Here is a 63,396-nt window from a genome sequence, read left to right as displayed (position 1 = left end):
GACATTTTGAGAACATTCACGCATAATATAAGACTTATATAAATGCTGTATAAGACTAGTTCTGACTGACAGTCAACCATTGCAACCGTTGCATCTCCCGACATGCCTTCTGAATGACAGTCAACCGTTGCAAAACTGTATTGTCAAAACTAATGATTGTTTTGATAAGGCTTGTCGCTGCGCGGATTAAAGCATGTCAGCATAATTATTGCGTGCCGGTAATTAGCCTTGTCAGCAGAAGGCACCTCGGGTAAAGTGTGAACAAACAACAATACGGTATTACCATTGCAATAGTTTGTTCTATTGATGTTTTTCTAATGACAGACAGCGGGTGTTTTTCACACCTTCGCACATTTGAAAAGATTTGATAGTGACAATAATGCTACTTTGCGTTATGCACATTCCTTTATTATTTTTTTAAAACAGTAACATACAACAAAATGTTTTGTAAAATATCCAAACATTAAAATCATGAACAACGATTAATTGATAAATACCTCCTTTCCCGATTTTCCGTTGCCGTTATAACTCAATCCAGTTAAAGTGCTGACTCACATAGAGTTTTTATGAGTAGCGTCCCTTTTGTAAAAAAGTAAACACTCTTGTTTTTTTTCAATTTATTTCTCAATAAATCATTTTAAAGTAAACATTCAATATATTTCTGCCTGTGTTAACTTGCGTGATTTTACCTATGTCAGTTGTTCACTTCGGTGACGCAGTACAGATACTTACTATTACCGCGTTCTTCCCCGGTCCGATATTTTCGACCTGAAATGGACTTGGAAAAAAACAGATGAAATTCTTATAGCATAGAAAGGACGCAGGCAATTTTTAAGACGATAATTGGGGGTAAAAAACTGCGTCCTATGCATGATATAATACGTTAGGTTGTCGTGTCCGGGCTGTAACTTTCCCTTGTATGGACAGATTTTAAAATAACTTGCCACTTGTATTCCACATACCAAAACGACGTGCTGCGTGCAAGACCCGTGCCCCTACCTCAAAGGTCAAGGACACACTTAGTGTTTATTCACAATGGATGCTGCATATAGGACATAGAGTATAGGTTGTCGTGTCCGGGCTGTATCTTTCCCATGTATGGACAGATTTTAAAATAACTTGCCACATGTGCTCCACATACCAAGACAACGTGTCGCGTGAACGACCGGTGTCCCTACCTCTAAGGTCAAGGTCACACTTAGTGTTTATTCACAATGGAGTGCTGCATATAAGGACATTGAGTATAGGTTATCGTGTCCAGGCTGTAACTTTCCCTTGTATGGACAGATTTTAAAATAACTTGCCACATGTGTTCCACATACCAAGATGACGTGTCGCGTGCAAGACCCGTGTCCCTACCTCTAAGGTCAAGGTCACACTTAAGTGTTTATTCACAACAGAGTGCTGCATATAAGGACATAGAGTATAAGTTGTCGTGTCCGGGATGTAACATTCCCTTGTATGGACAGATTTTAAAATAACTTGCCACATGTGTTCCACATACCAAGACGATGTGTCGCATGACAGACCTGTGTCCCTATCTCAAAGGTCAAGGTCACACTTGGGTGTTTATTCTCAATGGAATGCTGCATATATAAGGACATAACAGTGTTGGTTGTCAACTATGGGTGGTATTTTTCTTGTTCATTGGTCAATGTCACAATCGGGGGCATTCGTTACATACTGTGACAGCTCTTGTTTTTTTCAATTTTAAAGGGCCTGTCACAATGCAGAAGTGGTTCGGGAAGGCCAAAATGTTGCGGTAAAGTTTCGATAAAATAAATATATTTTTGTGTCAAAATGCTCCAGACTACCTAGTCTACAATGTCTTGCGGTTTCTTGGTGATTTTTTTTCAAATAAGTATGATATTAAAAAAAGAGTAAAATAGTGGACTAAATTCATTTCCTAGTTACAAAAAATAATATATGCAAATTTCATTCTTAAAATACCTGCAGTCACCACTGGCAAAGCCGCAAGACATTATTGATCGGGTAGCCTTGACTATTCTGACATAATACATACATTTTTGTATTAACTTTGTAAATGCTTTTTGATTAAGATCTAATAAAACATTTCGTAAAAGTTGCTCAATTACTACACATGTTACAATAGATGTATGTATTATGCTTGCTAAATATTGAAACCCAAAACTAAATAAAAACGATTATGTTTTATGGGCCTTTAAACTAACTTTTGCATTGGGAAGGCCCTTAACATGTTTCTGACATCATCACACTCTCTTGATTTCATATGTTTTACCAGGGTATATCATCTCATGCCACCCGGCTTATTTGCATAAAATATTATTACGTTTAAACTCATGTTTACCTTCATCATTATGATAAGAAATATATATATTCACACGAGAACCTATTGAACCGCGTCTTTGATGGCTTGCATTGAAATCTTGTTTTCTCGGTATATATCGCGTGTAGAAGTGAATGTTTTTCAAGGTCCACTGAATGGTTATTGACATCATTACTCGTGTTCCTAAAAGTAGACTAGCAGCAGGTTTTTTGGCTTGAATGATAGTGCAGATTTATAATTAAATAACGCTACCGATGTGCTTTAATATACTTTATTTAGACATCCATCAGTAAACACGTAATTATTTTGAGTAGGGTGAGTGTATTTAATAAATATACTATTTATACTAGCACTAAATGTCACACAGGACAACCATTTAACGTATTTCCGATTAGAATTTTTTAGTGGTGCGGCGGGGAATCGAGCCTGCGACCACTGGATGGACAGGAAATGTGTTTAATACTGCTAGACCACGGAATCGTATAGAAAGAATTAAATTCTGAGTTAAATATTTTCCAGGGCATGATCAATGACCAATAAACGTTCCATGTGCCATATCATACCATTTCCAATATGATTGTCGGAACAAAACACGCATTTGTATTTCATTTTTTATTCAGAACATGTCTGATTTCAATGTCATGCATAAAGAACAAATAAAATATAAATTTCTTTCTCTTAAACAACAATTAATCAACAATATAAAAAAGGCATTCACTGTTCCTTTCAACACAAGAAAGATTCAACGTTAAAGATCTAAGTTTTTCAACGTTAAAGATCTAAAATTTTTAAAAGAAGTAAAGTTTTGCATTTTCATTGACTAGAGCTATATCTTAATTCCCTAACAAAATAAATGAAAGAGTGCAATGCGTTATAGTATTATCATATTAAACTGATGTTGAACCCTTTCCATTTGTGTCCTAAAACAGTGTAAAATATGTTCAAATAATTTGTGGTTTAATTTATAATTAATTCTTTGTAAAATCTAGCAAATAACTATGTATGCTTACAATACATATACATATAAACGAATATTTTATCGCCTAACCTTTTTGAAAAATATCAATACATTACCTACTTCATGATATGTATGGCTAACAACTTAATACCGGCAATCGGCGGATTTCATCAAATAACACTAATATAATTCAGCAGTAGCACTTAAGGAGTAAGTCACTAAAAGTCAGCAACAACTCAATCACTAATTTCTGCATTCATTGCATAATTCGCCTGTTTATATATATTTATTTATATATGTAGCAAACATTATTACCCTGGTAACCCATTTTTAATCTGAGTATTGTGGCTACTTGCATAAATGGAGTATTACATGGCATTGAGATCTCCTGCATATAGGACATTCCTTCAATCCAACTTTCACCTACTTGTGGTTCATATCAATGTCCAACTGTGATGATTTATCACAAAAAGACATTTATAAGATACCAAAGGATGTTTGACCTCTAGGCAAATATCTGAACACTTCTGCACGGAAATGCAATATCGTTAATTAATACACAATTTCGTGAGTATTTAACAATCAGCACATTTTTTAAATAAGTTAAAGTGAGCACAATGATTGGCGGCGACCTCATACAGTGGGGGCAGCCTGATCATGACGCCATGGTTCCGTTTCAGAGACGTCATGCGTCATTCAATGTGGGAGAGGGCTGACGTCAATTTCCGATAGGATGAGCTCATAGTCAGCTCCTTCCTGCGTCAGGTCAATGATGAATGTCGCCTCGTGCGAGTAATGGCGGATGATGTTGTCGTCCATGCGGACAAGGATTCTGTTGGGAGACAGGTAAGTGCATTTTCGATACTAAATTTAAAAACGTGCTTATGAAACAGAATAGGAATGCATTTGTTGGTGGCCCACAATCCTTACTCGATGGGTATTCAAAACAGTGTTTTTTCAGGGCTTTGTTGGTATGATGATGTCAGTATATGTAGTTATATGTCCTATTTAATTTATTCTCTAAGATTTGAGATAACATTCTAAAGTATGTTCTTTATAACTATTCAACAAAACGATTTTATTGTTTTCTAAAGTATAACATTTTTGAAACCAAAATCACTTGGAACTCACCCCCTTTTAGATCGTTTGTAGGAGTTCTTTATTTTTGACATCGGTACATGGAACTTTTCTTCAACCTGGAACGAAAACCAATCACTATCACCATAGCACATTACAAGTATGTCGCCATCATGAACTAATATATATTTGGTAAACATGAGTTTTAGAATTCAAGATATATCTAGATACCAGTTTACTGAAACTATGGTTGCGGGGCGGGCATGTATAAGCCTCTATGGTTGCGGGCGGGTGTGTTTAGCCTCCATGGTAACGGGATGGGCATGTAGTGGTCATGGTTGCGGGTTATACAATCCCAAACTGGTAATTCAATGGCGAGGTTTAAATGCAACATATGCTGAATAGTGGCAATTATGTGGGGTAGCTCATTTACATAGGGACGGGAACTTACTGCGTGTAGGAGGCCAGCTAGGGTGGGTGGGGATATCATGATGGCCGTGAACACCGCGTCTTGTCGCTCTCGCACGTATATAAGGACTGCAAGCAACAAACGCAACTGTTAAATATAACGTAAAAACACATGGCCATCAAAATATGAAAATATATATCTTTCGTGATCAGTATACCGCAATTGTCAATAAAATAAATACGGTTGCTGATAGTTTGGCATATATGTTACGCTTTTTATAAATGTTAAAATCATTCTACGCAGAAAAAAAACCTTTTGAATCTAAGCCTATTAGTTGTTTTTATTAAAAAGCCACCCACCTTTCGGCTGGGGCATGAAGATTTGTGGACATGGTTCCAGTTGGTCTAAGCGCGGCCGCTTCGCCACGAAACTGGCGTCATCAGAACTGTCGTAGTGATCGCCGCTACTCGTGATACTGAACGTAGAAATAGGCGTCGAGTTATTGGCAGAGAGATACGAAAGAAGTAAAAGCTATTGTCTGTTTATCATGTTTTATGTTATTTATTAGAACAAGCTATTTAGTCCATTAGTTCATTTTAAACAAAACGTGAAATATTTAAAAAAAAAAAATGTACACTTTTAGACAATGATTTGTCTTATTTTATAAACCTTACCTTGAACTGCATTCCTCATCATTCATTGTGAGATTCATTGGACTTCCCTGCAAATACAAACACGTTTTGGATATTAAGTAAATGTTTTACAAATGAATGCTTTTGCTAAAAAAAGCTACTGTCAATACACCATTCTCAAAAAATGCCGGCGAGCTATACACATACCCGTCCGCTGTCATTGGCGTCAAATGACGGCGAGAAGAGGATGGGCGGCGTGAGGAGATCCGCCATAGGATAGAACTCGGAGCGCTCCGTCATCGGGTGATACTGATCTTCCTGCCGCCGACGACCTGCAACACAAAATCAGTAGTGACAGAGCGTGTTGAATAGGCATGAAAATATAGCCTTATTGGCGTGTTATTATGTATCATGGTTAGGTGTAAGGATGGAGTTGACTCAATATATAACTGTTTTAATTGTTTACGTACATGTATCTAAATCGTAACTACACCAACTTAAACAAGAGCTGTCGTAAGACAGCGCACTCGACTACGCCGCTTTGACATAGAAGTAAATACAATAACGATGTAATATGTGTCTGTCAGAAACAATAAAACAATCAAATTAAAAAGTGAACAAGAATTGTGATGTGACAAAACCGGAATTTTAATGATTGGCAGAAGAGATTCAGTTTCAACTGCTTTCTTCTATTTTTTGTAACAGTGACCTTGATCCTAAGGGCCTCAAACACAATCCCATGGAAGTTCCTCATTAACTCTTCTTACATATCAAGTTTGGTCACACTGACAGTATGTCAATCATAACTAAAACAGCAATCTATTTTAAGTAACACTGACCTTGACCCTATGGGGCCAAAAGGCAATCCAATGAAAGCTCTGCATAAACTTGTCCTATATACCAAGTTTGGTCACACTATGTCAACCCTAACTTGAGTTATTCAGTACTAACCATATTTCTATTTTTAGCAACAGTGACCTTGACCTAGACCATAACTCTTCGGGCCCAAAACACAATCTCAGGAAAGGTCTCTACAAACTCTTCTTTTATACCAAGTTTGGTCACAATATGTAGACCCTTACTAAGGTTATACAGTACCAACCTTTTTTTCTATTAATAGTAGCCTTGACCTTGATCCTAGGCACCTCAAACGCATTCCCAATAAAAGGTCTCCATAAACTCTTCGTATATATCAAGTTTGGTCTCTTTATATCAAACATAGCTAAAATTATTCGATACATAAGGTGACTTTGACGTTCCCCTCCCTACAGCCTGCCCGAACAATGACGCAAGTCATTCGAATAACTTGTTATCCCTTTATGAAAATGTGGTTGAGAATATAAAAATGTGCCTGTCAAATTTTAAAAAAAACAAACAAACAATCATTCAGGGGCCATAATTTGTATTTAGGGTTAAAATAGAGTTATGTGACCTTATTGTAAGACGGGTCGTCGTTAATTGTGGAAAGTATTAAGTGCATTGAATGAAGGGTATAGAAGTTTTTTTTATTAAAATCCCAACTTGCCCTAAAACTTGAACCTGCCCTAAAACTTAAACCTAAGTCAGTCAAGGGCCATAACTTGTATTAGGGATAATATGGAGTTATGTAAACTCATTGTGTGATGGCCCTGAACAACTGTGTAAAGTATTAAGTCAATTGAAAAATGGGTACTGAAGTTATAAATAAATATCCCAACCTGCCCTAAACTTTAACCTAAGTTCCATAGTCAATCAGGGGCCATAATTTGTATAAAGGATAATATGGAGTTATCTAACCTCATTATGTGATGGCCCTGAACAACTGTGTGAAGTATTAAGTCAATTGAATGAAGGGTATAGAAGTTATTAATAAATATCCCAACCTGCCCTTAAACTTTAACTTAAGTTCCATAGTCATTTAGGGGCCATCATTTGTATAAAGGATAATATGGAGTTATCTTACCTCATTATGTGATGGCCCTGAACAACTGTGTGAAGTATTAAGTCAATTGAATGAAGGGTATAGAAGTTATCAATAAATATCCCAACCTGCCCTAAAACTTTAACCTAAGTTCCATAGTCAATCAGGGGCCATTATTTGTATAAAAGATAATATGGAGTTATCCAACTTCATTATGTGATGGCCCTGAACGACTGTGTGAAGTATTTAGTCAATTGAATGAAGGGTATTGGACTTATAAGTGAAAAGCCCAACTTGCCCTAAAACTTTAACCGGACGCCGACGCTGGGGCGAGTAGTATAGCCCTCCTTATTCTTCGAATAGTCGAGCTTAAAAGGTAAAATAACTTTCAGGAAGAAAAATTCATATTGATTCACAATAAAAAGGCTGTGGGCTGGTTACCTTTGGTTACGGACTCCTCTTTAAGGCTGGTCTTGCAGTGCTTCCGGCGCTCCTCGTCGCGGATTTTCCGCTCAGCACCCTGAAGGACAGATACATATTTGACACTTGTACAGGAAACTAATACAAGAAAAGAGGGCAAACAAAACATGAGCAAAAATGCAAGAAAATGAATTATGAGCATCAGATGCTAGCCTGATTTTGACAGTTGACTACTATGCAAAGACAATAAGCAATGTTGCCGGTGAGCGGACAATAAGCTGTTTTGCACGTGCATGATCTGAAAATTAATTTCTTTCTACTGACCTTATCACAGAACACTTTGATCTGGCAGAAGCCCCGGCTGACGGGTCCTGCCTCCTTCCCGGAACTGGAAATGTCATAGGTGTCAATCTGCACGTGCAACGGCAGGCCCTGCAAAACCATTTAGATCTTTTCCACTTAAGATCGGAAATGTACATTTCATATCCTTATATTTGATGAGAAACTGACAGTTAAGTTAAAAAAACACTCGAGGGAAGCTACTTTCACGTGTTATACAAAATTACATTGCCGTAATATAAAAGTGGGAAAAAAAGGCAAATAGGGAAATACCTTGACCCCTTTTTGATTGCTAAAATCCGTGCTGAGGCAGTGAATTGCTACGGACACCTGGAAATCAAAAACATTTTATTCACAATAAAAGCATAAAGGATTGATAAAGGTAGAGAGGGGATTGTTATCATTGTTTCAAGCTTTACAATTTATGTTTTTATATGTTTACAAATAAAAAAGCCACAGGAATGTAATATTAAGCCACTGTGCAGCCCTGGTGGCCAGCACTGGTACAGCAAATGGAGTAGAGTGTGATTCCTATCAATTTATATAAATAGGTATCTTTACAATCTAGATAAGGTAATTAATAAGTAAGCTATTAATTCAAGGACTATCTTGAATCCCCGTTGCATGCGTACCTTGACCGGTGAATCCTTGGTGTTCCAGCGGACAACCACCGCGTTGAAAGCAATCTCCTCTGTAGCGTTAGGGTTCACACCGACACTGTTCTTCGTGTCTGAAAATAAGTTAAGATTAAATTGTAAAAAAATATTGTTTTGCACAACGAAGATGCTTTTTGTTAGAATGGTTATTGTAAAACATAGTTTAGTGTGAGTATTGTTCCTGGCATAAGCAGAAAAGGTGCATTGAAATATTCGAATGATTTTATATATACAATCAAGATGTAGAGGCAGTAATGCCGGTGTCTCACCTATGTCTATGACCCTCTGTTTGAAGCTGTTCTGGCGGCTATGCCAGAACTCCCACGCCTTCCGCTCGTCCCCCAGATGTCGGTCCTGTCGGAACACCACCATCACCACAGACTGCGCGTACACATACATTAAATAAACCCGGAGCATACAGAACATTATACGAGACCTAATGCAAAACATGCTTAAAACACGAAGATAGCTAGAATACAAAAAACGAGCTATTGTAAATTGTATGGAGGTACACTATATCAACGTAATATAAACCATTAGAATGACAATGCATTGAAACAAGAGAATGCCATTAATTGATGGCGAAAGCATTAACATATACGACATTCAAAATCCAAGATGTATTTTTATTGAAATGTATCATGATAAATGCCTTCTCTAGCTTTTTGAATAATCTAGGGTAAGAGGATACCTACCTTTACCATTTGGTTCTTGGGTCGGCCAGTATACTCGAGGGTGAGACCGTAGTACTGGCCTGAAACAGGTGAACGTTACAGCTATATGCACGACACCAGGAATCCAATACACCCACAACATTAACTAAATCATCAAACGCCTTAATTCCTTGGGAAAAAAATCCATTAAATGTTTTTACGTAACAGTACAGCAAAACTGCTTACCAGTTCTGATATACGTGAACACTAATTATAATGCATACTAACCTTTATTGAGGTAAGTCATGCGGTCCAAGTCGGCCTTCTGGGTAGTGGAGATGGGGCACTCGACAAAATACCGGTACCCGCTGGTGTCATGACTCCTGCGGCAGGAAAAAAACGCAGTTATAACAGTTTCAGACTACTTACTATTTTAGCGATGTATTGCTTGTGAAATTGATAGTGTTTTTAAATTGTGGACGTTATATTAAATGATAGGTACACATTTAATCTCTTAAAGTGACACTCTTATTCAAAATCAATACATACACATGTATAACAAACATAATTTTTGAGTGATAACCCTTGAACTACTTACTAAATAATGCATTTATGGTAAATATTATTTACTGATAACAAAACGGTAACCGTGTGTATATTAGCTGAAAACGCAAATATATTAAATGATTGGTGAATGCTAACAGATTTACTGTGATTTACTATCGTCTTATAAGGAAGAAATACCGTGTATTCTGCACCTTTCTTTCCAATTAAACTTGTCTTCCTTCATAAAAACCATTGTTTTCGACATTTATCCATCGTTCTTGGTATATTTTAACATTTGTATTTATTTTGGTAAATCTTATTTGGGAGTAAGAGTGCATCTTTAAATAAGCAGAATGTAAAATCATGTTACTCATTCATCTAAAGCTATCAACTCACAGTTTAAGGGTTGTTCCCCGGGGTCCCCGCTCAACAGGCAGCGGCGGCCAGCATTGCTTCACGTAAGCCATGGACGGCTCGGACTTCCGGCGCTTCGTGACGCGCCCCCGCTGCTCACAATCGCTGTCCTGCTTCTCCGGATATTGCTGCGACAGGGCAAACAACTCTTAGAAAATGTCATGAGTTAATATCTTCTTAGACACCATTCTTATGTATAACTAAACTGTATGATTACAAATCATTTGGAAAGGTTTAATTTGCTACTGTTTCATGTTAGCCTATTAAAGTTGAATACATCTAATTGAAATATCATGTAGCCTCCAAGCGCTAATGACATATACTTGCCAAAAGATATTACTGATACATAATAATGTATTGAAGAGTTGAATAACATTTTATACAAGAGTCATTATTTATAGGTATTGTAAACATTATTTATTGAACGGTTTCCAGCCCCTTGGTGAGTTTTAATTTACCCCGAAACATACTCCTTTGATATAAAAAATGTTGTTTAAATTATAAAATTTTGTGAATTCTGTAAAGGTGAAGTGACATCTTAACTAAATGCCCACATTTCTGAATGCCTGTATTTGCTGGTATGAACAATCGTTCCAAGAGGATACATACCACATTATTATGGTTTCTTGGTGGGGCATCACTATCATTTCCATCTGGAGATCTCACCGCAGACGGGTTCCTCTTCAGTGCACATGCAGGCCCCAGAACCGGCACCGGGGCCTCGGGCATATAGACGCCCTGAGACATGTACCGTTCCATCAGCGCATCCCTCTCGGCCGTCTGCAGGGAGGCACCAGGCGCCTGCAGCGGTGGGAACATATATGGCGGGTATACGGGGTGGACGCCGGGCAGGAAGTAGTTAGGTGGAGGGAGGAACGGCCGAGGAGGCACAGTAGGAATAGCACCTTTTTCAGGACTAAGAACACTTTGGAATGCATTTTGATTGTTTTTCTGGCTTGGTACGGACTGTGTTCTCATAAACTGCGGATGTTTGGCGATGATACTGTCCGCACTTACACAAGGTGTTAATACCGGAATTGCACTTGTTGTACATTGTAGGTCTACACTTGAGCACTGGTGTGTCGTGCTAGTCTGATCACAGGGTTGTGTCGTGGGGAGGGTCGATGATGGGAGAGTGCCGGGGTCAGCAGGAGGTGGCCTCTGTGCCACCGCGGCCTGGTATGTTGGCAATGAGGCTGCTACCACGGAACCTGTGGAGTCCACGGGCAACACTTTTGAATACAATGATGAGGTAGCTCCATGTCCATTTTCTGCATTTGGTGTCGTGCTTGACATAACAATCGGTGTAGATGTGACATGATTTGGAATGTCCGATTTAAATGATGGGATTGCCGACACGGCTGTTTCCAGTTCCGTCTTTTCAGACGGCTTCACAACAGCTTTTGCGTTCATCCTTTTCTTCAGTTTCTCCGTCAAAGCTTTGACAAGTGTCTTTGATATTTCTTGCGCTTTCTCAGTTCCGTGAAGTTTAAGTTCTCGTTTACGACTGTTTCCAGGAGCACTTTTCACATGACAAGTCAAAGGCGCTGCTGTCTGGGCTACATTTCCGGTGGCCGCGCACTCCTGTGAAGGCGGCTCATTTCTCACAGCGTCCAGGCTCGGCATAGCAAGCTCCTCATGCACTATGATTTCAGAGTCTGGTGACTCCACAAGTTCTTGAATTCCCTCCGGTACGCCGGTAAAAATGACGTCACCTTCCGCGTTCATGCATGACGTCTCCACGCAAACCTGTCAGTAGAAATCACAATGTACAATCCAAGTAAACTTAAGGTAAAGATTAGCTTCTTAAATAAAAGTCTTCATGTACTTCCGTCTACACTTCATGCAAAAACTGCAAGATTTGCCACATGTACTTTGACAAAAGAATTACGAATTTGAAAAGCTATAATGCGTTAAAGTTGAACCGTTTAGCAGAGCTTTGAAACTTCAATAAACCTATCAAATATCATCTAAGTGTCATCTTAAAGACCGGAAACAATTCAATCCATTCTCAAGACGGCAATTATAGTCAATTATAGTGTTAACAATCAATAGCATGATGACCACGTTCGCAATAGTCCATAATTAAGGTTTATGGTGCACAGTTGCCCTTACATTTCAGACATTCAAACTGGACGACTTATGTGTGCAGAATGAGAATTTCACATGAGAAACGATAATGACAACCAAATTTACAATTTGGCTTCTTTCTGTAATGGAAAAAAATGCATCGTTTGATGCAGTCTACCTTCAAATCAATATAGAAAAAAATGCTAAAAGTTCCTTAATGTTAGAAAGAGACATCAAATACCCCCACCCCATTGCAACCGACCAACCGTACAACCTAGCTCCTTCCAGGATTAATCTATGTAAAATCCGTGTAACATGAACACTACTTGTGTCTCAAAAAGTTTAAAAATCCTGACCTAAAGTAAGCAACTCCACATGCTTGTGAAATGGGGCGTGCGAGTGTCGCTACAATGAAACGTAACGTCCTAATGGCGAGCAGGCGAGTGTAATTTAACCGCTTTCACACAAAATGATGGCAACTGTTGGCAATATAAAGACCTTTAGTTTTTATCATCTCGAGGGTAAACAAATCGCAAATTTTACGATTACTATCATTTTAGCTCAAGCTAGAAGTGCAGTTAAACATTAAAAGCAACACACATCTTAGTCGATGAATGTAAATAGTGGTAGGATGTGTTCTTTCTTTCGCCAGCAAACTTCGTTTTACTAATGTCGTCTGCATTAGACGTGGTCATTTAACATTTTGAAGGGTTGCCTTTTAATTCTGACCTTGACCTTTGAGCAACTTAACATTGAATGCAATGACTATGTTGCCAATTCTTTTCGCAAACAAGCAAAAAAGGGTAAAGTTGTCAAAGCACAAACAATGTGCATGTATGCAATATTGTACCTATATTAGTTTTCAACTTCTGTCATTAAGTGATCTTTAACCATCCCAGGACAGTCAGAGATCGGGACGAGGCGTGTTGAGTGGTGTGTTTATGTGGTTCTTTTTTAATGTCTCTGAAGCATTGTATTTTTTCATTCAGGACAAACTATTGATAATGTTTCCGTACAGAGAACTACTATACGTGGTACAACCTCGCCTGACCTTGATGTTTAAGCTTTGAAAAAAATCTTCGTATACGTAGACACGGACATACACACTAAAGATGTCGGTATAGTGCAACCAGCTGTTTGTAAGACACCATGGGCGACAACTCCCTTCCCATCATGGTTAAAAGGCAAAACAATTAATCATTCTTAACGTGTTATTAGCTTTATGTTTATTAAGTACTGATAAATTCTATTTAACTTGAATTCACCGAAGTTATTGTTGATTAAGGGCCTTCATTTTCGCGGAAATAAACATGATTTAATTTATTTTCGCATGCATGACAAAAGTTTCACTACGAACATATTGTTAGAATCAGAATATAGTCGAGTTAGTTCAATTTGTATAAACACATACGTAACTCATTGGTTATATCGAAGGTAAATTGGTTCACACCGGACATGACAATGTCGGTCAATAATTTCACCTTTGTAAACATGCTACAAGTTAAACTCTTATTTTTAAAAACCTATGTCATTGAAACGTTGGCATTGTTATTTACTGCTCCAGATATAGTTACCCACCTCATGAATGACCTCCTCGTTGAGGGTGTTTATGCCCTGGGGGCCGCCATGTAGCGCCAGGCCTGAGGTGACTGCCTCCAGGAGCGACCCACCGGAAGTGACAGAGCTGGCATCCCCGCATTCACGGTTAAAGAACTTGTCCACGTCTGAGGCTAGGGTAGTCTGCAGTAGCTGGATGTACTCCCCTTCCGGTCCGTCAATCTTGGCAATCGCGCCGTCGTCCCTGGGATGTGATATCGTGTATATTGTACGTGTTTGCAAGAAAAATAACAAAGACTTTTAAATTGAACAAAAAGTTTAAACACAATCGATAAAAAAAACAAAATGGGAACAAACTCTACCTCATAATGTCATATATAGAGTTGATTGTCTCCCCTATTTTCATACCGCTCCTGTCGAGAGCGGGGAGATTTATGTACTCGTGCAACAGGGCCACCGCCGACGCTTGCGTGTCATCGTCCACCGCCGCCGTCGCCACTGTGAGCGGGTGACCATAGAACCCACGGATGTCGTCTGGAGGCCCGTCTGTCGTCGGCGAACCCCGGCCGCCGTCGGGGCTCTGCTGGCCGCCCTTGATGTCGTCATCGTCGTCGGTCTTGTCGCATCCGTCATTATTGTTGGTGTCAAAGTTGTGCACCTCCGAGTGAGAATCTGGCTTCAAGTCCTCACTGAAAATACCACATAGGAGAATAAGTAAAACTTCTGATCTACTAAAAACATAGTCGCTTGGAAGATCGTATGGTGCCATGCCAACGTCTTCTTTTTTAACTAACTGTTCTGGACACAGTTTCAAAGTAATTTTAATTTCTGTTCGTGCTTTATAACCAATTAAAATTTCAAATAGTTAAACATAACTTGACTGGTAGGGAAATGCGTGTGTACACACAAAGTGATCGCATGGCCGTGTGCAATTATTTAAACAAGGTAAATGACAAATAATTAAACAAAGACTGAACGAGGATCGTCCGTCATCATCTGTCACGTACGTTCTCCACATGTACACTCGTTTAGGCTGATCGTGCCTTATTTATATAAACTTTAAAATCTTAGCTGATCTCGATTTTCCGGATTTTTTACCGACATTTTTTCTGATCTCGTGTTTAGCAGAGTATTTTTTCATATAAAGGACCTCTCACTTTCGATAGGAGTTTTTTTTCAGCGCACAATGTTCGAATAGTTAAGCTATTATAGGTTTATTTTTCGTTCAATTAGCCTGTATCCATGTTCTAGCTATACACCAGTGCATGTTAGTGGGCTTGGCATTCTAGAAAAAACTTTGTGTTTTTGGTTTAATTTAATATCATCACACTGTTACATATTGCATCATCATTAAATAAATAGCCTTATGGTTTATTGAACCTTTCTTGGCCATTTTTATGTATATGAAATCAATCACGAATCTGCAAAAATTGAAAAAAATGTCTTCCAATGGCCCAAAATACAACAAAATAGTTCAAAACTAACCATTCCACATGTATACCAGTGGTCAGTCATGTATAGTATGGCCATGCTTTGATAAATGATTAAATCTTGTTTATTTACTCAGTTATTGGTGTTTTGCAAATACACATAACCATGAAATGTTGTACAGATTTAAATTATCATTCCGCGTTGAATCAACAAAATGGGTTCCCAAAATACGCCTTTCCCTTATTGTTAAATCTTTTTCCTTATGTAAATGGGGAAACAGTAATTTTATTAAAACCAACTCATATTTAACATTTGGAGAAACTCACATTTCAGAATTCAAATCTTCCAAGTTCTTCCTCTTTTTCAGGTCGAAATCATTTGAAAATACATGGCTTATTAAACATATGTAATTAGGGCGAATAATTGTGAAAAATATATTTTTATATACATGAGTTGAGATGTCGATATCTACTTCTGAGAACATGACCTGTAATTCCCCATTTATGAATCTATTATGAAAGTCTTCGCTTTCGTCATCTTCCTAGAGTTTTTCCCTTTGCGACTTTGACAAAAGTAATTGATTTTCATCAGAGTCGTTATTTCTGTAGTTATTTACTGTGACTGGGAGAAATACTTTCGTTTTCCTGTACACTCTCTATCGTACTATTTGTTTTTGTTTTATTTTTTATTTTTAAGTAGAGGCAGTTTAATGTGGTATATTTCTTTTAAACGAAGGGTCACTAATACTCCCTGGGTCACAAATACTCCCTATCTCCTCATTAAAGATATCCAAGTTTTCTTCAAGGTTTTCAGTAGTTGTTACATTTTTGTAGATTACCATTGTTAGAGAATCTAATTTCAAAACAAACGATTATGTTGCAGCAATTTCGGGAAAATAAGAAGAAGATCTATGTGTCTTTCAAAGAAAATATATTGTCATATTGTCAGAAAATAATCAATCTGTACATGTTCATTTTTGTTTCTTTTTCCAAAACGAAATAAAAAAGGGGTTTGAAATTGATTCACCAGTATCAGCAAAAATAGGAGTGTGATAACTTTTAATGTTTAGCACTCAATATTGATAGCATATGAGTCTCAAATAAAAGGCAATTAGCCAAACCTGAAAACAAAATAGTTAAATCATGCATACACACGGTATTTCCCCAAATATCCCCAACCTCAACACCAACTCCCGTTGGCATTTGCGTTATAGGCACATACTTGCCCCTGAGGTAAATCTGCTCATGGGGCCAAAAAATCCCCGAGGTAAAACCTCGTCATTTAAACGGCGTATTTGAAATGTTGAAAATTTTCATAATGTTTTGGTATGTGTACGGTTGTTTAATTTGTAAAGAACCCTGTAATTTGCTGTATATGATTCTCATGTTATTTTGAATAGACTTAGTGACACAAAACCGATTTCAAAAAGTGGCAATTAATAATTTCCATAACATGAGTGATACAAACCTGAAGTCTCGACTGTTACGGCATTTTACAGTGTGGGTCACATTAGCAGACACTGGTCTTTTTAAAACGAATATTTCATTATGTACAAACGTGACATGATACAATACCATCAACCAACAATCCACGCTTACAAGGAAATATATGCAATTAGTGCGCAACTAATCATGATGCCGGGTACAGTTTTGTAGAGAATTGAAATGGTTTTCAACAGTGTACCCAAATCTGTCTAAATCTACATGTTAAAAGCAGCAAGCTAGTCTCGCGGAAAGGTGATAGTCGGTAATTTTAAAGCTTCGAGAGCACAATGGCCCGAAGTCAACAAAAGGCTCGAATAACATTTTATCCACTGTCCTGTTGCACGGGTGATGTGTGCCGTAAGGCCAAACACGAATACAATTTGGAATAGTAAAACAAGCCAATAAAACCCGTAATAATCTAGATATGGGACAATACATATACACTCTATAGTGTGTCAAGGAGCTCACGAAACAAGTAATCAGACATATGTTGCCTGTTAGTCAACGCTAGAAAAACGAATCAGAACAGCGCTGTGGTCTCAAAAAATAACAACTTGTTACAAAAACCGCCACAATATGATCAATAGATATCTGATTGATCGTGGCATTTTGTTTACTGGTGATACAGTGACAGTGGCGGACAGGGTATGGCGGGAAATCACGGCGGATCGATCCCGTATCCCGGGATACCGAGGACGGGTCGTCAACAATCCCTATCGACATATGAATTTACCGACAGCACATCTTAATGGGCTCTTGAGAAGAAAAGACAATATTCATTGTCACTTTATTGTGAGATCCAATTAGGAGATGCGTTAAAATATATCTGAAATCAATTAAGCAGATCAATAGCGTTAAAACTATGTTAAATATTAAACAGGGACAGTAGAGTAGCTTACTATAACTTGCTAAAACACTCTTCGTTAATGAATATATGCTTCCATTTAAATCTAGTCGAATGGCTTCCGAATTTTCAAGTATTTTACATGAGATCGGCAGACCACGACCATATAAATATTTTACAACGACTGCTAAAACTAACTTTAAAAGGATACATGTATTTAAATTAACATTTCACGTCACTTGTCTGACTCATGGTCGTGCAGAACTTACTGAAGCGTTTGAATTAAATTATTAACTTGAACAATTTTCAAGTATCGTCTTAGAAACTGAAATGTTGCCCTTCGCATTATTCCTTCGTAGGCCTCTTAGTTTCACAATGGAATACAGACTTTGGTCGTTTGGCTATGGAAATAGTACATATAATCATATATTGTTTTATAAATAATTTTTCCATTATATGTTTTTGCTCATTTGTTCTTAAGCGCACGGTAAAGAAAAACAAACAAACACAACAACGTCTTTCTATAATTTAGCTGTAGTTTGCTAGACGCGACCCTAGGAGATGATATGCTTTTTTGTATCGTAGTGTTTCCATGTACGCATTACAGACAATTACGGCCCGAACTGGTGGTTAGAGGCCACTTTTCGACCACTTGATGAAAGATCCTACCCTGGATGGCCGCTAATTGAAGGCGCGACGATACAACGTGCCCCCGGCCAACGCATGTATAACATTGAATCTGGACAATGTACGGGCTGTGTTGAAGCGTAAAACTTAACAATCGCCATCCGTAATTTATCATTAACAAAACGATGATGAATGCGATCATATCAATAAGGCATTTGGTTATTTGTATATAATTATCATCTGCAATGCTTCAAAGGGCGTTTCGACATTTGAACAAACTATCATTGCATAATTACATTTATGTAAATTTGACGTGTATGAGTCAATGTACTAAAGTCATTGTATGATTATTATCATAACGAAATAAAAATGAATGAAAACAATTTCCGCTCTATTGGGTTTGAAATAAAAGCATTAGCAAAGGTCCTGAAGTAATCTCATGTGAGGTATAAGCTGTTTAACAAGAAGAAATCGATCACGACAATCAATGCGTCCATTGTTGGGGCTCTGTCAACATATAGCCCACGATCGCTGTATGATCCCGTCAGTTGTATGACCCGCTCACTGGACATGCTGTGGGCACCCAAACTTGGCCCAACAGTATTCATAAAAAGCATTCCCTCTTTTGTTGTGAAGCAAGTTTCACATGATGCTGCGGTAGACAGATTTTTGAACTGTTGACATGCGCAAAAATGCATGATGTATCAAGTTATGTTAAGGTGTAGTATTTCGATCATTTAAACAATTAAACACTTGTTTGTTTGTGGTTTTTAAACTCGGGAGAGGAAATCCTTTGCATTTTTCCCGTCAGATCGCTGCAACAAAATACCAAGTGTACCCATACTCCAAGGCAATATTTTCTGGTCTATGTTGTTTCATGCTTACACGTAAATGTGGCTCGAAGAGATGTCTTCCGAATCTTAAAAAGTATGAGTTCAGCAGCGCCATTTAACGAACAAAATGCAAAACAAACCAAAGACTCACATCAATTTGCCGGATAGTTCCCAAGTACACCACTGAAAGAACTCCTCAATCTCCATTGTGGTGAACATTCAAGTTTACACCAGTCATATATGGTTTCGCTGACATATCCACTGTAAACAGGGATTTGCACGGGGTTCCCGTGCACTGTAACTACTATAGACTGGCCTCTGGAGCTAGCCGTAAAGACACAGACCATTCTGAACACTGAGCTAAACATTACTGATGTTATTCAGGAGAAACTGAAAAGTTGTACTTAAATGATAGCTTACAGTCAGTCTGATTATTGCATCTATGTTTTAAATTGTAATTATTAATGATAAGATAAACGATAATTTTGGACGATAGTACCGGTGAAATAAGTATTTTAAGAAACTTATCTGTTAAATGATGTTCAGCAAAGCCCTATTATGTGTATTTATTTTTCGGAAAACTCGCGAAAGACCTATATTTTACATGCTCTTGTTTCGTGAATGTATGGTTCTTTGAATACGATGAGAAGATGAGAATGCATATTTTTTGAAAGAAAGTCATATGGGGGATATGGATGAAAAATTACACTTCAATAAGATATCGTCAGCATCAAATTACTAGACCATGGTCACGTATACTGAAATTACAAAATCTTGCGCTCACAGATGACTGATTGTATAACTGGTAATTTAAACAAAAAACATTAAATCATAGCGAAATCTAGAAGCGTAACGCTGATTGCGCTTGTAATTTTAAATGTGAAGGTTTCTGTCTGCATTCTAAATTATGGACATGAAAATTACCACATATATGAATAATGAAATAATAGTGTATTGTTTAAAATGTTAATTTCATCGCCAGAAGATATGACAATTAAAGCCCCGTTAACAGCTGTAATATATTGAAAGTGAATTCAGTGAAGAATGAAAATAATTTTAAAAAATTGGCCACTTAGCGCGAATTTTCAAATCGAACTTCGAACAGCTAGGACTTAGTTTCCTTAGAGAGTTTTGTTCCCTATCCACAGCTTTAAGGTCGTTTGAAATTAAAATCAAATAAAAAGCAGCAAGCGAACGTAAATAATGAATCCCTAGTATGCAAACTATGTCCATGTATTCATGCACTAGACTTATTTTGTCCGAAATACAATATCATTGAGAAAACATTGTATGGACGCCATTTATACACCGTCCATTCTCGAGCTGGTGGACATTTGCGGACAACTATCTACCGGGCTTGTAATACGAGCCCACGCTATCACTTACAGGAGCTCGGGTCAATGGCAAGCTCCCTCTTGATTTCCATGTCGCTTTTTTAGAAATTCAAAACAAGTGTTTTTTATGGACAAATAAATGGACCATTGAATGCCTTTAAAGTTTAAGTCTCCCAGTTAGATACACTATGTCGTTGGTGTTGGCTTCGTGACAATGTAATATTTAGATTTACTATCTAACTGAATATTAATATTGATCAATATAGATTTTGTCAAAATTGTTTGTATTTCAAAAACCGTAGTATAGAACTGAATGTAATGGCCTCTTAACCTTGAATACACTAAGAGTAATTCATTTTGTACAGAGATCACAGCGTCGCCATTTCATTTCGAACAACAATGACGCATTTGTGACTGATTACCCATTCAGAATGTAGAACACTGTAGTTTTACATCACAATAAAATAGTTTGAATTTGTAATACAAAACTAACAATACCAATGAATCGTGAACAATATCTTTGACCGAATCTATCCCTGGGCCGCTGGGCAGAAAGGACATCGCAGATCTGTACAGATGTAAGATCTGATAAAGGAATTTGAGCAGTCCAGTTAGTCTTGACATCGGACATTCTTATTGTCTGAAGTTTTACAAATGGTTGCGAATGACACCCAATAACCATCGTGACTACTGAACTTGAGTTACACAACATACAATGGTGACAAAAGTCAGAAAGCATTTTTAGACTAAATGACATTCCAAAGCACACGCACACGCACTGAATTGCTGGCAATAGTAAATTCAATCAATTCCACTACAAACTCCAACTTAGCTTTATTAACCAAAAATAATAAGACCATTGTTTCCCTAACACTAACCATATTTCTGCCCTAGTATAAAAGAAGGCAAGAATGAACAGAAGTTTGTAGACAAGGATACATTGAAACTATAGCCATTAAAATACTGGTAATTTATCGTGGGACGTTAGACCGTTTACAATCAACTAATATGGATTAAAGGTGTTAAAACCTGCGACAAGAACACCGCCGGTTGTCAATAGAAGATCCATTGAATTACCAATAGCTAGAAATAAACGAAACCTATGACTTTAAGGAACATAAATAATGGCAATACATAATGAAATATGTTAAGTTTAAAAAGAAAATGTTGATTACAAAAGGCAATATGCACATCTCTAACACTGGAACCAACTGTTGTTCTGTCTTCGATGGCTGTTATACAAGCACCGTGTCGGTACAAGTTTACTTACCATGTTATGAGCACACATGTACCAATTCATACTGTCCATTTCTCGACGAACATTAAACACTAAAACAATTAAAGTATAACTTCTACCAATTATATTAATAAACCAAACACATATATCCAAGGTACATACATATAATATCCATATCACCGATGTCACTCCTAATTATGATCACAATCAGCCAACTTCCCCAAACTATCGAACATTAATTACCATTTCTATCTCCGACCATCAAGAAATAAAATCACTAAGTCCTTAACGCAACCACTCGCATCCTACCTCGGACATGTATCCAAACTCATGCTATTATTACTCTTCTGTAAAACCAGGAAAACTCGTTCTTCAGGTTTTTTGTACAGCTATTGTTAGCTGTCGGAACCTGTTCGGAGCCCATGCACTTTAATGTCGGCCATGCTTAAAGCTTTCAGGCGACTGTCAACCACTCTAGATTGGGCGACACGGTTCCGTGCGCGCCCATATTGGAAAACGCTTTTGAATTGGGTTTAGGTTTAGATCGTCATTCAATTGAAATCGTGGTAAACAGAAGCACTAAAGCATTTCAAAATTATATCCCATTCAACTGTGTGTAGTTGTGTGAAAATAATGTAAATATTCACGACCTGAGTATTCGACCATAAAGTTGTATAAAGCCAGTCTTACTCAAAGTTTGATGTAGCTTTAATGTTACTTCATACAATAATTATGGCTTAAATCACACAATAATAGTTCGTTTACTCTGAGTCATAAACTAAATACTTTTTAACAAAAGAGATTCAACAATGACTGAACCTATTCAATGTCTATACGCCTGACAATGGACTGCAACAACGGAATAAATAAATAACAATTGTTAATAAAGATGCATGGTTTTGTATGTATCGCCTACCAAGTGTATAGCATTGTTTTTGAGTTATAATTAGTGCTAAACGACTAAACGACTACCTGAAGTAGATGTACGCAAAGTATCAAATCAGGAATACGATTATATGTATGCAGCGGTAACACCCCCACCCCCCTTTGGCCCTCGAATGCTTGATCATAGTTTGAACAGAGATATGATGTTACCCCTTCACATAAATCACTTTTATTGTACAGGTGTAACCATTTCACGTTTGAGGCTTTGTTACACAAAAGTGAGGTAGCGACGAGTTTTGGTATTTGTTAAATTCGGCCGAATTTTGGTAGCGACAAAAAATTGTTGGATCGTGCTGTGTAACGTAATAAAGCAGTTTTAATGACATCATCAGTTAAACTATCAACACAATCGTATTGAACGTAATAATACATCATCATCATCATCATCATCATCATCATCATCATCATCATCATCATCATCATCATCATCATCATCATCATCATCATCATCATCATCATCATCGTCGTCGTCGTTGTCGTCATTATCACCACACCACCACCATCATTATTATTATCATCATCATCATCATCATCATCATCATCATCATCATCATTATCATTTTCATCATCATCATTATCATCATCATCACCACCACCATCATCAGCCGCAAGGGAGATCAGCCGCAAGGGAGAAGGGAACAATGGACCATACTATATAGAGTTTTTGTCCTTGAGTCAAACATGAACTGCCAAATATTTGTTTTATTATCCTTAGCTTTTCTAATCAATTTTCAAACAATGGGTCACAGAGCTATGGTTCCTTTACTAACGTATTACAGTTTGATTCGGATCATTCGGAGTTCCTCGGCCGGTTGTTTTCGATAAAAATGGCCGAGGAGTTCCGAATGGATTCGGATATAACAAACTCAGTATGAAGACATGCAATAGCTATATGGGGAATGAGCAGGACTTGTTCCCCTTGTCACGAGCTATATACAATGTAGCTATGTTCGGAATAAGCTTTATGCGATCGTGCAATGCTTAACTGCCAGTTTTATGTTTCATTTTGGTAAACCTTTGCTGTATTGGCATTAGGATTAACCGATCCTATTTTTAAAAAATCAAAACATTTTTGTGTGTTGGACTGCACCTTCATTTCTACGAAGAGTTGCAACCTGCTATTTAATAAATTAAAATTTTCCTAGACAGTGACTTCCCTTCACAATTTGTTGTTTTTTAAAGTATCCGACGCGTGAGGTTTAAGTGACAATCTTTTCAATACAAAATTGCGGCTTCCGTTACAAATGTTAATGAATTTTCAAACTGAGGTAAATGTTGTCTTTCCACTGAAATGAAGACGCAACTTCGAAGATTTTGTTCAAAAGGCAAATACCAAAAGTTATACAATAGCCTATTTGGCCTAGTTTTTATCTATTTATAGTTTCTTCTTTTGCGCAAAAGGCATCTGATAACAGTCTGGACACTTTTCATTCGTACAACACATCATGACTGTCATGTTTTCAGGAAATCGCAGGTAAACATGTTACGGCGTAATAGGATCTACCTGATGTTGTTTCCGCTAGTTTTAACGTTGAACCCGCAGACATGAGTATCATGATTTAAAAAAAGGAACAATAACACGTCGCGCAGTATTACTACGCTGAATAATTTCGGCATATATAATTAATTATGTTCAATTACCTATACATATACTGTGGTATTCGGGACCCAAGAGGGTGGTACGCGGGACGCCAAGACTAAACATGGACGCGGACTCGTTAACTATTATTATTTTGCTATGCAGGATTCTGGTTGAAAATGAGTATTTGGTACGCAAGTGATGGCAAGGGATGAACATAATTATGTTGTTAACACTTTTTGACCAATCCATATGTATAATTTTATAAGATATGTATGTATGTGTATGTATAATTTGTCTTTATGTTTGAAAGCAAGACGAAAAACGATGCAAATTTATTGTTCATTCATAGGTCACGGGGTATAATTACATGTTGTCTTGTTTAATAGAGAACGAGTTGTATCCCTTGGTTAAGCTATATATTATTTTATGCGAATTACTATTGCAAGCATTTGACTAGACGCATTCAGTCGTGGTGAGCTGTTAAAACCGGCGCGACTTGGAGAAGACGGACCATAGAAGGCCTATTGGTGACATACAGTTATGTTAGGAGAAGATACAAACGTTTTCAAGTTCGAGGTGCCATTTCGTAAATTATATTAGAAGGCCCTCTCATAGGTTTGCAAATATGACTTAATTGCAAACTGTTTTGCTCGTCCATCTTAAGTGGTTTAAACTAATGTTTTTAACTTTCATTGTGCAGACTGAGGAAACCGTTGTTAATCACTATCGAGTCCGGTTCCAGGGCAGAAACCATTGCTGTGTCCTTTTTGAGATGTCATGAAAAGTACCTCTGGTTGGGATCGGACCCACGACATATTAGGTGAGAGGATGGCACTATCATTATATCATAAATGACAAAAACAGAACACAAGAAGTTTGTTAAAATGTTATAGAGTGGACGACGACGTTGATGTACACAGCAGACAGACGACTGCGTCGGATAACACTAATCATTATCGTCTGCTTCACATGCTACACAGGTTTCATCAAAGGGGTACATCACATAAAGGTTTTGGGTTGTCTGAGGGTATTGATAACCCTATACAGCTGGATCCCTTGTCGAACATCTTATCTAATTCTTGCAATATTGATGGGCATATCTCAACTAAGGTAGATCACCAGCAGTATAGCAATGTTCACTGTGGAGTTATGACCTTCAGTCACAATATATGTTCTTCCAGTCCTCTACCCAGCATTCATAACTCATGATTACCAGATTTACTAACAATGTTATGCACATAAATCAATACCTCAGCCAAATTTACAAAACTTCTTGTGTTCTGTATTTGCCATCTATGATATAATGATAGTATCTATTTGCATGGCAGGCATATATTCATTGCATTCGGAACTCCTCGGCCATTTTATCGAAAACAACCCCGGATGTATTTGGACGGTTTACATACTCAAAAAGTGGTACGTTTAAGTCCGCTGTAAATAGATCGCGTAGTAATCTTAATTAGTTGTTAAACTTTATGACTATCCCTTGGGAATCTTAATTTTGTTTGCAATAATACACTTCACTGGCAATCAATTTAAACTGAGAGCAATGAATAAAACTCTTAAACACTACATTTAATTAATGATATTATTCAAAAATGTACGGACTACTTCAACTGATGTCCCGGCATACATCCGATGTTGTTTTTGGAAATAATGGCCGAGGAGCTCCGAATGATATTCATTGGACTCTTTTCTAACGCTGAAGTAATTTTGAAATATGGCGATTGGTTTTGACAAGGAGATCTTTTATGTTATTTTCTCCGGATTGCATCAGATTTTTACACGGATGATTTAGCTATCAAAGCAATTGACGTTAGACCTTTATTGAGTATTTCATTGATGTTGATTTAAATTTGGCCCCCTAATAGTTTTGAACGATATGGTTATTGAATAAATCGTTGACGGCACAAGACGCATGAAAGACCACTGCCCAAACCACACAGCTCATCTCGGCATGCGAAGTAAGCCAATAGGTTGAATGAATTTAATTTGTACAATTTCTCCCATTCTCGTTCACCATTACCTTTCACCTGAGTGACGATTTTATCACGATCGAACCTCTGATGAATGAGAATGAATTTCTCCATGCATATTTAGTAAAACCATGACGCTTAGCATTACTTAATACCAAGCTTAAAGGTGCGATCGATCTTGGTGGAGAAATACCTAGGTTCCCTGATATATTTTCCTCAAATGACACTAAAGGGTATAGTACAACTCCTCCAGTATATTAAGAAATCCAACTAAAACTTTTTAAACTTTGTAACCGAATTACATAGTTCGAAACATATTTGAATAATTTGACGACTTGTAAACAATTCCATTAAAACAACATTTAAAACAAAACGAGGCAACGCTCTAATCTTTAAGCATGAAACACTTCTAAAGTCATAGTTTCATGACGTAAAAAACGTGAGCAAGGTGGGCATGGACGGTAATTTGTACATTAACACACAAAAACGAAGCAGGCATAGGCGATACAGTGAATCTACGGCGGTTTAAGGCGTGTTAATTGAGGTTTTCAAGGATGATTTCGAAGATGGCGTATACACACCCGGCATGAACGATGGCAATCAAAAACAAGGACGTTTTAAGGAGAAACATTTGTTTAAGTTGAATAGAGAATGAATAAGACTTAATTTAGAATACAAATAATATGAATTCCTTTTCAATATTTTTATGAGTTGTAAAGCGTCTAGGTATTTCTTTGAATTTCATTGCATTAACAAATGTTTTCTAAAAATATTCCGAAATAAAACAAGATCACAAAAATAAAAAGACATACAAATATATACTTTAAACTACTATTTCTTGGAATTACATAAATGGCAAATGCTTTTTTAGATTCAGAAAATATTGCCGCCATGTATTCGTGATTTACAAAAATTGAGTATACATTATTATTTTAAGTACCTCTTTAATGGACTATGGCCCCAATACTGACAGAACATTGAAGCAGATCTCACCGTTCGTCCTCTAAATCCATGATAGCGTCAAAAATACTAAAGAACTCCATCGCCCTTTGCTCGTCCGTGCTTATGACACCATAGACTACACTGTTTTAAGTCCGGTCCTCAACCCGGACATTGGTCAAACGGAGGACCCCAAACTCGCCACCCAAACAGCTTACGGCCCTGGTGGATCAGGGTCAAGGGTGATGGACATAAATGGACACATTCGGTTCGGTTATTTAAAACCTTTTTTCAAGCAATGTCATTAAAATGTTAATAAGAAAATAATGCCATCAACAGATATTATCGGTTATCTTAACTGATGTCTAATGAGATTCAAAGCGGTCATTTATAATGCAAAACACCTAGTTTATAGTTTGCAGCAGCCAATTTAGACAAAGGCTATCACCGGTAATGATGAAAGGCAGTGGACGATCACCTATCTACATTGTTGGCATCTTTATTTCTGCGGCGAGGGTTGGTGTGAAGTAGGTGGATCTTAACGGTTCTGTATAAAGAGGCATTCTGACGCACAAGTAACTCTAGTCTAGAAATTTTGTGCTTTCTACACGAAGAGAGCTCCAAGATTCTATCTATATACGACTTTGAACGTTTTAAAATGAATTTCCACAGATGACATAAATCTAATTTTTAATCGTGTTTATATTTTGCATAGACTATTTTAAAATACTTGTACCATAACAGTTAATGGCCTGTGCAAATACCGAGGTAACAAAACAGTAAATGTAGTCGGTATCTAGAGCCAAAAGAAGTAATATGACACATGTGAACATATAAACAACTAAGTCATAAGGAATTGTGCTCTATTAGTCCGTCAAAGCCGGCATTTTACTATGTTTAATAGATGCATTTCTTATGCGATTTCTTTCATTTGTGTGTAACATGTGCTATCAGCGCAGAAAGATTATGAAAACAAAACCGCGCTTAGATCCTGTTTAGTAATCGTAAGGATCAAGACGGTAAATTTCCAGGCGTCACCCCATTTTGGGCATAGGCTGCGTTTCCAAAGAAATATCATAAGGACTTTTATCGCAGAGATTCTGGCCGTTATTTTACGAATGTTTACGACTAAGATATCTTATTGTGACGGGGCCCTGGTCTTTCGGAGGAAAATATGGTGAAATCAAGAATGAGCTTTTACACCTCATATTGCACCGAATCATAAACTGGCTCAATAACAGTGTTAACAACAAATGTATCCCTATATTAACTCACAAGTCCTCGTCCCGACACGCGCTGTCCTCGAGTATGGCATTCACATCAATGCCCGTGTCCCGACCTATCGCTTCCTGGATGTCTTCCGCCGTGACTGGAATAATATCAATACTTACAACGTTTTTTAAGAATTTTCAGATTGACTATTATGTATAATGTATAACAGCATTGACAATATGTTCGATGCTAGGAAGCCTTTACAGTTATTCTTGATTCCTTGATTGACGAGGGAGAGTTTTCACAGTTCTCTAAACACCATTTAAGATCTTCGCATAGTCAAATTTGATCAAATAATATCATTTTAAATTTATAATCAGAATATCAACTAGAAATAAAGATATCACATGTTGCAAGGTCTGGTGAATACAGAGTGGGATAGCACAGTGGCTCTCTTGTTCAAAATCAATGTTACTTTCCCTCGCCTTTGGCTAGAAGCATTGCTTTGCAATAAGCCCTGTGTGGTAAGGCAATGACTGGAACATTTCCTTTTATTTCTTACATGCTATTTTAAAGCTGATCATACAAAGTCATGTTTATTTATGGTTCAACGCAATTTGCTTATTATACAGTTGTTTGTTACAGTGTAAGATCGCTATATATTTCACACAGTGAATACTAAAAGCTGTATTAACTCTTGGGTTTACGTGGTGAAATTTACTTAAATTTTACCCTAAAACAAACACTTTTTCTTTTTATTTATTACCTTAAAGGAGGTAAACTGACAGTTAATTTTAGTTATCCATAAAAGCGAGCCAAATTGTATGCGAACGTTTTATTGTGGAAAAATGTTTGTTAAAATTGTCTTCAAGCCCTGTGCGCGCAGACGTTAGATATTGTAATGAGAGCGTGCTAAAACTGCATTGGAATGTACTCTATCAAACTTTTATTTCACTGTTTGAGTAAAGTATCATTTGAATTGCAATGATAAAGCTCTATATACAATTATCACCGGAATGAATATAATGAACAACATTTATACTTCATTGTTAACATCAAATGGTGAATTTAATACGAGGTAAAATTGAAATACAGCTGATGAAGACGGACACTCTACTGAAGACGAGGAATGCGTCTGTATTGCTCTTACTACCCACACCATTGCACTACACAGTAGGATGTAATACAGTGAAACTAATTAGGACATTAACTTAAGTTACAATAACTTAAAACATACTCAAGCAAAACCTCGACGGTTATAACACACGTCCATGGTTACAGCTAAATTGCCACTTCTTATTTCACATGTGAACTATGTTGAAACATCCTGAATCTGTCTTCACTAACGTCTTCATTGTTTCAAAATATTTTTAATGTAACTTATTTTGACAAAGGATGTGTGCCTAATTGTAGAATAGACTTTTTGTTTAAGTTACAGCAATTTATACTATCTTTGCTCGCGTAATAATATTTTTACAACAAAATTTAAATCTTCCTTTTCTGAGTGTGAGTCTCAAACTAGTGTCCGTATCATACCATTTCCAAATATGCTCTCAATGTCACATTCGTCTTGAAAGAGAAAGTCTGCTGTCGGAATCATTCCGGTCGTTCCTCCCCATCCATACCGTACTGTCAGAGTAGCTGCAATATCAAACATGATCTTATGTAAGACTCCGAATTATTCCAGCCATACCGTACTTCCACACTTCGTACAAGCTAAACTTTGCTTTTTAATTTATATAAATATCACTTTGCAATAGGTCGGCTGCCCTCGGAATCATTCTACGCTTATCGTCCTGCCAAAGTACCTAGAAGGCTATATATGACTTATATAAGTATCACTTTGCAATAGGTCGGCTGCCCATGGAATCATTCTAAGCTTACCGTACTGCCACAGTACCTAGAAGGTTATACATGGCTTATATAAGTATCACTTTGCAATAGGTCGGCTGCCCTCGGAATCATTCTAAGCTAACCGTACTGCCACAGTACCTAGAAGGTTATACATGGTTATATAAGTATCACTTTGCAATAGGTCGGCTGCCCTCGGAATCATTTTATGCCTATCGTCCTGTCACAGTACCTAGAAGGTTATACATGGCTTATATAAGTATCACTTTGCAATAGGTCGGCTGCCCTTGGAATCATTTTAAGCCTATCGTCCTGTCACAGTACCTAGAAGGTTATACATGGCTTATATAAGTATCACTTTGCAATAGGTCGGCTGCCCTCGGAATCATTTTAAGCCTATCGTCCTGTCACAGTACCTTGAAGGTTATACATGGCTTATATAAGTATCACTTTGCAATAGATCGGCTGCCCTCGGAATCATTCTAAACTTACCGTCCTGTCACAGTACCTAGAAGGTTATACATGGTTATATAAGTATCACTTGCAATAGGTCGGCTGCCCTCGGAATCATTTTAAGCTAACCGTCCTGTCACAGTACCTAGAAGGTTATACATGGCTTATATAAGTATCACTTTGCAATAGGTCGGCTTGCCCTCGGAATCATTCTAAGCTTACCGTACTGCCACAGTATCTAGAAGGTTAAATATGGCTTATATAAGTATCACTTTGCAATGGGTCGGCTGCCCTCGGAATCATTTTAAGCTTACCGTACTGCCACAGTACCTAGAAGGTTATACATGGTTATATAAGTATCACTTTGCAATAGGTCGGCTACCCTCGGAATCATTTTAAGCTAACCGTACTGCCACAGTACCTAGAAGGTTATACATGGCTTATATAAGTATCACTTTGCAACAGGTCGGCTGCCCTCGGAATCATTTTAAGCTAACCGTACTGCCACAGTACCTAGAAGGTTATACATGGCTTATATAAGTATCACTTTGCAATAGATCGGCTGCCCTCGGAATCATCCTAAGCTTACCGTCCTGTCACAGTACCTTGAAGGTTATACATGGTTATATAAGTATCACTTTGCAATGGGTCGGCTGCCCTCGGAATCATTTTAAGCTAACCGTACTGCCACAGTACCTAGAAGGTTATACATGGCTTATATAAGTATCACTTTGCAATAGGTCGGCTGCCCTCGGAATCATTTTAAGCTAACCGTCCTGTCACAGTACCTTGAAGGTTATACATGGTTATATAAGTATCACTTTGCAATGGGTCGGCTGCCCTCGGAATCATTTTAAGCTTACCGTACTGCCACAGTACCTAGAAGGTTATACATGGCTTATATAAGTATCACTTTGCAATGGGTCGGCTGCCCTCGGAATCATTTTAAGCTTACCGTACTGCCACGGTACCTAGAAGGTTATACATGGTTATATAAGTATCACTTTGCAACAGGTCGGCTGCCCTCGGAATCATTCTAAGCTAACCGTATTGTCACAGTACCTGAAATAATATACTAGATGATGTTATATAAATGTAACATTGCAAGAGGTCGTCTGCCGTCTGAATAATTCCAGCTGTATCTTCTCGGCATCTAAGTTTATAAATAGTTTAATGCAACTATATATTTCACAGAAGTACAGTGAACAGAACTGAAAAAATAATGTAAATGCGAAATGCATTATCATTTGAAAATAGCTAGGCATGCTGTTTTCGTTTGTCTGAGTATCTGTAACTACACAGGATGGAAACATATTTATTTGGTCATTTTAATGGCAACATTAGGCTGTTCATTGCTCAGATTAACTGCTCTGGTTTTCCCATTTTACTGTTACATTTTTTCATGGGCATCATAAACGTATGATCACAAGCTTTTAATTTGATAGCCTGTTTAAATATTCAATGATATGCTAAACTGCATGGAGTAGAGCAATGTAGATACAATCATCTTAGATATGTATCTTTTCGCCCTTGTCTGTGAATCCCAAATAATCGGTTAGCTCAAAGGGGCAGGAACACGCCCATGTCGCTGACATGCGACTGACGACGTTCCTATAACGATACCAGTTTACGGAACATTGGCAAAAAATCAGTTACTAAAAGAATCACAAAGTGTTTATTTCACTTTAATTGTAGAATTTATGTTAAAAAAACTCAGGATTTGAAACCACTTAAATACCACCAGAACGAGTGCTACTAAATAATATGGACTTCTCAAAAACTGTAATTTGATTTGTAACGCTGTCTGTGACTTGACTGGTAATATCCTTAGACAGATTGGTTTGCTCGTTTAAATGAGGACAATCTTATCTGCTTAAGAGTGACATCATTTGTTGTATGTAGAACATAATTTGGTTTCACTCTGCTTGTTACTGTATTCAAATACAGTAGACTTTGTATTCATTGACATTCAAAAGAATAAATACTGAAAAAAGACACTTCAATTCACCGGCAACTCTATATCTTAATATATATGCAGTTGCACAATGCCAGTCTCTTGAGACATATGCAAGTATCATGTGAGCATCACATTCTTTCAGAAACATCATGTTACGCACGGTTTATACTTCAAATCATAACTTGTGGTAGGTTTAGAGTTTATGATCATAACTTGTGTTGGGTTTTTAGTTTATGATCTTAACTCGTGCAGGGTTTAGATTTTATGATCAGAACTTCGTTGCATATTCATCCCCAAGGAGTAGGGGCTAAGATCGATGATGTTTAATGATTTAATTTGTAATGAAACTGTAGTCGTGTAAGTAAAAAAAAACCTAAGACACATAGTTTATATTGAATAAAAGCGTGTATGATCGTTTGTGCTTCCCGATCAGAGCAGTGAAACCTTTAATAATTGATAATGATATTTTAATATTTATGTATTCTATGTTTGTTGTTTTGTTTCATTGTAAGTCTTAAGTGCATGCAAACCAGCTCAAATATGTTTGAGTGATGTGTTCGTCCAAGAAGTTCACTGCGAAGGAGATTGACAAGCTCTAATTAAATGATTTGGGATTGACCTGTTCGTAGTAAATGTTTGGGTGGTGAGCTCGTCATGGGTGATCACTGAAAAGGATAACCACATATAGGAATAAGTCGGTGTTGTGCTTGTTAAGGGAGATCACAGCGTTGGAGAATGGCATGCTTACAGTAATTGTTTGGGTGGTGTGCTCGTCAAGGCATATCAATGCGTAGGAGATTGACAAGCCCATAGTAAATGTTTGTTTACTGTTCTCGTCAAGGCAGACCAATGCGTAGGATACAAGTTTTTCGAGGGAGCGCACAATCATTTGTAGCGATGCTATGCTTAGTTTGTAACCAATGTCATCGTGGCCATACAACTACATGTATTCGTATATTATACATAAGGAGTATAAGTGATGTCAAAACTATTACCCTGCATTAAGATTATTCAAGTGAATATATCTATATAATCATCTCCGTAAAATACCTTTAGCAAGTTGTAATTGGTAAACCCATATCAGTGCTGTTATTCTATTTATTTTTTATTCTTCTTTAATAGTTTTTGAAAAAAAAAAGATTTCATCGAACCGCGGTCGTTGTAAGCGGGAGCTGGCGTTGGCATTGTTGCACTTGTCATTACAACCAATGAACAGTGAACAACAACAACAAAAGTATTGAGTAACCTTATTTATCCTGTCACTTGCATAGAAATCGGTCCAATAACAAGGTGCCGTGTAAATTTTAGTTTATTAGGTCAGTTGACCACGTGAGGTCTATCTACAGTCAGTTGGTCATGTGACCACGAAAGCGGACTATTTTCTATTCTGAAATGTCAGAGGAAATGCACAAATAGTGTTCTAGTATCTTATCAATAGTCCGCCAACAACCGACCTCAACAATCACTCGCACATCACTCTGCATAATAATGACACTGACAAACAATCAATCGACCAGAAAATCTACATGTGACGTGAAATTCTTACCCCACCCGCACATGCTGGAAAGTGTGCAGCATTCAACGATAGTTAATTCCATTTCTGTGGTGAATGACAAAATCTCACTTACAACAGAAATGAATTATCTCTTTGCCTGTGCAGTTCTGAACATCCAACACTATCACCATAATTAAATCCATTTAACATGTGGCGATTGTTTGTAAACACTCGTGATCTTGAACCGTGACCTGTGTACTGTGCTCTGTGACTTGCGGAATAATTGTTACATTATCAGATAACGTTTGGTGACTGAACCGTGTTTGTGCACTTTTAAAAGCTTTTTTTATGCCTTCAATTGAATTTTTCATATTAAAAGGCTCACCCGATAAATTCCTCCGCCTTGCCAGATAAACTTCCTCCATCCACGGCACTAACCTAGTATTCTCTATAACAGGGTCAAGATTAGCACCGTAATGATGTTTTCGTTTAATTTTTTTTAAATAATGAAACAGTAAAGTCTTTATGATAATCACGATAAAAAATTTTTTTTGCAAAATCAAGTTTGAATAAAATATTTTGGCTAAAAGAAATAAGATACAAGTAAAAAACTACAGACACAAACACTGTAGCAGTTATAACAACGTTACGTCGTATTTTCCGTTTTCTATTCTACCCAATGAGACAAAACAACAAACTTAACACAAATATCAAATGTCGTCACTGGTTAATGTTGGAATGGGCACGGTCAATTAAATCTAAGTGATATCATTGTGTTCTTTAAGATGTCATTTAAGCCATCCGTAAATGTCCTAATAGAATTGAGGTGCATTCAGGATAGTTAAATATGTGTTAATAGTTACTCTTTATAATAAAATAGCCGGTGCTAGGAGATTATGACGTTGTTGCCATTATCATTACCGTCAGTGAACAGAATGGAAATTACACGGAACTGACGCCTTTATACCTTTGATCAAGTAAACTATTGAGTACTGAAAAAGATCTCTTTTTCAGAATGTATATAATTATTGCTTGTCAATTATTTTCCTTATTTCAACATAACAAATCATAACAAGTTTTCTATTCAAAATGTATGCCGTCATTTCTTTTAATTCAAACTTTATCACAAACATATTTTTTTCTAAATATACATTGAATTGTATAATTCATAGCATCACGATATAAGTAATATACATAACCCCCTTTTGAAACATGGACGAAATTGAATTAAGATGTTGTAGTTGAGTTAAATAGTGTACCCGTGAAAGACTGCGTTTTGTGATTTTGAGCTATACAGAGGGTTTGGTATTCACACTATTTATTCATAAACGTAAATGGTTTAACAGTTGGACATTTTCTTAATGGAAAACTGATGAGGCCGTCTAAACAAGTCATTGGCATATTGAAATGAGGTTCATTGACAAAATTATTATCATACATATTTACTTATAAAAGTATCTCTGGTGTTTGGTCGTATTTATTTAACCAGGTGCCTTTGTTAGTTTGACATTAAGCATTGGTTATTAGTTGTAATGTTATCCCTCTGTGCACCCATTTAAAATACATAGAATTACTTAAATTGGAATACACCACATTATTTCGTGGAACCATTTGAATCATAAGAAAAAACTGAGGAGTGCTATAAATCAGGCATATTTTTAAGTACCGCCACTAAGCTAACTTTGGGTTCAAAGAGCGAACATACACTAGTTTCAAACAGTCAAGTTTAATTTCTTTTTGAGATTCATTCCTTCAATTACCTAGTACATACGACCCTTTAAGACATGCCACGTATTTGAAACAGCTTTGCAAGTTTAACAGAAGAAGATTGAATCCTAAATTGTTTTTTTGTGTGCTAAAGTGTAAAAAGATTAGGAACTGCTCGAGGTGCCAAGATGATGGCACTTGAGTCAACAATGTTGTGTGGCTTTGTGGTGATTGCTGGCAATTTAAGAACTATATATTTGGATTTGTAATCACTTAGTGAATATGGGTTATTATTGTTCAATATTTGTTTTGAATGTTTTTTTTTTTTTTAAATCCCATTAGCAAGAAACCACAAAACATTTTTGATGGGATGGTCTGGAACATTCGGACACAAATACATACATATTGTAGACGGACTTGTCCGGAAAAATGCTAAAGGAATTTAAGATGCACTGTTACTCCCAAAGACGTTATAATATCGAAAACAATGGTTCTTATAAAGGATACCGTGTTGAATTTGATAGAAAGATGCGGAAAACACGATCTTTTCACCTCATGAGACGGTAGATGGTCACTGTAAATCTTTGAGCATTCGCCAATCATTTAATAGTTGTGCGTATTCAGCTATCAAAGCTGCACTCTCACAGATTTACAGTTTTTACAAATATTTTATTGTTTTGTCTTGGGAAGAGTTTTTTGCGTAAATATCTGCAAACCAATGATCCAAGTAAATTTTATGGTCATACATGATTGACTTCATTCAATCTATTGGTCAGTTATAAATAACAAGTAATCCGATTAGCTACATCGTTCTTAGATCCATTTAAGATCAATATGGAATACCATCCCAGAGCGCAGATTTGCACATTTCCGTTCGAAAATTAATGTTTTATGGTTTAAACCGTTACTAACGGTTTAAGAAAATTGCATACAACATGAATTTTTGAACTTGAATATGAAATTCTGCGATCTAATGTTTTGTCAGTAGTCTTATATCACTGGTTTCCATGGATATTTGCAAAAAAATGGCTCTAACTTTAAATACACGGTAACAATCTTGTTATCAGTAATTAATATTTTGCATAAATACATTTATTTATGTATAGTAAGTAGTTAAAGGTCCAACACTCAAAATTTATGTTTGTTATGCATGTTTTTTTTTTATTTATTTTGAACAAGAGTGTCACTTCAAGCAAGTTCCATAAAAATATTCCTTCGTAAATTTGCTCAACTTCGTATAACACCAAAACATGTTGAAAAAAAGGTGTATGTTTAACTCTTGAATTAGATGTTCAAATTGGCTATGGCATGAAATGAAATGGTACGATTACACTTGCTGGAGATTCTTACATTTTCAAATGATGTAAGTATACGTGTACACTCAGGTCAGCTTCAAAACAACTTGACCTAGTTCTATAAGAGACCTAGTTCATACAAACATTCGAAAGAAACATTTTCATATTGCAATATATGAAGATCTGAAATGACATACTCACAGAAATGTCCAAAAGATAGCAGCATTAACATTAAAGAATGGAGTCTAATATTTATAGATATTTACTTTTCATTTGTTGTTAAAAATGTGGGTGTCTTTCTGTGAGTGCACGGTGTAGGATTAATACTGTAAGTTTTAAATTGGTTTCACCGTCCAATAAACTGACTCTTTATTTTGACATGCCATTATTGATTCATTGTTTATCTATAAATACAATTGTGAGGAATGTTTTAATGTTTCCTTGTGTGAATTGTTCATAATATGTTTCAAAACTGAATGTGTTTGTTATCAGATGGCCGAATAGAAAATATATTTTATAGGCAAAACTGTACTAATATCATGAAGTGTAACCTTTAAAAATTAGTGGTTGTTATTATTATTCATATTATTATTCATATAATTATTCATATTATTATTCATATTATTATCATTTATAATCATATTATTCATTTTATACACATTATTATTATTATTATTATTATTATTATTATTATTATTATTTATTATTATTATTATTATTATTATTTTAAAAATAAATAAAATTGTAACGTTTTAATTCCTGGCTTCCCCACCCTCTTAGGCAGTGAGAAAGACCCTAAATACAAGACTCACGTAATCTGGCTTCCCCACCCACTTAGGCAGTGAGGAAGACCCTAAATACAAGACTCACGTAATCTGGCTTCCCCACCCACTAAGGCAATGAGGAAGACCCTAAATATAAGACTCACGTAATCGAGAGACATTAGTCAGCTTCATTCCAGCAACGGAAGTCTTACATCCCCAGTTCTGATTTATAAACGACAAATGTCGAAAATCTGATTATTCTTATACGATTACAATATAGTACATATAGTATGGTTAAGTGTACAGTTATATAAAAGCATATAAGCTCGTCACGGCGCATGCGCTTGTTATGAAAAAGGGCGCGGTTTACCTCAAGCAATAATACAGATACGGTTCCGGGCAAAATGTTCAGTAAAAATTGTAAATTTAATTTTCTTTCTCTTTTAACCTGGATGGCAAGTGTTTTTTTTATCTTTTTAAATCATCGTAAATGTTATTGTAATTAGCTATAATTAACATTCGTATCGTAAGAAATGTTTAAGAAATGGATACCTGGCTTAATCCGTATTGCCTGTCACGCCCTGCAGAAATACTGAAATAATAGGAAACAGTGTTAACTCCAAAACATGTGTCTATGTCTCCGTCAAAATATATTGTTATTATGACCAAAATATTTGTCTGCACGAGGTCACAATACATAAGAGGAATATATCACTTAAATACCGTGCATGCTCCAATGCTTCGTAATACATCGTTTCACTTTGTCAATAGTAAGAATGAAATCAGGCCTCTCTCGTGATGATCAAGACGTAGTTTAGTAAACATTAAATATATTTAAAGTAGGCGGTTCATAATTTTAAAATTCTTATGAGCGATGGGTAGATCTTAAGTGGCATATAATGACAGTATTCTTCAACGTTATCCCTCTGTACAAAAATAATTGCTCATGAACGAATGCATTTGGTAATATGATATAGACGTATTGCTACAGAATTAACAGTTTGTAAGTGCAAACTATACGAGCCTTTAAAGAAGATAGTAGTGGGAGTGATTATGATCATTGTTATGGAAATGCACATTGACGCACCTAGAAATGCACCGGTATTCAACACCGATTAAATCAGCTAAAAATAACAATTGCCTAAAAAAACAAACCAACTTTGTTTTATTTATTTGCAACATGTTCGAGAAAATGTTCAGACAACAGCTATAAACCTCATTAAGCCTATAACAAACACATACATTCAAAGTGTTTCTACTCAGAAGTTACAATTATACTCATCCCTATTACCGATTTAACATGGAAACGACAGTAAATTCTCTCACACACACTTTATATTGTTAGATGGCTTCGGCGGTATTTAGGCAGTTAACATCTAATGTATCTTGACAACATGTACCTATTAAGTTCTGTCGACATATATATAGATATAAGATTATTTTTTTATGATAGTGTAATTGGTCGTCTACAGATGTATGTGGCAAGTGCCAAATAATACAAAAAATATACGTGTTAAGTTAGTTTTACAGACTTTTAGCACTTAGTAATTGATAACCTAAGATACTTAATTCAGACCAAATGACAAGATATGTTAATTGAAAATAAGATTTGATCTCAATTTAAATACAATTCATAGAAACAATACAAACAAGAGCTGTCACAGAGACAGCGCGCTCGACTATTCTGCCGCTTTTCAATGTATGGATTGAAAAGTTTTGGCGAAACATGCATGGATAACAGTTAGATAAGATTTCAATGCAAAACATGATGTGCTGAGATATTTACATAAATTGAATTGGAAAATATTTGAGGTGGTACGCAAACTTTAACGTAAATTTTAAGTAAAAAAAGGGGCATACTTTTGTCAAAATACTTGATAGAGTTACCTCCTCCTGTGTACAGGTTGGGGGCATGATGGTGAAAAAGCGTGCAAAGTTTCAAAGCCAGATGTCAATGGACTTTGAAACTATTTGAGGTGGTACGCAAACTTTAACGTAAATTTTAAGTAAAAAAGGGGCATTCTTTTGTCAAAATACTTGATAGAGTTACCTCCTCCTGTGTACATGTTGGGGACATGATTTTGAACAAGCGTGCTAAGTTTCAAAGCCAGATGTCAATGGACTTTGAAAATATTTGAGGTGGTACGCAAACTTTAACGTAAATTTTAAGTAAAAAAGGGGCATTCTTTTGTCAAAATACTTGATAGAGTTACCTCCTCCTGTGTACATGTTGGGGACATGATTTTGAACAAGCGTGCTAAGTTTCAAAGCCAGATGTCAATGGACTTTGAAAATATTTGAGGTGGTACGCAAACTTTAACGTAAATTTTGAGTCGAAAAAGGGGCATAATTTTGTCAAAATGTTTGATAGAGTTACCCCCTCCTGTGTACAGGTTGGGGCAGGATGGTGAACAAACGTGCAAAGTTTCAAAGCCAGATGTCAATGGACTTTGAACATATTTGAGGTGGTACGCAAACTTTAACGTAAATTATAAGTAGAAAAAGGGGCATAATTCTGTCAAAATGCTCGATACAGTGACCTCCTCCTGTGTACAGATTGGGGGCATGATGGTGAACAAGCGTCCAAAGTTTCAAAGCCATATGTCAATGGACTTTGAAAATATTTGAGGTGGTACGCAAACTTTAACATAAGTGGTTACGCCGACGCCGACGCTCGGGTGACTAGGATAGCTCTGAGACTCCCTATTCTTCGAAAAGTCGAGCTAAAAAGGCGTTAATCTGATTATCGTTTGTCTTCAATAGATGTTTATGACAAGTTTAAAAATATAGTTTTTGACACCCGAGACCAGTCGTGCATGAAAGGCTGGTATTTAAAGTAATAAGGATAAGAAAGATTGAATAGAAATGGTTACAGTATCAGCAGGGATGAGCCGTATGGACCGGTATTCAGTTAAAAAATGAAATTGGCAATTTGTTAACATCTGTATGCTTTATTTATAAACTCTTACAATACATTTTATTCATGTATTGCTTAATTGGGTTTTGAATAGACATCGTCTGTATCAGGCTCGCAAATTTCAACATGTTCCAAACCGCTATGTGTCTAGCGCCAAAACCGCAATACGCTTAACTCGATTTCGATTACGAAACTTAACAGTCAAGTAAATGTCAACTTATCACTGAAATGTTACGTCGTTTGATTTGAAATTGTCTTCATATGTTGCAAATCGGAATGTGTCTATTGCTTTAGTCTAAACCGGGATACGATAAAACTAGAATTTGATTACGAAACTGAACGTGGACTGGTAAATGCCAGCTCCAATTTATCACGGAAAAGTTACTTCCCCTTTCTTTGAAATTGCCATTTGTAGTAAGTTGAGACAACAGAGCCGATGTAACGATTAACGGTTATGTTGATTAGTATCATTTTGGATACATATAATGAGATAAACAACTCATCTAAGGCTATGTAATGCCTTTGATATACAGGACAGGATTTCACGATAGAGTCTAGATTTATTCAAATGTCTTAATCAACATAAAAACAATCCATTTTCAAATAGGTGACATGAAAAGCAGTGTCAATTCGCTTTAAACTGGTATGCGATATGATGGTATAGCCAATTGTCTTTAGAAGTCAAATTCAATGTCCCATTCTCGTCTTTTTTCTAATGGCGGAAACTTCAGCGAATTCCAATCTTCAATGTGATCCCGTGTAAACAGCACTACACAGAGAAATATTTTAGCGATTTATGCTTCTGCGTATAGATAAAACAATTTTATTCCGAAATATCATAAATGACTTACACCACAATTTTTAGGAACAACCGTATCAGTCTTCAAATTAAATTCTCTTTATATTCCATATTAGGCAGCCATTTTCCTGACAAACAATGACTCAGACGCCTGTGGTAACGATTATCTACAACTGGCCAACTAAATTTATACGTCACCTTAATACAAATGTCAGTGATATTTTACGTACCAATGTCGAGTAGTGTTACTGTGAGTATTCTTGGCAAACGATAATAACATGACGTTAATCAAAATATTTTTATGTTAATAAGATGGCCATGTTAGAAACTTAAGATAATTTAGTTCTGTATAAAACTCTGATAAAGTATATGTTATAGATATTGTTTATTTCGTAGAATTAATAATTCATCATTTTTCTGTTGAAGTCCGAATAGTAAAATGATTCAATCAGAATTGCACCGATAATAAATGAACACATTAAATAGTATTTATAAGCTTATTTTGTTTAGAGTTGTTGCTTCAATCATACGCACGCACTACACAAAAAGGCAGGCAGGCATGCACGCAGTCGCAGGCCCCCCACCCCCTCACACTCACGCTCTCACACTCCTGTAACTCAATGTAAAACAAATATATTATTAAAATTAACAATCTATTGTAGCTGTTCAGACGACATACTACTTTTATAAATAAATGGTATTATGTACGCACTGCAGAGATTTTGAGTTCGAGATAAGGTTGCTATGTTGGCTTCAGTATCACGGGCATTGAATACTAGTATATCACTAAAAGGTGTTGTATGAACTTGCTTTTACGTACAATTAAGACTTTGAGTGTCGGATAAGATCAGGAAAAAGAATAACGAGGTAAGCGTGACAAAAACAGTGCGTTGTTTAACAAAAAAAAAACAGCATTTTACCGCGCTAATAATATAAAATTAAAGTGCGTCATGTTAACCATTTGAATAACATATTTTATGTTATTGTGCGTGTGTGTGCATGTGTTGCGTGCGTGTGTGCATGTGTGGGCGAACGCACACGTATGAGGTCGTATATGTGTGCGTATGTGTATGCGTGTCCGAAAACACGCGTCCGAACCGTGTCAAGCATACGTTGAAGTCTCAAGGGAGGTAACGCAATTAAGGATATGTCGTCAGCAAAGGTCGGATAACTGCTCTTGGTATAGAGAACTGGACATCCATTGTCGCTTTTTAGCTCACCTGAGCCTTAGGCTGAGGGTGAGCTATTAGGATCGATGAATGTCCGTCGTCCGTCGTCTGTCGTCCGTCGTCCGTAGGAATATGGGTCATCTGGGGTCAAAAACTAGGTCACAGAGCCCAAATATGGAAAAAAACCTTGTTAACATTTAAGAGGTAACATTTTTTAGCCCAAATATCCTGAAAGTTTGGCATAAATGTTGTTTCGTTGATTTCTTCCTCAAGTTCGAATATAGGTCATCTGGGGTCAAAAACTAGGTCACAGAGCCCAACTATAGAAAAACCTTGTTAACACTTTAGAGGTAACCTTTACAGCCCAAATATCCTGGATATTTGTCAGATAGGTTGTTTCGATGTTTTCTAGCCCAAGTTCGAATATGGGTCATCTGGGGTCAAAACTAGGTCACGGAGCCCAAATATGGAAAACCTTGTTAACACTCTAGAGGTAACAGTTTCAGTCGAAATATCCTGGAAATTTGCCAGAAAGGTTGTGTCGATGATTTCTAGCTCAAGTTCGAATATGGGTAATCTGGGGTCAAAAACTAGCTCACAGAGCCCAAATATTTAAAAAAAAAACTTGTAAACACTCTAGAGGTTACATTTTTAGTCCAAATATCCTAGTAAATTGTCAGAAAGGTTGTTTTGATAATTTTAAATCAAGTTCGAATATGGGTCATCTGTTTTTTTATTGTTATTTTATTGTTTTAAAATCGTTGAAGGTACCAACTTCAAACTTCATGAACTTATTCACAGTAAATTGTGCTTTTTTGTGACGAGTTATATAAATCCAACCAAAATATTGTAAGAGATATTGCCCTTTGTATCCTTTTAAACAAATACATATTTGTCATGATTTTACACACCTGTTTAATTATACTGGACATAAAATAGTTCCACGTATGGTGTACGGAAGGGCAGACAGGCACCATCCAGTATGTAGTCCGATCAATTACTTTTGAACCCTTTGCCCAATCACGACCAAATTTGGTCAGAATGTGTATGAAGGTGTTTGATGAAATTGCTGTAGTTACTCGAGAGTTATTGCGCTTTAATTATAGAAATTACCCCAAATTGCTCTTGTCCTATTAATAACTTTTTAAGCATTCGTCCAATCATCACAAAATTTGGCGAGAATGTGAATGGACATAATACATCAGAGAAGCCAAATCCCTGTTATTGACCTTTAATTATCAACAAGTCGATAGCACAGAGTCTTACTGAGGTGAGCGACATATGACCATCTTGGCCCTCTTGTTTTCAAGTAAGTGAAGTAGTTCATCTAGATAATCGAGGTAAAAAAGTTTAGACCCCACCTTGCCTAACAGATTTCATAATGTTTATCTCTTCAGACATGTAGAAGTTTGCAAATTCGAGCAACTTTAAGGAAGAGTTATTGGTGCCATACCGAGTCAAGGGCTGATTTCTGGTCCAGCATACCGACGTATACGTTGCTATTTCTTTCAACTTGGTGATATACGGTTGTTGGTTGAAGGCAACTGTTATGCACAGGGTTCGAATTAAAAGATTTTTGATTCTCGAAATTTTTTGCGATTGCTTAAATTTTCAACTCGCAAAACCAGACACTCACTGGCATTTGTAAAGGCAAACCTTTGTGTTTGCTAGGAAAAAGTATATATTGTATGGAAAACAATAGTTTAAGGTATAGTGTGATTGTTTAAATGAATGATCATGTAATTATACATTAACGATATCATCATATATGTAACACTGACAGTACGTACTGAGGAATATTTATGCGAAAAGCTACAGAAACAAGCTCAGTAGCAAAAAGATTAAACATAAACACAGTTTAATGGCACTGGGTAAACGCCAAAGATATAGAAAATCACAAACTAGAAACATGGAAGAACAGCACAAAACTCCACAAGCAGCACATTGCATACATACTATATATATATATATATATATATATATATATATATATATATATATATATATATATATATATATATATATATCAAACTAGGTATGTTTATCAAGGAATATTTACATTAACACTTCATTTCTTAACGATGGTTGTTGTTTATCAATTTCACATTATTTCAGTATAAAGTGCAATGGCATTTCCCATCGAAATCGCGTGCATTTGTTCGATACTTCTGTCCTGTCATTGGGCGCCATAATACTTATGGGCGGGGCATATTTACTACGGAACTATTTTCAATGAAATCGTAGTAAAATTATTGGCAACATACAAAACTGTAATCTGCAGTAAAGCAGTTAAAACAAAACAAGCAATGATAATTTAATTGATTTTAATGTAGATGATTTCATGATGGATGGAACAGATGAGGAAATATTAAATTACAATGATGACGACTTATTTCGGAATTTGGAATTGACATTTGGTAAAAATAAAGCATGTGACAAAACATGAAATCGAGGAAATGAAACAATAACATATTTTAGTGCACCCAGCAACGTCCAGAAGAAAGAGCTCAGTTCAACACTTCAAGTCTGTTTGCGTCCTCTGGCTTTTCTTCCGCCAAAGTTCACGTTACCCCACCCACCGCCACTGTCGTTTCCACAGAGACGTTTCATCCTCATCAAATGTTTACTTCCAAAGAAATGACAATGCACTTGCTGATTTGTCCGACACCGTATTCCAACATGATTCATACACCAACTGATTCTTCAAAATAACGCTCAACAAGTAAATTGACTGGAATATCTCTCCAATTTGAAGCTCTTGACTTAACAAACGCTAGTATCGGGTATTATCGCGAGATATAATGAGAACTTAATAGGTGGCGATATTTTTGTTGTTTTCTTGTTATTGTTAATTTTCATAACTCAAGTTGTATTTTTCTAGTTGTAATACAGTTATAATACGTATTTATAATAAACTTGACCTTGAAAATTATAGAAAATAAACATATAAATAAGGAAATATTTTATCTGTGCATTCATTGTTGTATAAAATTAGGTTACGATAGCTGTTCTAATTTACCCACCGTTGAGAACAACGAGAGAAATAAAAAAGAGAAAATGCTGATGAATGATCTATTTATTTTAGCAGAAATGTAGATTTAAATAATTGTAAATATAAGTATTAAATTTGGGGCTGTTCAAAATAGGTGGAGTCCGAAGGACTCCACCAGCATTTTGAACTGCGCCATTGCATACCATACCCCAATAAAATGCAACATGTCGAATTTTAATCCTTAATTGTTAGGTACCGCCTTGGAACGGTCAATAAAATGTAAATTTACTGGTCAGGAAGTCTGATCAGGCCAGTATAGGTCTGTGCCAATTATTTTGAAAACGTTCCTTTCGTCATCTGTGTTGATTATTTCATCTTGGCTTCTTTTTTTGGAACAGATTGATTATTGCCTCGGCGATTTTAAAATCAACACGCGTACATAAAATCAACACGCGTCAAAAAAACTTATCTTTTTGCTTGTCATCAGACTGTGTCTCGATACGATTATCGCTAAATACCGCCGCCAAAAATGGAAACGAAAGACCAGTCTACAAAAGTACATAGTAACGAGTACCTGCCACATAGTAACGAGTACCTGCCTGTGCGCATAGCGTTAATCTACGTCATCAATTTCTGTGTGATTATCGGAAAACAAAAATTGGCATTTCTAAAATTAGTTTTATATCTACTGTTCAGGAATTGATCACCGATAATGTTCATATCTATTTCGAGGATTGCATATTTTCTGAACATTTTGAACTCGCAAATATTTGCGAGTGTCTTTAAATTCAACTCGCATTTTTCAATTTTGTCTCGCATTTTGCGAGTGTTCGAGTGATACAGGTCTGTAGCTATTCGGATCTGTTTTAGATTTCCCTTTGCCCTTATAAGGTGGAATCAGTATGCTCGTTTTCCAGCGTTCTGGGCATACTTCGCTGGAGAGTATGTTGTTAAATATTCTAACTTGTTGAGTTTATTCGAATCTCTGCATGACTAAATTGCAAAAGCTTTGAAGACATTTTGAAAGTATTATTGAAACCCTTTAATAACATTTTCATTCGAATACAATGTATTATCAACGACGAGTTCGCTACATACTTCCGGTGACTTCTAATTTCCTTTGCGAAGGGTCGCGTTCCACCTGAACATAAGCAAGCAAAAAAACCCCCCCAACAACAACAACGTCATCTGGCTCTGAAGCGGTTGTTAATATGCGTATCCTTTATATGCAAAAATATGTAGGGCATATTGTCTGCCAACCTGAAGATAGTAACAATACTTGACCTTGGTTGGTAAAATATCGCTCATGTTATTTATTTCTGTTACGCCTGACATTGAATAACGAAATGAAAAATGGCTTCGATATGTTTACTTTTCGAAGCAATTTTCAATGTATTGAATTATGAAAAGGTCTGGCAATTGCAACTCTCTAACTATGAAAAAAACCTTAAAGCGTATATACCATAGTTAAACCGTGATGCGGTAAGTTCAAAATTCTAATTCTCGTTCCAAGTATGCATTTCACGAAAATTTTAAAAATCGGTCCTCAAATAATTTGTTATCACAAATAAAATATAGACATATATTTGTTAACAATGGTTGCTTTTTATCACATTTCCTGAATTACCAAAAGGATTTGCTAGTGAAATCACCAGTATTTTTCGGTAGCATGGCAAAGGAATCGTAAAAAAGTAACATGTAATTATTACATTACTGTTACGTAAAACGAAAACGAAAAGAATGAACTCTTAGCAGACATACTCACTTCCTAAGTCCAATTTTAAAAGTGTTACCACATTGCCAATTACCTCCCTTGTTGAAGACCGTCGTCTGTAGCATCATGGAAACCTTGTATTGAGGGATGATCCAAAATAAACAGGATTGTTCTCACATAGCCAATATGGTTTAATATTTATGCATCAAAATATACATTAACAAGACGCGGATAGTATCCGCTACAAACACTGACAATTTCATGAAAATAGTACGTATGTTGCAAAAGTTACAGGGCTCTGAACAAGGTCACTAACGCAGACCCGGCGCACGCCGGATGCATTGGAATGACGTTAACAGCGTAATCGACGTCATCCTAGTTTTTTTTCAATATAATCGCCGTCACAGTTTTTTTCAAAATAATCGCCGTCACACTGGATGCACCGTTGGTGGCGATGAATCCATTGGTGCCGGAATATTTCCCTATACCACTTAGAGTCATATTGTTTGATAATTTGTGATGTTGCCGTGCGTAGATCTGTCAGCGAATCGAAACGATTTCCTTTTAACTGTGTTTTAATTGCCGGGAAGATGGCAAAATCAAAAGGTGCCAAATCTGGGGAATATGGTGGGTGCGAAATTTTCTCGAATCCGAGGACCCCGATCTCCAAACGTGTCGTCTGTGCAGTATGGGACGATGCATTGTCCATATGCAAAATGAAATCCCCGATCTCTTTTTCTGAAATGCGTGCACGAGGTCCCGGCGGAGTACCTGTTCAAGTGAAAAAGACATTACGGCCTGCACATGTGATAATAAGTGTGACAAGAAACGATTCGCTATATGCAACTTACAAAATTACGTTAGATAAAAAGTATGGTATCACATATTTAAAAAAACCCACATAATATTTGTTCATTTAAAATTAAAAAGGGGTACATAAAGTGCTTAATATATAGCAATTAAATAGTTTTTACTTCAAACATAAGGAAATATTTGAATCACATAGTGATATTTATATCAAAACTCAAAAATTGAATAACAACTTATTAAAACGGTATATATATTGTTACACTTGACCACTCAATGTTGTTATGAGTATACAAGTCCTGTTTATTTTGGATCATCCCTCGTATTTAAAATCCAAGTTAACAATTTCTTGCTTCAAATGGAACCACAAAGATTTTTCACGTCAGAAGATACAGCATTCGGAGCTCCTCGGCCATTTTTATCGAAAACAACCTCGGATGTATGCCGGTACATCAGTTGAAGTAATTCGTATTTTTTTGAATTATATCATTAATCAAATGTAGTGTTTTAGAATTGTATTTATTAATCTAAGCTTAAATTGATTGCAAGTGATATGTATTATTGGAAACATAATTAAGATTCCCAAGATTTAAGTAATAAAGTTTTACTACGCGATCTACTTGCAGCGGACTTAAACGTACCGTTTTTGAGTATGTAAACCGTCTAAATTCATCCGAGGTTGTTTTTGATAAAAATGGCCGAGGAGTTCCGAATGAAGATACAGAATTAGTTTAAACTTATTTTCTTTTTACAACGATTGTGAAGCACTGAATATAAATAACTCTCGTTGACACGTGTGCGAGAGTACCGGAGGAAACCCACTTGTCCGGCTTGATGACAACACACCAAACTTACATGCGCCAAGGCCGTAAATCTAACCAAGGTCGTCTTGGTGAGAAGCGATTGCACTGACCTCTTAGCACCGACAGTGTTGCTCCTAGCTTGATCTTGATTACACTGTCTGCTACGAGGGTGTTTCAAATGATAAAAATAATTATTTATTCATTATTAATAATTATTGCACTGAGGAAAAACAAAGACAAATGTAAAATATATATTTAATTTTGAAATAATAGACTGCTAGATTTGAAATGATAATAACATAGAAGCTTATGTCAAAAGCAGCCATTAATCCTCCATCGAATGTAACACCATATCAGAAAGTATTTAAAAGTGATAAATAATAAATAATAATGGAAAGAAATTAAGATTAATCATAATAGCAAAGTAATGGTAAAGAACTTATCCGACAAAAATACTATAAGAACTGGGTGGAAAGTTCTTACCGGATTAAAACTAAAGAACATGTGAGAAAAGCGCCAAATTAAAAAGGAAGACAATTGAACCTACGGCAATGAGAACGAGTTCCCTCCCTTTGTCATAATTAAATTTCCTCAAAATTTGTTAAATTATTGCGCTCAAGAAAAAACACCAACACCAAAGACAAGTTTAAAATAAATATTTAATTTTGCCGAAATAACAGACTGCTAGATTGGAAATAATATTAACATAGATATAAAGCTTATGTCAAAAGCCGCCATAAATCCTCCCAAAACCGTCCAAAACCTGTACAAAAAATAAAAAAAAATCTTAATTCGGAAGCAAAAGCGACAAGCCGTGCCGCGTAACGCATGCTTGATTATGAAAATCTAAGATAGCGTAGGTAACTTTCGGATTTCCAGTTACCAAACAATTGAATAAGTTCCCCTGTCACACCACATTAAAATAGTAGAAAGCTCCACCGCGTCGGAAGGAGTGCATGGTGTATTCGTGAGCGTTAGCATTCGAACATTGTGTCATAATACGCCGAAACATACGACCAACTCTGCTCGCGTCTATTGGGATACGTCCCCTCCGGAAACAGTACAAACCAACGGTTCTGTGGGTGCCAAGGGAACTAACCAACACATTGTTTGAAACGCTTTTACTAGACATAAAGAAGAGGTGTCATGTTTTTACAATGGATTAACTTCATAGTTGTCCCCGAATTTATTCGTTTTAGCATACTTGTAACGTAAAACAAGAACGCCAAAATCTGTTACTGACACATCGTTTCTCCACAGGTATTTAGACTTAACAAACTTAACACTATAACAGGAACTATGTTTGACTTCCTGCACATCATATTACATGCAAACAAAAATAAACACCATATCGTAGCATGGAATGGAATATCAAAATCAAGATAATCATACATTTGCTTCAAAATGTCTGGCGTCATAGGCGGAGCCTGCTTGGGCGAATGATATAGTGACTTTCATAGTCGTCTGTAAGTGAGTTGCAAAGAACTGTTGGAAATGTCAAGGAACTCTTCTCCTTGCAAGACATGGTAAATACGATCCCGTTAATATAGGTTTTAATACTCCGGAGAGATTTCATTCTACGACTTAAAAATTGGGCATACAAGCAAAGTGTTTCAATATTAACAGGACAGTCCGGCCATGAATAAATTCACAAAATAACAGAAATTAGCGAATTTGCGTCTTAATGTTCTTGTCGGTCCCGTGCGAATAAGCAGAAAGTTGGGTATTAACTAACTGTTGACGAAAAAGATTAAGCCCCATACTATTGCTCGATCCTTCATCGGTTAAAATATGACACGCCTTTTATACAAACTTGAACCGTATTTAAAAATGAAAAAAAAAGATATTATCAAAAGCTGATGGATAAAATACTACTGTGAATACATTAAATGTGTTTCCCATGATTACCAATATGTACGAATGTCAAATGGGTTACCCACAGGTTAACGAAAAGAACTAAAAATAAACGTCCAAACCGGATTAAAACTAAAGAACGAGTACGAAAAGTGCCAAATATAAAAGGGCAGACAACTGACTGTTATATCTTTGATCCGAAAGCAAGCTTTTGAGACAGGAAGCTTTCAATTCTAGTGAAACTAATTGAAGTTGAAGCTCACGTTTTGTATCCAGAAATAACTCCTTATTTTTATGGGCTTGGAAAATGCCTACAGGAAAATGACCTTTCTTAATTTCGATTTTCAGTCAGATTAACAAATGAACTCCCATCTGCTGCCTTACTTCATACGCGATGCCTTAAACCATTTATCGCCAGGCTTCTTCTGCCATCTCCATATCAGCAACAACAAACTATAAATCCAAGGGTGTTCTATGCTATCTATGAGGCTTCATAGACCAGCTCTAAACATCTTGATGGATCTATTTATCATCATTGTCATTAATTAACCTTCACTCGTATCAGATCACTCTTTATAGACATATTTTGATTGAATTGACAATACAATTTACTTTGAATTAAGTGGTTAAATTTCATAACACTTCAAAATTGGCCAGTGTAAATGTTATATAATACCTCATCAATTTCTAGAAAGTGTTAAGGTGTTTTAAAATAAAAGTTTGACCAATGTGTTCCAAATCAGTTTTGAGTTAAATGGCGGACAACAGCATTTTATATAATTCATAACAAAACATTTTGAAGTACTGTCGTATTTTCGTACTTCGTTTGCACGTATTCGACAACCAGATTTGATCAGTAGTGAAAGGATCTGAAGTGGGTACATTGATACCCATTGTAAAGAACAGTTATTTCACTGCCAACAGTTTTTTTATTTTACGGAAGTCCATGATTACACATTTTACGACAGGATAAAGAAGACACATTTAAAACAATAAAATAATAAACTGTTACCAATACAACTTGGAACACTAATGATGTGTAAATCAAATCAACGAGATAACAAACCGAGGTCTGTTTAAAATTCTAATTAAACAAATGGATCAAGTCAAATTATGGGAAGCATGTCTTGTATAACAAATGGAGTAGAGTTCATTAATTAGACAGCGGAGAATGTAAATATGCACTTGAAAGCATTTTAAAGTGGGTGTTTCCTCCTAATTTGATACATGTTACCCTATGTAAATTGGACACCTCCTCCCTGCAGTACCATTTTGTCATCTGGAAGAGCACGCACTTTCATGTTTATAAACGGATGATCGTTCTTTTGGTGATACAAAACTTGAATACATTTCAAAATATCACATGCATCTACCGTATTAATGACAATGATGCATCTACCGTATTAATGACAATGATGCATCTACCGTATTAATGACAAGGATATAGCTCCGTGTACAACTTGCATCATGACTTCTGACTTTCTGAATTTATTCACTAAGTTGCGGAAATTATGTGGGAGTATACATTACGTGGAATTTTTATTATAAACTACGACTGTGAAAGCGTCCATTACGCCAAACCCTTGATTCGGTGGCAGCCTTTTATGCATATAACTGAACCACATGTGTATGGACGACCTATCGGATTGTACCTATTTTAAATGTAAAATTATTCCTCTAGTATCTATACATATTTAAAATGTTTACGAAGCGATGTTGCTTACCAGTAGAGAATTGACTAAGATTTTTGGTAAAACGTCGATGGAAATGTATTTTGAAGTAGTGGCCTGTCTACTCTTATCCTGTTCAAGAAAACCATTCCCCGAAATTCATCGACCTCGTGTCATATAACGTTACAAACGAACGTATATCAAAATGCTATTTGGTGCAAGATTTTCTGAGAAAAGCTAATCGTTAACTATTTCCGGACCATTAAATAAAGACATAAAACGGTAAATGATGGCAGCTCCCAATGATATCATTTCTGTACTTATTGAGGAAATGTCAAATACATTTAAACTAATAGGCGTGTTCTGTTATAACTCATGCTTGCATTTGCCACTTAGTTTGGTTGTCAAGAAATAATTTTCCACCAAGTGGTATGTATTGAACCCAGGAATATGTAGCGATGTATACATACATCTCTTGCGTCTGTGTCCGGTAATCTGTTTGTATTTCGGTATGTAATATTGATATGTGTGTGTCTATAGTTCTTTGTTGTTTGGGCCCTTGCCTCGAGCCCCTAAACAGGCTTTATTTTTTGAATGTTCGACTGCTGGGCTTCTCCCTGTATTGTATTAATAAAACACTTGCCGTTTTTCTACAACAGTTACAGAAAGTAAAACGCACGTGATACATATGTTGCCTTTATGAACATTCCCAGATTGAATTGAACGATAATACAAGCAAGATCTTTGTTTGTGGCTATTATTGGTTACCTTTAAAAGGTTTGTACAACAACAACAACAACAACAACGGCATCAAGCCTATGCCAATATCTGAATCAGTGTTGTTGATACTTTTTAAACGCAAAAATAGATAATATAAAAAAATACCCAACGAAAAATACTAAGATAGTCATGGAAAACTTGCATCTTTTTATTATATACCATATTTTATCTTAATAAAGACAGAAGGTAACAAAATATTTACATAAATAATTCTATTCCACTGAGATGGTACGAGGGTTTGTCAAAATAACTGAGCCCTACCTTATGATTTTTACATTATTTAGTACACCGTAAAAATACTTGAGACAATATCTTGTGAATTTTCGCGGGTATACCTAACGTAGCATGACGTCAATTACATGTGACGTCATTTTTCGTAGCATGATGGCAAATTGCGTACTTGTAGGTTGAAACTAGACAAGAAGAAAGCGCACCTGAAATTATCAAAGCGCTTGAGTTAGTTTTTCCCGGATATAGTACTATCAAGTGCTGGGTGCGAGAATTTGATAATTGGCGAAAATACGTAAGCAACAAGCACCTGTGCAGAAGGTCTTTGTTTGCGACAAATAATGAAACGCTGATGGACGATACACACGCGATGAGATAGCTTATAAGTTGAACATAAGCTATCTCACTCCTACAAATGGCTCAGTTATCTTCGACTGATCCTCGTTTAAGACACAAACAACATGGGTCAACAACACATAGGTAGTCATTAATGTTAGAAAACCAACCCATAGACAAGCTGGATCTCTGACAGCTTCATTGACAATCATTTTTGTTATTTTTTGTTATAGTTTTTTGTATATATAGTCGTTTGTATTACATTGTTTGCTACCATCTTTACACGTTCACACTGGTCATTATATAATCTGTGCTGTTGACGATGTACATTGTACAAGTCGAAATGAACTGTCTGTCTGTCTGTCTTGTAACAGGTTTTGTATAAAGGCATCTGTTTGTTGATTACTAAGATATCAAATTAATGCCCGAACGTACATCTTTTAAATGTTTTTACAACGATTATATTAGTTTCAGTAAATGTTTAACATTTTATTTTCTACATATAAAATCGTTCAAGCGATTAAATAACAACAACAACAACAACAACAAAGGGTTACCAGGCTCTTACATCCCTTTGTGTGACGTAGACCTTAGTACGATAGTTTTCATTGGCGTGTTTCTTTTATTTCATAATGATACTTTGTACTGGTATATGTCAACTAATTGTAATGATTACACGTCTGAGTTGAGTCGGTAATTACCACCTCTAACACCACACTAGGTTTTGATTTTAAATATGAAATCCATCGCAACATCAACGAACGACAATGAAATGGGATTGGCTGATTATACCAGAAGAAGAGATCTCAGCTTTGACTTGTTTCTGTTTTATGTTATCATGCTGACGACATTACATGCCAATTATCAGATTAATTAACTTCCTTTTGTATACCTGTGCCCAGATAGAATTAAGCACACTATAAGGATTGTAAGGTCAGTGATAGCATTGGTTCCGGATACAATATTTGAATTACTGAAATATTGGAATCCACTGGATATTGATATTGAGGCTTGTGAATACGAACTTACCACCCGTAATTTACAATACGAATAATTGGAATCTCTAGAGATTTTTATCAACCTGTTAAGTGTTGAAACTATCAACGTCTCAATAAGGACATTATGTTAAAGAACACATGCGACAACTGTTTTCATCCAATTATTTAAAAACTTGTGTAGTATTGTATACTTGTAGGAACCGTTTCAATATTTACCTTACACATAATTGTTAAAAGTGCCATTGCTGTTGCATCCTCATGTTATTTCATTGCGTTAGATTTTAAAATTGTGTGGCAGAAGTGACCACCATAGCATTAGGATGTGTCGTGCACAAGACTCGTATTCATACCTTCAAGGTCAAGGTCACAGCACCCTTCAGAACATTATATGCCTTAATATATAAGCCTTACTGATGATAGTTTTTATTCATTGATGGATTTTAATAGTTTATGACATTCATGACCACCATTGCATCAGGATGTCAAGGTCACAACAACCTTCTGAACTTACAATGGTTTGCTACAAAAGCCTTCCCTTTAGTGAAACGCGTTCCACTTGATTTCTTTAATAGTTCCATCCAGATAGTATTCCGACACTTGCGCATACAGGGTAATGAATCCCTTTTCTGTGATAGCTCTAGTATACATTAAACCTATAAATGTGGACTAAATTTCAACGTGTCTTATTTTAATTAATTGTGAATATTGTTAATAATAATACGTTCGGACAAGAACCATACGGATTGTATGAATCGTCGAATTATTGTTTTCCTGTTTAATTTGAATTTCATGTCCTTGACTGGTTATTCTTGTTTGTGATTATCTTTTCTTGTGGCATCGATGGCTAACAACCAGATTTAATCAAGCTTTTCCCCATGGTGCGTATTCCGACAGCAGTGTCTGATAATAACACTCTGTTGTTTAGAGCCACCTTTGTTGTCACAATTGATCAGGCCCACCCTTGTGCGTTCATAACGGTAACAATGGAATTATCCAAGTGAATGATCTTTGTTATAATGGTCATATAGTAGAGGAATCTCACTGTTTGTGTCTGTAACGCATATGTCGATATACCTAGTAATAAATTTAAAAAATGGGTTAATAGGCGCAGTATGCTAAAATTCATTGATCTCATTCAAGGTACGAACTAAACACTTCAACTTAATTTGTGTCACATCGTCAAAACATTGTTAACGTAGTATCTTAATCAAAGTAAGTTTATCACATAAGGTGTTATACAATTGCTAACTCTCAGCATGTCACAGTGTTTAATGATCTTACATCCTGTGTATCTGTTTGTTAGTCCATACTAACTGTTTTATACTATTTGTATCTTAATTGATTATATTTTATTCTAGTTTAAATTTCATATGTTTCATTATATTGTATAACTGTAAAACAGTTTATAACATATTATTATGTGTTTAAATTACTTTATAAATGTGTTGGATCTAAATCTTGAATAGAAAAAGCTTGGATATTCGTAAATCCGTTAAGCCCGCTGTGCAATCCTGTGTATTTTAATTGATCGTCTTATGGCGCTTCTCAAATATTTATGGATAGACAGCATGTACATTGATACTAACTGCTGTTAAAGGTACGGGACTCTCAGTCCCTCAAAATGAGACCATGCAAGCAAAGTTATTCCACTAGTTTATATCATAACCAGACTAGTGCCTACATATTTCTTGGATCCCTGTGTGGAATGTACGGCGTTATTTATTATTCACCCATACAAATGACGGCAATTCTAGAAGTAGACACATTCATTTGTTTTCTTTCGAATTTGCTTGCTACGGGATAGAATAAAAAAACCGCAGAGCTGACTAGCATTCTGTCTGATAGACAAAGAGTATCCCTATTTGTGACACAAAATGCAGACGCTCACATCGAAGACGTGATTTAGATTTTTAGACAAATCGGAAACTACATTAGTTTCGTCACTGGTATATTTAATCCAATATGACAATATCGTTATGCATATAAGGACGATATGTAAATCAGTAGTAAATAACATTGAATGCCAAAACTAAATGTGCGAGCATACAGATGTAAAAGAGAAATAGAGTATAACGTTGATGCCTTGAAATAATTTTTATCCAGGCGTATATATTTTCTCATCGAATGAAGGTTTTGTTATTCATATCTGCCAAGCACATGCCGCTAATGAAAATAGCATCCATTGCCAGACCCCAACAAAACAAAGTTAAAGTGGGTTTGGGAGTGAGCTTTTTCTGTCGGTCGGTTTTTTTATTTGTCGGTCGGTTCCTGTATACATGAAAGGATGACGGATCTGAAAATAAATTGGCCCATATTCTAACGTCGCGATGTAACGGTCAATTTACCTTCGGTAACAGATAACTAATATTTGACGGAGTTTTGGCCCTTTTTCAACTTAGAATTACCAAATTACGGTGTCCAGACAATGATTCACGAGAATGTTGACGGTTAAAAGAAATATTTGCTACACAAGTTGAACACAAAACAATATAACAATCACATTTGGCATTTGTTTTTTGTTAATTTTTATGCGAAAAGCTACAGAAACAAGCTCAGTAGCAAAAAGTCTAAACATAAACCCGGTTTAATTGCACTGGGTAATCACCAAAGACATAAAACATACAATCACAAACAAGAAACATAGTAGAACAGCACAAAACTCCACAAGCAGCACAGTGCATATATACTATATATAAAAAATTAGGTATGTTTATCAAGGATTGTTAGGTACCGCCTTGGAACGGTCAGTAAAATGTAAAAATGGTTTAAACCAGTTTAAGTGCACAAACCTCACTCTTATCCAAACAATCCTAAATAAGGTAAAAACGCAAAATGTAAATCTTATCAAAGTATGCATTAATTTGAGGAAACTTAACAATAAAACAAATAATAATAAACTTATAGGTAAACCCCAAGTACTTCTATGATTAGAGATCCCAACTCTATCTGCAGACGGAGGAATACAATTCAGAGCGCCTAATGCAAAAACTTTTCAAAGATACGATGCAGTCAGTGTTTGAAACTATGAACATCATCACCTTATAAAATAAAAGTTTTAAAACTGTGTGATCATAGAGTTTCATAATAAAAAGTATCATTGTACTAAAACTTGGAACAAATAAAGAACACATTTTTAAAAATAAAAGCGACATGTATTAGCTAATCTTTCCTTCCAAATGATTTGAAAATGTAAAATATTTGAAGAAAATGAAGTTAGCCAAAAAGTTTAAGCCAAAAAATGGTTTTAAAGATAACATAAATTAGCAAAATCTTCATAAAATCAAAGGACTAAAAGCTTAGTTATGTAAGGATGCTCTATTCAACCCTATATTTTGTTTCAGGAATTCATCTTCAAAAACTAGAAGGCAAGTGCTCTTCAAAATATTGCCTTTATATCCACGGTTTAAATAAAAGTCCAGTAATTCATTGAGTCTATCTGCCCAACTACTTACTGAAACATTTTAATTTTACGAATTGTCTTTAAAACATCACCATAAAAATCGGGATGAGCAATACTATTAGCAATCAGCGATTAAAGACTACTTTTGTACATTGATATGACATTATAATGGCAAATTTTGAGAAAGTTTTCCTTAATTTATGATGTATGAAACCATGTTTTAGAAGTTTTTCCGTCATAAGTTTACTGCGAGAGCTGATTTTTTTTACATCTATACATATTCTAGCAAATCTTATCAACTGTACAATAAAAACACCTATGATGGTGAACTAGGAACATCTCCATCTAAAGAAGGGTAATAAATTAATTACATTTATCATAAAGATTGATATTCAACGCTTATCATAAAGATACCAAACCGATACTGCTTCCAATGGTTTACAATGCAAAATTCATGTATTGTAGATTATTATTCATACAGGGTGATTTTCTTTTAATATCAGTATCCAATCAGCATATCTAAAACGCATCAAATGATGATAACGATATGTACAGACTCATCGGTAATATGCAAAAGTCTGTATGGGTTATTGTATAGATTTTAGATAAAATGAAATTTCAGAAACTTCTAACAGTAGGAATTCTTCACCAAAGTTAGATAGTGATAGAGCTTTCGAAACATATTTTGGATTAAAAAGAAATTGTATTAGAAATTATCATAACAGAATAATGTTGGCGACGTTGAGTTGTTCAGTACAACACATACTGAAAGATGAAGGTAAATACAGATATATTTAAAGGGAACATAGACTATGAACACAAACCAATTTGAACTCTGTTGAAAGTGAATATAATATTTTACTTGTATGTCTTTTCGACCTTAAAATAACGCACTAAATTAATATACATAGTGATCTTGTATGGTTAACTTTGCAAGATTATTGTCAAAAAAGAATTGCAAATATCATGAACAAAATTGCAATTTATTTATGTCAAGTTTTTCAAATATAACTATTATAATAGAAATGCGTTAGTCTGTGTGTTTACATAAGTATGTCCATTTAATGTTCTAGGTTTCCTAGATCACAATATTGATACTAATTTTCCCCATCATATACTCTATCTTGGTAGACCAAATTATTTTTCAGTTCTTGATCTATTCCTGATCAATTATTGACTGAATAATTTGAAGCAAACATGTAATATTTTAAAATTCGTTACTGTCGCCGCCACACTTTTCATGCTCATAAAGATTTTAAGAATATCATAAACCAGTATTTCATCGTCCATATTAATCTATTCCTCAAGTGGTATAGCTCTTGTTTTGAAAAATACTTTTAATGAACATGTCTTTCTTACCTTCACTTTCAGTAATCAGCTAATAAGTGATGTCGCCGAAAGTACCATATAAAAACCAACGTATTAGGTACACAACTTGTTTACATATATTGTATGAATATTGTTTACTTTAAGCTAAATTCAATGATTCAAACATCTACAATGTGTTTTAATCCGAAGCACACATTTTAGGGATGTTTGGTTAAATTTACCTTAATTTAACTTTCGTTACCATTAACACTCACGTAATCGTTTATTATATCAAGGTTTCCTTTACGCCTTTAAATCAATACGAACAGCAGTGTTCCGATAACATTCATTCACAACCCAAGTTAAACTATTATACACAGTTAAAGTTGAATTTTGAATATGAAAATTTTCTTGGTTTAGATATGAATGATAAATTTAGAATAACATTATCGAGACCACCACTATGTTTTTACTCTCTTAAAATAAAAGTTGGAAGGTACAATAATTTAGCTCGTTTAGAACGAAAATATAATCTTTGCAGTACTAATATAGTTGAAACTGAATGCCATTTTTACTTGCTGTCATTTTTACTATAATTTATGTATAAAATACATTATTCCAGTTCAGGGTTTTAATGTATTTAAGAAACACTATAAGATATGTATCTAAATATTTTAACAATGTCTTTATACAACGTTCTGTCGCCATTGATGCAGCTGCTTCATAGTTATTTAGTTTGATCCATTGTAAGTTTATTCTGTTTTTTTTTTTAAAATACGTGATAAATGTTGTTTTGTCTTTTATATTTGTCACCTTTTCAATTTATGTACATCTCATGCTATGTGTATTATTAATGGTCAAAAGCTTATGAATTGCCGATATTGCCAATAAAACTTGAAAACCTGACATTAATAGCTGGAAATACGGCAGTATATACTTAGTGTCTGGTGAGTAATAAATCATTAAGCTGGTATATAAATCTATTCTTACAATGACGTTAAGTGATTGTTATTGTTGAGTGCAACCTGAACGATTATTGTTTGTTATGGAGACCATAAATCACCGGTACATGTCTAATCTCCTTAACCTGGTTAATTGAAATTCGGAAAGCATTAAACATTAAAAAAATGGCTGTTCCAGTTTTTTTTTACTGTAAACATTGTTTATAAGAAATCCCTAACGTAAGACGTCTCCGACGTCATAGACTTCAATTATAATCCATATGTTAATGTTTAGTAAGATAAAGCTTTTACCAATATGTTTCAAAATCGGTTTTGAGTTAAATGGCGGACTTTATCTTTGTCTACAATTTATAATAGAAGATTTGAAGTACTCTCTTATCTTCATACTTCGTTTGCTTTGAATGGTGAAATTCAATTAACTGTAAATAAACACCATACATTTGATCAGTAAAAAGAATCTAGCTTGGGTACATTGAAATCCATTGTCAAGTAGTGTTTTCAATGCCAACATTTATGGTTTGTTTATAAAAGTCCATGATCAGACATTTCATGAAAAGATAAAGTGAAAGAGGACACATTTGAAACAATAAAACAATAACTGTTACCAATACAACTTGAAACACTAATGACGTGTAAATCAAATCAACAAGAAAACAAACCTTCTGCATTAGCATTACGGACTTTTATAAATACTTTAAATCTCTATCAGAAGAAACTGAACACGGCCATAATGCTGCCGTGATAGAAGAGGACGTGCCCCTTCCGCACGAGGAGTTAGACGTTGACGTCACGGTGGACGATGTTAAACGTGCAATGAAAACATTAAAACGAGGGAAAGCTGGTGGTCCTGATTTTCTTATCAATGGATATTTTATTGAAGCGGGCGACATTTTGATAGGTCATATAGTCGATTTGATTAATCACATATTACACAGCGGAGTATTCCCTAAAGAATGGATGATCGGAATTATAGTACCAGTATTTAAAAAGGGGGACCGAAATGACGTCAATAATTACAGAGGTATTACTTTGATAAGTTGCTTCGCCAAGATTTTTACATCTGTTATTCACCACCGTTTGTCTGTTTACTGTGAGAAGTACAATATTATCACCGATGCACAATTTGGGTTCAGGAAAAACATGTCTACTGTAGATGCCATTTATTGTTTGAATGGGCTTATTGAGCACTATTTACAGAACGGTAAAAGACTATATTGCTCATTCATAGATATGCGGAAGGCCTTTGACAGTATCCAAAGAAACGCCATGTGGCACAAACAGAAAACTTTAGGCATTTCTGGAAAAGTTCTGAACATTGCTAAAGCCATGTACGAATCAGTACGGAGACAGGTGAAGCACTGTGGAAACTTCTCCGATTTTATAGACCTAAAACTCGGCCTCGCTCAAGGAGAAGTATGTTCTTCGATATTTTATTCACTCTACGTAGAAGACCTAGAAATTTACCTTGCATCTAGGTTCGAAAGCGGATTATCGTTAAACGACATTTCCCTTATACTGCTTTTATACGCCGATGATATGGCCTTCCTTGCGGAGACCCCCGACGATCTTCAAAACAGCTTAAATCAACTACACGAATATTGCTCTAGCTGGGGGCTAAGTGTCAATACAGACAAAACAAAAATAATAGTTTTTAAGCGGAGAGGTAGAAAATTAAACAATGAACAATGGTTTTATGAATGGGGTTAAATTAGATGTTGTAAACGAATTTAATTACCTAGGTAGCGTGTTTAGTGCAAATGGTACATTCAGTACGAATCAAAGCACCGTGGCAAGTAAAGGATTAAGAGCCATGAACACATTGTTATTAAAAACAAAACACTTAACTTTTAGTCCTAAGGTTTGTTGTGAGCTCTTTGACTCGTTTGTAGCGTCAATTTTAAACTACGCATGTGAAATATGGGGTCATGTTAAATCTAAGGAGATCGAACGCATACATTTGAAGTTTTGTAAACGCATTTTAGATGTTAAATTATCGTGTAGCAATGCCGCTATTTATGGAGAATTGCAACGATACCCATTGTATATAAACATATTTTCCAGAATTATAAAGTATTGGTTGGAAGTGGTTAAGAGTAAAAATTGTGTTATAAATGCTATATATAACTGTTTGTTACAAGACTGTATCGATGGTAAATCAAATTGGTAATCAAAAATTAAAGAATTATTATGCAGATATGGATATGCATATGTGTGGGAAGATCCCCAGTCTATTAATTGCAATCATTTAATTGTGCAATTTAAACAAACCATGATCGACAATTTCATGCAGGAATGGCATAGGGATTTAGAAAATAACGTCGTTTTATCCTTATTGTATAAACATATGAACTTAAACTTTGAGTACGAGCAATATTTGGACGTCATTAGGAATTCAGAAAAGAGACGTTTAGTCGTTCAGATGAGAACTTCTACACATCGGTTAAGAATAGAAACCGGAAGATACGGACGAAATCGTATTGAAAGACTTGAACGTGTATGCCAAGTGTGCAACTCAAATGACATTGAAGATGAGTTCCATTTTTTGTTTAAATGTGCACCTTATGAAGAGCTTAGACGAAGACACATTAAAACTTTTTATTGGAGAAATCCAAGTGTTTTTAAAATGCTTTTACTGCTTAATTCTAAAAGAAGAAACGAGCTTAATAATCTTGCCACCTATATAAGAGATGCATATCGAATTAGAAATAACGTATTAAACAACACTGTACGATTTTTTTCTTTGCATAATATATC

The 63,396-nt window shown here is 35.8% G+C and overlaps 1 protein-coding gene across 4 annotated transcripts; it reads right to left on the bottom strand.

Annotated features, from left to right (window-relative positions):
- Positions 1–2,911: 2,911 nt before the first annotated feature.
- Positions 2,912–38,731, bottom strand: LOC128214740 (uncharacterized). Of its 4 annotated transcripts, XM_052921364.1 has the most exons (21): positions 38,629–38,731; positions 38,458–38,497; positions 29,920–30,024; positions 28,447–28,540; positions 14,302–14,628; positions 13,961–14,183; positions 10,922–12,061; positions 10,295–10,440; positions 9,641–9,735; positions 9,395–9,453; positions 8,969–9,080; positions 8,676–8,773; positions 8,317–8,373; positions 8,029–8,136; positions 7,726–7,804; positions 5,592–5,716; positions 5,427–5,473; positions 5,112–5,227; positions 4,795–4,880; positions 4,398–4,462; positions 2,912–4,098 (listed from the first exon to the last, which is right to left on the bottom strand). In XM_052921364.1, the coding sequence occupies exons 3-21, from the start codon at positions 29,981–29,983 to the stop codon at positions 3,963–3,965; spliced, it is 3,177 nt and encodes a 1,058-aa protein (XP_052777324.1). In that variant the 5' UTR covers positions 29,984–30,024; positions 38,458–38,497; positions 38,629–38,731; the 3' UTR covers positions 2,912–3,962. The 4 variants fall into 4 exon arrangements, with proteins under 4 accessions (XP_052777324.1, XP_052777323.1, XP_052777322.1 ...); XM_052921363.1 differs by lacking the exon at positions 38,629–38,731 and having other exon boundaries at positions 38,458–38,613; XM_052921362.1 differs by lacking the exons at positions 38,458–38,497; positions 38,629–38,731 and adding an exon at positions 38,070–38,204.
- Positions 38,732–63,396: the final 24,665 nt, after the last annotated feature.

Source organism: Mya arenaria, chromosome 13, assembly GCF_026914265.1.
Source record: "Mya arenaria isolate MELC-2E11 chromosome 13, ASM2691426v1".
Taxonomy (NCBI): domain Eukaryota; kingdom Metazoa; phylum Mollusca; class Bivalvia; order Myida; family Myidae; genus Mya; species Mya arenaria.
Note: the sequence above shows the minus strand (reverse complement) of the source record. Positions and strands in the feature narration are given on the sequence as shown.

Excerpts from the sequence above, each read along its gene's own strand:
- LOC128214740 (XM_052921362.1), bottom strand. The coding sequence starts at position 38,097 with ATGAAGCTGACTAATGTCTCTCGATTAC. Across the intron at positions 30,025-38,069 it reads GACTAATGTCTCTCGATTAC|CTACTCTGACAGTACGGTAT; the intron begins GTGAGTCTTATA and ends TTGATATTGCAG. Across the intron at positions 9,454-9,640 it reads CATGACTTACCTCAATAAAG|GCCAGTACTACGGTCTCACC; the intron begins GTTAGTATGCAT and ends CACCTGTTTCAG.